At 50.0% G+C, this 69682-nt stretch overlaps 1 protein-coding gene across 2 annotated transcripts; it reads right to left on the bottom strand.

The window, feature by feature from the left end:
• Positions 1–3848: 3848 nt before the first annotated feature.
• Hk2 (hexokinase 2) lies at positions 3849–57050 on the bottom strand. 2 transcript variants are annotated; one of them, XM_055596466.1, is made up of 18 exons: positions 56548–57050; positions 40251–40413; positions 29180–29328; positions 24673–24792; positions 23935–24030; positions 23455–23554; positions 22980–23163; positions 18683–18838; positions 16661–16894; positions 15079–15383; positions 13756–13904; positions 13432–13551; positions 11851–11946; positions 11011–11110; positions 10731–10914; positions 9676–9831; positions 7746–7979; positions 3849–6185 (listed from the first exon to the last, which is right to left on the bottom strand). In XM_055596466.1, exons 1-18 carry the CDS (start codon positions 56608–56610, stop codon positions 6041–6043), a joined length of 2754 nt encoding a protein of 917 aa, XP_055452441.1. In that variant the 5' UTR covers positions 56611–57050; the 3' UTR covers positions 3849–6040. The 2 variants fall into 2 exon arrangements, with proteins under 2 accessions (XP_055452441.1, XP_055452442.1); XM_055596467.1 differs by lacking the exon at positions 56548–57050 and adding an exon at positions 56113–56162.
• Between the last annotated feature and the right edge of the window lie 12632 nt (positions 57051–69682).

Below are 69682 nucleotides of genomic sequence, written 5' to 3' on the forward strand. Positions count from 1 at the left end.
AGCACGAGTCCAGTGTGCTGTGCACACGTGCCCCGATGGCCACAGTGCACCCTTGATCGGGTGCCCAGCGAAATGACCACCAGGACAGCTGAGGGAGTCCCAGTTAGGGCAAAGGTGCTGGCGGTGCTCCACATTCCTCGTGCTTGCACTCACCCAGCTCCACGTCACAGCTCCGGAGTGGGGTGTGGCAGACATGCCATCCTGATGGACAGGCAGGTGTGTTCCTGTGACCCTTTTCCTTTGTCAAAAGGAATCTTAGGGAGTTCTTTGGCCTGCATGTTCATCAGAAGAACGGCTTTTCAAGGACTTCACCATGGTTCCAAGGGTTCCTGACTGGGACAGGCCGCCAAAAATGAAGCCGAGAAATCACCCTTTCAAAGAACATAGTCCAGGTGGCCCAACAGTAGCTGTCACACAGCTGAAAGGCCAATACTCGAACAACTGTTCAGACCCCAGAGCAGATGCCTCAGCAGTCAGGGTCTGGTGCTGGAGACCTGGGGGAGTCCGGAGAGCTACTGATCTTCAGTATATGGCAACCTTGAAGAACCTGGGTTAGTACTGGCTGCAGCAACATTGTAGATGCACGCCTCAGTGAAACGGGGCAAGCAGGCCAAAGGAAAGCTTCCTTCTGCAGAGTCCTTTTATGTGGGTTTCACCAGCAGGTGGGGCTTCCTGCTTCTACTGATCTGATGAGGAAAATCCTTCACAGGAGTGCTTGGATTCTTGGGGTCTAGTTGATTCCAGATGTGGCAGACATCTGGAATGTAGTTGACACCCAGGATTAACCATTACAAGAGGCCTAAAGCTATGGTGTCTGTGTAGCTAGAACTGAGAGTCTTCATGTTTACCCATGAGAAAACAGATGGGGTACAGGACATACACATGAAACATTTGTAGCTACCAGAAGTATTGAGATAGATGTAAACACAACAATGTCTATTGTTGCAGGATATTTGATTACATTGTGAAATTACATTGTGAACCCCAAGATTGTGAACTGGAGAAAAACTGTTTATTATTGTGGAATGGCTCGGTCTTTGATCCTAGAATTTTCTGTTTACTGTAAACAAGTACTTGTGGTGTGGCTCAGCCCTAGCACACACTTTTAATCCAAGAGCTTTCTGCAAACAGGAATAAATAAAATTAACTCTAGGTCAAGCAACCAGATTGACAGGAAGTGAACATGAGGGGAAAACATTGTGAGAGGAAGTCCAGAGGATGACTAGAGAGACAGAAGGTAGAGAGGGTCGTTGGGTTGAAGCGTATTTAAGATGGTGTGGAGGAGAAAGAGCTCTTTCCTTCTGGGACCTGAGCTGAGCTGGAAGGTCAGTTGGGTGCTTTCTCTGCCTCTCTGAGCTAGCAGGTTTTCACCTCAGCATCTGGCTCCTAAGTTTTCATTGGTAAAATCGAATGATTGGGATTTTGTTTTTAAAACAATAGTCTATGGGCCTTTAAATGTGCTAGACTGGCAGGATTGCTGGTGGGGAGACGTACCTGCCTATGAATCTAATGACTTGATCCCAGGACCCGCAGGGTGGAAAAAGGAAGCTGGTTTCTAGGTTTCCCTCGGACCTCCCCATGTATGTACACACGCACACTCATATAGTTAAAAAAAAAAAAAAAAAGCCTGCTTGGGGGGTAGACAAACAAGGGGCCAAGAACCTACGGTTCAGTGGTAGAGCACACACCTGGCATTTTCAGGACCCCGTATTTCATCCATATTGTTAGAAAAAGAAATAAAGAAAACCAGAGACTGCACGAAACAATGTATGCTTCATCCAGACACAGACAAAAATAAGGTGGCATCAAGCAGGGAGCTAACGCTGCCAACTGGGACGGAAGAACAAGAAAAAAGGCTCAAAGGTAAATTAAGAAAACGAAAAGCAAAAATGGTTTGCTCGAAGACTAGAAAATGCTCTGAACAGGCAGGAGGGGTGCCTGTATTTCAGGCTTCTGCACCTGGGACCCAGCTAAATAAAACAATACAACAAAGAGAGAAAGAAAGGGGCTGGCCGGGATTTGGCCGGGAAAGCTACTTCCCAGCTGTGAAACTCATTTTCCCTTGGTCGGGGCGGAGGGCGTGGGAATCGGCAGGAAGGCAGCCTGGGGACGGGTGCTAGTGTGCACTGAAGGCTCGTCAAATGGAAATCTACCCTAAGTCACACTAGAGTCCCTGGTCACCCAGTGTCAGGGTCTGTGGGGAGCTGTCTGTGCCACTCTGGGACCCCGTCCCTATCCACGGGAAGTAACCAACACAGCTCTTCCCTCACACTGCTGGAGAGGCCAGCGGCCTGGGGAAAGAGGTGCCCGCAGAACGGGCACTGAGCAGAACGGCTGAGGCTGCACACAGGACCAAGCCAGCTGCAAAGCTCAGAGGCCCAGATTGGGGAATTTGAGGGAATCTGCTATGAGGCAAAAAAGCCAAACAGGCTCATGAGCTGGGGGGATGGGGGAGGCGCCTGGCATTCCAGCACCAGAGAAGTAAAGGCAGGAGAGTCAGTTCAAGGTCATCCTCCTATATTTGGGACGTGCTTCAGAAAACAAGGCTGGAAAAGCAAACAGAATCCATGCATGCACCAACTAACCCAGCCTCATCTCAGATTGTGGACTCAGATTCAGTGTAGGATGAAATTGCCCATCCTCAGGGGCTTAGAGGATAAGAGCACTGGGTGCTCTTCCAAAGGTCCTGAGTTTACTTCCCAGCAACCACATGGTGGCCCACAACCATCTGATCTGGTGCATTCTTCTGGCTCGCAGGCTTACATGCAGGCAGAACACTGTGTACATAATAAAATTTAAAAAAATGCCCATCCTGTGTGTGCATGCGTGTGTCTGCGTGTGCGCTCGAGTGTGTGTGTACTCCTGTGTGTACAGATCAGAGGACAACTTGTGTGCTCTCAGGGGACAGGAAGTCGAAGAACGCTCCTAGCTGTCTGTCATCTTCAGCTCTCCACCTTGTTTTCTGAGACGAGGTCTCTCACTGGCCTGGAGCTTGCTGAGTAAGCCAGGCTGGCTGACCAGTGACCTCCAGGGACCCTGTGTCAGCCTCCCTAGCCCTGGGATTACAATATCACACCATCTGGATCTAGTCTCCCATTGTTCTGCTCTAATCAAACCCGCAGAGGCTCACACCTGTACGCCAAGTTCTTGGGAGGATAAGCAGGACGGCCACGGTTTGTGGCCAGTCTGGTCTACACAGCAAGATGCGGCTCATCCTGGGAGTACGGTGAGAGCCGTCTCAAAAAGAGAGGAAGTCTAAAAGTTCACCCTCTCGGGAATGCTGACTGCAAGAGAGTCCACAGCCTGCTGGGCTACAGGGGATCCAAGGTACACCCTGCAACTCAGTGAGAGCCTGGTCTCGAAAGTGCAAGACCAGGGCGAGGTGTGTACAAGCCTGTAATCCCAGCACCTGGCAGGCTGACGCTGGACAGAGTCCAAGGCCGGGCCCAGGCTACAAGAGACCCTATCTCAGAGGGTTTGGGAGACAGTGGTGGGGTTTTGCCTGGGTAGCCCCGGGTCCAGTCCTCAGACCTGCCCCATAACCTCAGGGACCGGAACACTGCGTCCCAGTGAGTGGGTGCTGTTTGGAGGGGCTTAGGAGGCGTGGCTTCCCTGGAGGAAGTGTGTCACTGGGGGCAGGCTGAGCGTTTAAGGACGCACACCATTCCGTCTTTACTCTGACCACCCACAGGCTTCAGTATTCCAGAACCCATCCCCACTGATAACAAATGTACGGACTCCATCAGTGACTGATCGGACTGGCCAGAGTGTTAGCTTGTCCCAAAGATGACCAACCACACTCTTAAAAATGCCATTTCAAACATCCAATCACACACTGAGTATTTTGAAAAAATGTTAAAATTTATTAATAATAGTTAACATCACATGGTTAATTTGACTAGTTCTCTACCGTACATGGTGACAACACATTAACTAGACTGAGTGCCCAGGGATTTGAGATGAGCCAAAGGTTCATTATATCACACAAAGCAGCATTAGCAGACGGCTGTCGACCTGGTGCTGGGAGCAGTCAGCCTAAGTTACGAACACAGCACACTGCCTCATGCTCTGGATGGAAAGCCAGCACTTCCTTAAAGGCTAGTCACACACACACATCTCCATTAAAAAAGGTGTCCTTTCGTAGATGGTGTCTGATTTTTAAAGTTTAAACTTTAAGATTCAAAACCTTAGTCAAAATCCAGCTGCACTCGTGGCTTTCCTCTAGCGGTTCACACACCTGTATGTGGCTTTGGCTGTCAATGGTGTGAATCAGTAACTGCAGGCTACACCAGATAGGCAGTGCCCGCCGGGGACAAATCAAGGTCTGACATTTGCTCCGGGCATCCTAGGAGGACCTGGCAGTTTTCCTTTCTTTGTACTCCACCTTGTTCAGGTGTAACCAGGCCCCTGCACAGCGCAAGTTTGGAAAGTGGTGCATAACTTGGACGTACCGGGGAGTTTTCTCTTGCTCTTCCTGTTTTGACCCTGCACCCTATTTCGAAGTGTTACAAGGCCATTCCCTCCCTATTATGTCACGTGCAGGTGGATTGTTGGTCACTTTAATAGACGTGAACTTTTAAGGGAGACGTGAACTTTTGGATTCAGAGTGAACCACGCTACAGCAGAGGACAGACATTCATGTCCGCCTGTTTCTCCAACAGTCTGAAATAAATAGCATGTATTAAAAAAAAAAAGTGAGTCAGCAGCTCGACACAGCTCAGTCCAGAGAAGCAGACAGACACACATCGCTTCTTGTAAAACACAAGACAAACCCGGGGTGGAATCTGCTAAGAGGGCAAAGGTACAAACACCCCACAACGTCCCTGAGGTTTGGCTGGGTTCTTTCATTGCTTCATTTGGTTTGTTTCGACAATCAGATACATCTTTAAAAACATTTTTTTGGTGGCTTCCTTTAACTTGTCAAACTGTTTCACTGACTGACCTATAAATCAAGTCTTCTAAGCAGTGAGTGCTGGAAACAAGTCCTTTGGTTTTCTTTGGCTAATATCCCAGGTGACAGCACTCAGGAAAGCGTCTGGCCAGAGCGATGGTCTGCTGCGGTTTCTTCCCTCCAATGGACCAGCCTCAGTCTCCAGCCCTGCCTTGCATACATTTCTCAGACTGCAGACGAAGGAGAAGCTGGGAGCTGGCCCTCTGCCATTCATGCACACAGTTCACCTCTTCTCACAGGTGAATGAGGTATTTCCAGGAGCCAGTCAGTATCTCCACCTCACATCCTGAACTACACTGATCTACTGAGAAGGCCAAGTCAGAGACCTTGGCCAGCTATATACAGAACAAAGGAACATATAAATACATTACTTACAAAATTAACCATTAAAGGATGAAGGAGAGGACCTGCTTCACAAACTAAATAAATTTCAAACATAAATTAAAAAACAAAAAACAGTGTCTCTACTTCTGAAGGAGAAAAGAAAAAAAAAATTGAAAGCTACCAAAAGCCACCGCTACCCCCAAGGTCTGTTGCTCATGATGACACGTTCAGACACGTGAGGTAAAGCCACAAACACTTGGAGGATGTGTCAACTCTTGGCTTTGGTTTGGATTCCAGGACAGCAAGTGTTAGAACCGGAAGGTTGTTCTTGAACTTATGGTTGAGTTGATGAGGGGCTAGCCATGTGACCGTGCAGGGGAGGTATCTCTACCTCCACTCCTTCTCCCTCCCAGTGTCTGCCTCCATGAGAAGCACCAACATTTCAAGATGTTCTCGACCTACGAATGTCACATTCAGCTCCAAGATGAGGCAACCATTTTTCAAGACTGTCCCCATCCCATAGGCTTATATAGCAAGGAGAATGGGGGAGGGGCGATCCCCAGAGGCAACCAGCAGGAGCAGCTAGGAGCAACTCCTTACTTCTGATTTGCAGGAAGGCCAAGGATTGGGCGCCAAACTCTACAGTGACTATACAGAGACAAAAATCCCAGTCCCACAGGGTCCTCTCTGCCAAGGAGTCCGTCTCCTTATAATTTAAAACAGGCAAGTGGGGAAGCAGAGAAGTCCCATCTGGTCCCCAAGGTTCTATCTCTGCCCAGCCTCCCGGATGCGGCAGGCCACAGCAGTGATGAGAGCTGCCCCCTTCCCGCTGCCATCCTCTGATTCTAGGAAGGACACGTCACATTTTGGAGCCAGATCTTTCACCGTCTCATGCATGACTTTGGCAAAGCTGGAAAGAGAGGGAAAAGGGTGTGACTGCTCTGTGCCCTCAAGTGAAGCTGGAAACAGGAATGGAGATGAGAAGCACGGCACCTGCACACTGGGTACTGGGTGGGTACCAGAAAACCGAAGCTTGGAGGGGCTAGGACCACATCCAAGTCTTACACCACAGTAGCCATTCACAAGCTCAAATGTCTGAGATGCTAGAGAGCAAATCAGTTGGTCCAGGGATGTGGCTTAGTTGATAGCACTCATCTGGCAACATAAATGACTCCCTTGCATTGCCAGCATCAGCTGAGCACGGAGCTATAATCCCAGCAAACAGGAAGCAGAGGCCAGAAAACCAAAAGCTCAGGGTTATCCTGGGGCTACATAGCAAGTTGGAGGCCAGTGTGGGATATGAGAGACACTGGCTTAAAACAAACAAACAAAAACACAGGGGATTCAGCTCTGTGGCACACGCCTGTAATCTCCCCACTCAGGGGCACAGAAGCAGGCGGAACTCTGTGAGTTCAAGGCCAGCCTGGTCTACAAAGCAAGTCCAGGACAGCCAACCATACACAGAGAAACCCTGTCTCAAAAAATTGAAAAACAAAACAAGAAAACATGGGGTGAGCTAGCTGGCTCAGCACCGAGGAGTCCACACAGCCCTTGCAGTCGCCAGAGTCCCCGTGGGCTCTCAATGGCTGTAACCCCAGCTCCAGGGGATCCAATGGCATCTTCTGGCCTCTGTAGGCACTGCCTATGCACACAACTTTTCCAGACCTCCCACCTTTACCCCATAGACAAACAGTTAAAATAACTTTTAACCGTAAATTATGTGCTAAAGAGATGGCTCTGTGGTTAAGACCATCTATTGTTTTTTCAGGAGCCAAATCTGATTGCTAGCACTAGGTCAGGCTACTCACAGCTGCCTGTTCAGTTCCAGTTCCTGGCAACACGGACACTCAAATACATGAGTCAGTGGCGTGGGCTGTGTGGCCTCTCACAACTACTCTGCCCTCTGAGCAGGAACACAGCCTCTGTCAGTTCATAAACACGGGCATGGCTGTGCTTCTACAAACCTTTACTAACCCAAGCACCCTGGCTGTGGTGTGGTAATCCCTGGATTTAAAAAAAAAAAAAAAAATCTTGCTTGAATTATAGAGTAAGTCTACCAGAATATTCACAGCAGCACCTTTCACCTTTGACCTGTTACAGTCAAAATCTCAAAATGATTAGACATCGTGCCAACACTGAAACAGCAGTGATACTATCACTGGAAAATACAGTCTCCTCCGTGGCCAGGTGTGGAAGTACTCCTGTCATCCCACCTCAGGAGGCTGGAAGACAGGACGGAGTTGGAGGCCAGCCTCAGCTACATAATGAGTTCAAGGCCATCCTGGCTCCCTGTCTCAAAACCAAAAAAAGTTGCTATCCAGTCTTAGAGAGCAAACTACAAATGCACAAAAGCTCCAAAGGCAGCAACAGGGTCATTAATCTTCAAACTAAGCAGATTGCAGTGGCTGAGAGAAGGGCCAGAAAGGACATACACAGGGAAGACAGGACGGCTCCCCAGGTGGGTACTCACTGAGGGTGGAGCTTATAGAGCGTCCCGTCCACACCCACGGTCACCCTGAGGCTGTCCAGCCCGCGGTTCTCTCGTATCTTGTCCACCACAGCAGCCATGCCCGCGCCACAGAGCTGAGCTGCGCGCCGGGCCACCACAGTGCACACCTCCTTCACGATGATGCTGTCGTCGCACGTGCTCTCCAGCCCCAGGTGGCGCAGGATGGCACGGACCTGCAGCAGGGCCAGGCAGTCGCTGCACGGAGGAAGACACGGGGGGGGGGGGGGTTAGCAGCCCGCCTCCCTACGCTGGCCCTGGCTCCATCCAGGCGGCGCTGAGTGGGACCCATTCACTTGCTCTGCCCGAAAGTGACAGAGCCACAAGCAAATGGCCCTTCATTATACTTTACATCCAAGGTGAGCACTGTTACTACAAAATTGATGTTCACAGATGGGGAGTCATGCCTGCACTCTCAACCGTCAGGAGGACTGCAGTTCACGGACAACCTTAGCTACACAGTGAGAACCGTCAAGACAAGCAAAATAAAAACTATACTGAAAACAAACCAAAAATGCACATCCCAGAAGGAGACGTGCCCGGATATTTGGTCCAAAATGGAGCAATACTGCCAGGAGCGGTGGTGCACACCTGGAATCCCAGCACGCGGGAGGCAGAGGCAGCGGATCTCTGTGAGTTCGAGGCCAGCCTGGTCTACAAAGAGTCCAGGACAGCCAAGGTGTTCTTTTGAAATGTATATACTTTACCCTTGTTCATTCAAATGCTGATTTCTCCCCCCACTCTCTGGTTTCAATCTGGACATTGCATTGTGATACTTATTCTAAGTATCACCTGTCTCAACTTTGTGTAAACATCCAAAATAAAACAACCAGCCACAATGTTGAGCAATAGAGGGGAGGAGCCAGAGGACAGGAAAAGAGTGGGAGGGAAAAGGGTGATGAGAACTGGGAGAACAGAGTCAGGAGAGAGATCTTGGAACGATGTAGAGAGATGGACTGGACCTAAGATTTCACTAAAAGCAAGTATAATGTGGGAAATATAAATGTTAGGAAACTATGAGGGCTTGGAGGTTTACGATAGAGTAACTATTGCCCAGCATTGTGTTCTGGATTAATTAAGTAAATCATAGTCTCTGTGTGATTTGGTTATACAGCTGTTTAGGATTAACAGCAGCGTTACCAGAAGATATATCAATAGTAAATATTAATCGCTACGTACAACACCAAGGCTACACAGAAAACCCTGTCTGCAGTGGGAACCTCACTAATACCATGTGCATAGCCTCTTCCACGTTCAACATGGTTCTTTCAGAGTGTCAGTTAGGAACAGGTAATTCACTGGAAGCAGACCTCTGTTAGCTACATCCTGGCCTCTCGTGAGCTGTGGAAAACCTTTAGCTTGTCTCTCCATGAGAAAAGTGAGAACACAGTCCCACCTTCCTCCCAAGCCTTCTGCTGTAGGCATAAGGTTATTATCTAATTCAAATGCTGATTTCTGTACCCCCATATCTGGTTGCAATCCTTGTTCTGAGAATCTCCTGTCTCAATGTTATGTAAACGCTGTTCCCCAATGGTCCCCTGATGTACCAATAAAGCAGCTTACAGCCAATCATTGAGCAGGGAGAGGATAGGGCTGGACTTCCTGCCAGCCAGAGGAAGAAGGGTTAGAAGAGGAAATAGGGGATTCAGCCTTGAGCAGAGGTATAACAGAGAGGAGCTAGAACAGAGAATGCCGTAAAATGCAAGTGTCTCTGGGATGTACACTGAAAGGAAGCCAGACTAGCATAAAGGGTTTAGAATAAAAGCAGTAATTGCACAGGACTGTGCAATGAAGCTTCATAAACAAATAATAGTCTTAATTATTTGGGTGATAGCCAGGTTGAGAGAGAAACGAACACAATTTTATAAAAATAACCTCAACATTCGATCCTTACCTTTCAATCTGAGACAGGAATTTAGTTTCAAAGATTCCCCTTGTCTTGAGGCGCTCCGAGATGCGGCCACGGAAGAGCAGTCCTCGCTTAGTGAAGTCGATGAGAATGTTGCGCACGATCTCGCCCAAGTACATGCCACTGATCATCTTCTCGAACCTGCAACAGGAGTGTCCACAGAGGTGAGAAGGCGGCTAACGTATCCAGGCAGGAGAGGACGCAGAAAGCGGGAAACTCCTCTTGGGGGGAAAGAAACACTTCCTGAGCTCTGTGGGCAACATCCAAGAACCTTCTCAATCATTCAGCAAAACTGATGTCTGAGGCCCACAACAACAACAAACCCACACAAACTCAAAACCAATCCCATGAGCAGGGGAGAACAGCTAAATCTTCATCCTTAGTCCCACTGGGCAGCTTACGTGCTTTCTCTCGGACCTCAAGTAACTGGTGTCAACAGCAGACCCCCACACCCCCACGCTCACTGCTGTAACCAACCATGGCTGTGGCATGGCTCGAGGGTCTTTGGAATATGCACAATGCCTGTTTATAAAGCCAAGGGCCCAAGGTTCATTGAAGACACTGTCATTGTCCTACCTCATTTTGTAGCCTGCTTCCTTTATTAAAGCTACCCGTCTCGCTTGCAGAGATATTTCAGTCTGGGACCTCTAATTTTAGACTACTTATTTTGCAAAGTGTGTTCTAAAGGACCACCAGATCTTTGACTAATTCAGTCTGGTAACCCTGTACACAACACTTTCCGTACCGGAAGAGTGACAGATGTTAGGCCTCAGCTCAACTCTAAGCCCCTACATACACGAGGCTCCGTAACACTGGGGACGCTTGTCCGTTCTGGCAATAGAGGTGCTAGATGCTGGATAACCAGAAAGGCTTCCCTCCTGTGAGTCAGACCTAGCTTCTAATGCATTCTCCAAGACCTTGTGGTACATTTGAGAAGAACCTCTTTGAAGGAGAAAGGCATTCTGGGGAATGTCACGGCGGAGAGTCCAGTCAATCACGGCCCCATTCTGGGGTGTAAGCCTACACAGGTGGGCACTTACCTCTGTTTGCCAGGGTTGAGAGAGAGCTCGTCCACAGCGACATCGAACTCTGTGCGCAGGTCATCTAGGCAGCCGTTGTCCCCAAAGGCTCCCCACTCCATGTTGACGCACATCCGTCCCTCCTCTCCGTCCACCAGCTCCACGTTGCGCATCTCCTCCATGTAGCAGGCATTGCTTCCAGTGCCTGTCAGTCAGAGGGCACCAATGTCACACAGCACCAGCTTCCCGCCCACCGGAAGCCACGCCTCCCCCATTTGGGAAGGACAAATGGTGTCCTTACCAACGATGAGGCCGACTTCACAGTGAGGGTCTTCATAGCCACACGTCATCATCGTCCCCACTGTGTCATTCACCACGGCAACCACATCCAGGTCAAACTCCTGGTGGCAGAAGCAGATGTCTAGTCCACAAATCCCAGTATCCTCTGTTTAGACACTCAAGACACAACCCCCCCCCCCCCAATATGGTGTATGCTATGGCCATTCCTCACTCCTGTCTCTGCTCAGGCTGAGACCTCCACCTCTGCTGGCTAGGACTTTAAGATCACCACTCCTGAGCAGGGAGCACAGATCCCTCTCAGAGCGGTGTTTGCTTTGCTTGCAAACACGACAACCCAGGTTGCTCTTCAGAACCCATGGAAAAGACACATGATGGTCATGGTTGTGACCTCTGCACGGGGAGCCTGAGAACTCAGATTCCTAGGGCTTGCTGGCCTAACTGCTCTGTCCCAGGCCAGGGAGAGCATCTGTCTCAAAACCAAGATAAGCCAGACATGGTGGTATATTCCTTTGATCCCAGCCCTCCAGAGGCGGAAGCTGAACTGGTTAATAAAGGGAGACACTGCCTCAAAAATAAACAACTCACAAATGAGCAGTGCCTAAAGCATACCATGTAAGGGCACCCTCTGACCTTCACACACACAGACCGCTCACTCCTCTCTGCTTTCCCTGTTCAACTTCGCCTCCCCTCAAAGCCCTTACAGCAGCACCTGCCACCGGATCCTGGGCTTCTAGCAAGTTAATCAACCATTGCTGAGTGATGACGTTAATCTCCCTCCCAGAAAGCAGTAACATGTGGTATTGCCCCAACTCCAAATACACAGCTGTGCGCTGTCTCCCACCTCTCGCCGGTGAATAGCTTCCTTCAGCAAGGTGACCACATCCTCGCCCTCACAGCCAGAAGCCTTGAAGCCTTTTGTCCACTTGAGGAGGATGCTCTGGAAAATGAATGAATGAATGAATACCACACAGACACACAAAGGTGGGGCATCAGAGAGGGGAATCCTGGGTCATCCCTGGAGTGAGTCCCCCAACCCTGTTCTGCTTCTAGCTCTCAGTCTTGCAGAGCAGACTACCCACAAATGATCCCGAGCCTACATCTACGGCACCAACTCGGCTGCGTCATTTAATCCTCAGCACCGCTTGTAGAATTCGTCCAAGACCTAGAGTCCCACCCTGGCCCACTGATCCATGGCTTAAGCACTGTGCAAATGCGCCAACACTTATTTCTTTCAGTGGACAAGGCCTAGAGGGACCAGTGTGCATGTCCTAATTCCAGACTTCAATGAACAGTGGACTGGAGAACCTAGGGAGAAAGGCCAAGGTCCTCAGATCCTTCTTTAGATGGGGGGGGGGGGGGGGGGGGGAGAGGGGAGAGGCTTCTGCTGTTCATATCTGTGTGCACAAGGCTGTGCACACAACCTGTGTATGGAGGTCATCAGATGTCAGATGCCTTTCCCATTTGCTGTCCACCTTATTTTTTGAGGGAATCTGTCATTACACCTAGAACTCAGTAACTGACTAGACTGGCTGGCCAGGGAGCACCCAGGATCTGCCTGGCCCTGCTTCCCCAGGGCTGGGGTTACCACCTGGACAGACGCCCACTTGCTTTGCACATAGGAGAAGCAGGTTTGTTCCCTCTTGCTCTTGATACCGGCAGCCAGCAGAAACCAGCATCCTCAGATCCCTTCCCCAAAAGGCTGGGACCACGGCCACCCACAGGCAGTGTGGCCAAGCCTTGCTCATGGTCTGTGCCCATCACTTGGGTATTCCATAAACTTGAATGTGTCACACAGTGGCCACGCAGTGATCCCATGAGACTCAGCACAAAACACGGCCCCACAGCCCTACAGAGCCAGGGCTAAAACACCCACACGGCAGACAAAGGCATACTTGTCTCCTCTGCCCATCTCTCATCTCCTGGCGAGCTTTGCGCCTCTGGCAAAAGTGTTCATAACCTCATTTCAGATGATCAGTATAACAAGGCAACACCAGGCTTCAACAGCCAGGGACTTGCCCAAAGTGGTGAGTAAATGTGGCCAGAGACCTCAGGGCCTCCAGGTCCCCTTAACACCCGCTGAAGCCTCATCAAAAGGTGACCTCACCAGAGCCAGCAGCCGCAGCTGGCTCCTGCTTTGCTTTTTTTTTTTCTTTTCTTTTCCTTTCACAATTCTAGACTTAACATGGGAGCCTTACAGAACAGGGAAAAAATACAGCAGTTATCTTAGATTTTACAGTCCTGACCCACACAGTTAATACAAACACAGTGGACCCAAAACTGTTGCAACCAAGGGGACATCCATAATCTGCTGTGACTAATTTCTTACAAGGTCCCCACTCAGGGTCACTCAGACCCTCTTTCCCTCCTCCTGTAAACTGGAGTGAGCTTAGAGTTGAGGAAGCCCACAGGGGAAGGCGGCTACCTGGTCCAGGCTGTTCTGCTGGCAGGGGAAGGAGAAGGTGAAACCCAGCGGCAGGGACACGCCCTTCATGCCCATGTACTCAAGGAAGTCTGCGATGCACTGCACAATGTGATCAAAGAGCTGCAAGAAAAAAGGGCGCTGAGAGAAGGGCCCTGGCTCGTGGGGGTGCCCCCAGCATCCTCCCAGGAGAAACGCAAACCCAGGCCTCCCCAGCCTGAGGAGCAGCTCTGCTAGGGCACTGAACAACCGAGCCCTCCCCGAGCCAGGCCTCCCCTCCTCCGTGGTGTCTCACCACCACTCTCTCTCTCCTGCCCCGCGCCTCACCTCTTCCCCAGTGCCGTGCATGACCTCCTGAGGGATGGAGTAGATTTTGTTATGCATTTCCACGCCCCTCCGTTTGCCATTTCGCACGCGCACCAGCAGGACCCGGAAATTTGTTCCTCCGAGATCCAAGGCCAAGAAGTCTCCTTTCTCTGGAAAATAAACCCAGGATGACGATGAGTTGGGGTGACAGAGAACACACTTCTGTTCGTTGAGGCTGTGGAGGACATCCTGGGAAAGTCCCGGGGAAAGATGGCGCGCGAGCGCCACCTAGCAGTCAAGAAAGTAAGCGCTCCAGGGCTACATCCGAATGGGCCCACCTGGTGGGACCCCGAAGTCAGAACACAGGGAATGCCAATTCGGGATACTTAAAGCTACCGAAATGTAACATCTGAGCCAAACAAATGCCTCGGAGGGTACAACCTCAGAACCTGGGGTGTGGAGACAGGAGGATCGGAGTTCAAGGCCAGCCTCAGCTACCTGGGTCAGCTAAGATGCCAAGGCCACCCGACACAGTCCACTCTCCTTTAAAAAGGTGCTCTTGGAGATGTGCTTAAATGGGGCAAGGCCATTTTACTAGCAGGTGACCAGGGACCAAACCCTAGTTTCTGCCTCTGGAGCCTGTACCAACCATGACAGACCATCATGGACCAGAATATTTTTTTGTATGGGGGCCAAACAGGAAATATATGTAGACCCAAACTAACATAGTAGTTGAGAATTGGCTTGGAATGCAGATTCCTAGGTATGACAGCTGGCACTGGTTGTGTGAACTCGGGCAGTGTTCTCTCTGCTTCAGTTTTCTGCCAAACAGCAAATTTTTAATAAACAAAAATTGGCCCAAGTGTTTGTATACACCAACAATCAAAATCTTAGGACGATGGTTCAAGATCATCCTGGACTACAAATGGAGTTTGAGGCCAATGTAGACCCATTTCACAAAGCAAAACAAATGGGGCTGAAGAGATGGTTTAGCACTTAAGAGCTGATACTTGTTTGGCAGAGATTCCAAGTTCAAAATCAGGGACTTCACAACTACCTGTAACTTCAGCTCCAGAGGACTGGATGCTCTCTGGTGGACTCAGTCAACTCCTGCACATGGCACGCACGCATGCACGCACGCACACACACACACAATCCATGGCTAATGCCAGCCCCCGAGCTTTGTACCTGAACCATCTGGCGTGGCACACACACACGCGCACACACACACACTCCATGGCTGATGGCGATGTGTACCTGAACCATCTGGCGTGGCACACACGCACACACACATGCACACACACACACACACACACACACTCCATGGCTGATGGCGCTGTGTACCTGAACCATCTGGCGTGGCACACACATAGGTGGGCAGCATCTTCACAGGGGCGACAGCGTGTGTCGCCTTGCTCAGACCTTGCTCCATCTCCACCTTCATCCTCCTCTTGACCTCCAGCAGCTGCTCACGGCTCAGCTTCAGAGGCTCCAGGGTCTTCTGACGGGCTCGGTGCTGGTCAGCCAGGCGGTAAGCCACCGCTGTCACCATAGCCGCCCCCTTGCCGCTGCCGTCCTCGGAGCGCAGGAAGCGGACGTCACAGTCGGGCACCAGCCTCCTCACAGCCTTGTGGAGACGCTTGGCAAAACTGGGGGACAGAGAGCAGAGACAGGAGGCCATGGTTACAGTCAGCGGTTCAGGTGGGTGCAGAGCAGCTTCCAGCTCAGCCCGAGCTGATGCCCCATGCAGCCGCGAATGCTGCTGGACCCCCTCTCTCCAGTGTCCCCATCTCAGGGTTACTGTAAAAGGCCCAGCTATTCAGCCATGGCGGCCCTAGCTCTTCCACAGCCACGGCCCTCTGTATGCACTCACATGACCCCACTCTTTCCCAAGGAGCAGGCCACAGCTCCTCTGGCTGGCACATGGAGCCAGCCTCTGCTAGAGCAGCCAAGTGTTTTGATGTCACCTGCTCCTGGAGGTCCAGCCTCGTTTCCTCTAATGCCCCAGGAAAACACCCAGCAACAACAAAAACCTACAAGTATCTTTCTTCTGAACTTTGGCCTCTCTTTTTCCAATCCCTGCTGATGGTCTCAAAGACATCTGAGCAAGTGGAAACAGTGAGAATATTAGCAAGAAGCTCTTGGGCGGTGGTGGCCCGGGCAGCCACATGGACGCAGCCTCACCGGAGGCTGCTCCCCGTGAGGCAGTGTCACCCCAGAGTCCCACAGCGGCCTCTTAAACACACCCCCACGTTATCGTGTTTCTACGGCCCTGGGCTGGGAAAGCAGGGGATCTCGGGCCCGGAGCCCTTGGCCGCAACCAGTTCAAGGTGCCATCAATTTCTAAGTAAGTGAGCACAAGAGACATCTTCTGGGTAGCATTAGTAAGGGGCATGGAGAGGGGAGGAACCATTCAGCACCAACATCAGCAGAGGCTGGCGTCCTCACGGTCGGAGTGGCCCCTAACAGAGGGCATGGCACCCACATGAACCAGCCAGAATAAGCAAGAACAATGAATGAATCAGTAACTCATAAAAGAGGGAGGTAGCAGGTGCTGATGTTTGGGTTGTGGTAATGTGCTTGCCTACAATGCACAAAGCCCTGGATACCCAAAGGCGCCACACCTATAATCCCAGAACTCAGGAAGCAGAGACAAGATGAGAAATTTAGGCTCATCCATGGACACATATTGAGTCTGAGGCCAGCCTGTCTCAAAACAATAAGGGGGGGAGGAGGAGGAGGCGGAAGCGGCAACAGTAAGCCAAGGACACAGCAACCAGGAACTCTGAACACCGCACAAGTCATCAGCTGCCTTCAGAAATCAACCCCACCCATACCAACAGTGTCCACCCAGGAACACTTATGCTATATGGAAAGCAATACAGAGCTGGCGCCAAAAGCCGCCAGCCCTAGGCTGCTCACTCACTGGGGATGCTTCTTGTAGACCGAGCCATCGACGCCAATGGTGGAGCGAAGTCGCTCCTCGCCCTTGTTCTCCTTGATCCGCCACAGCACAGCGGCCAGGGTGGCCGCACACAGGCTGGCCGAGCGTGTGGACACTATCTGGCAGATTCGGTGTGTGGCCACACAGTCCTCCTGCAGCGGATTCAAACCCAGACGTACCAGGATCTTGTAGGCCTTTTGGAGTCCGTCCTTCTCCCTGGGAAACAGACAGAGTGTGAGCAGTTCTAACTCACTGTGGCCAGCGGGGAAGCCCCTGAGCGCCAGCAAACTCCTTTTGCCAGGGAGCGCAGCGCTGACTCCTTCAGCAGGAGGGAGTATAGCACAACATAGCAATTCCAAGGCTCCTCTCCCAGCCCACCCACGCCCACACCCAGGTTGGTCTGCCTTCTGTAGGTGCCCTTTAATCTCACACACACACACACACACTAGCAGTTCCTCTGTGTGCACTTTATAAAGAAAAGACCGCACCCTTGCTGCTGTGCATGCTGAGTGAGCAGGTCTGGCTTCCTGCTCTCTGTTCTCCTCAACGTAGATGAATGAAAAGGTTGCCAGCCTTTGCGCCCCAAAAGTAGCCAGTCTGCGCCGGAGCCTCGCCTGGGGGAGCCTGTGCCTCTGTAGCACATGCCCTTATCCCCCTTTGAGCTTAAGGAAGAGTAGCAGAAGTACTCCAAGAGGCCTCCTTAGCAAAGTCCTTTCAACTATTTCACTGCCCCTCTTTGGCATGAAAGCTACTTCCTCTCTCCATCGTGTCCCTGAAACTGTAAGAGCCCACAATCAAGTAGCTGTCTCAAGCACAGAACAGTAGCCTTACCAATAGCCTTATATCTTGGGATATTCCTTAATGATAAAAAAAAATAAACAAATAAAAAAACAAACCAGGATGTCCTTGTTCCTATCCTTGCTAAGCTATGATGGTGGGGAAGTGTCTCTGTGGGCACCTGTCCTGGTCAGCCTTCATGGTCAACCGGAACCAGTCCAGAGTCTTCTGAGAGGAGAAGCCTTAATGGAGGAATTGCCTGCCTCAGATTGGCTTGTGGGCATGTCTGCAGGGGGCTGTCCTGATTATTACTCGATGCAGGCCTCAGTCCACTGAGGGCAGTGCCATTCCTAGGCAGACGGAACTGGGCTGAAAAGCAAAGCTCGCTGAGCCAGACAGCAAGCCAGCAAGCAATGCTCCTATAATACTGTGGGTCTCAAGGTCCTGCTTAAGCTCCAGCCCTAACCTCTCTCAGCGATGGACTCTGACCTGGAAGTCAAATCAGCCCTTTCCTCTCCGAGTTACTTTTGATCAGTGTTGTATCACAACTCAAAAGCATCCAAAGACACCCCCCCCCATATAAAACCGGGGTCAGCACAGACTTTTGAGAACGGCCCATGAGAAATTAAATGTTCAAACTCAAGAGAAGGACTAGGAGACAGATGCAGCCAGTAAGGTCCTCTTAGACGCTTCCAGCATTAAACCCAGAGCAGCAACCCAAATCCTTACACTTGGAGACCAACTGTTGGGAGGACCTCGAGTAAGTTTGGTAGTATCAGTCTCAGATTAGCAAAGTAGAGACTGGTAAACGAAGTCAGAGGGTCACCCAAAGACACCTGTGTGAACCCCTATTTCAAACCTCAAAAGCCTGGCTGAGGGGATAGCTCACTGGGAAAAGTGCTTCCTTTGCAAGCATGAGGACCTAAGTTCAAGCCCCACAACTTATGTTAAAAAAAAAAAAAAAGCAGCAGATGTGGTATGTCTCTAGTCCCAGCACTGAGGAAGCATTGACAGGTGGGCTCCTTGGGGCTCACTGGTCAATCAGCAGAGCCTACTTGATAAATTCCAGCAAGAAAGTCTATCTTAATGGTAGGCAGCCTACAGAACATATACCCGAGGCTTATCTATGGCACATAGAGTTCAATGCAAACCCCACCATTGCCCCCCCATTCCTGCCCAAATCATGGACACAAGATGGGCAGGGAGGCAATGGGCCTAGGAGCTTACTCTTCAATGTCCGAGACATCTTTGGTCTCGAAGGAGCCAGTGGTAAGGAGTTCCGGGCTGAGCTTCCCTTGGAACAACAGCTCTTCCTTGGCCATCTTCACCAGGATGAGCCTGACCAGCTCGCCCATGTACATGCCGCTGATCATCTTCTCGAACCTGCAGAGACAGATGGATCAGCGACGGCCCCCATCAACAGATGTACACCAGCTCCGCTCCAGGGAGCACAGACCTTGGTGTACCCCAGAAGCTAAGGATTCGCTCACAGAGCACAGGGGTGCAAGTACAACTCAGAGAGGTAAAAGAGGCAAGACTGGCCGCTCTTAACCCACAAAGGAGTGGGTCAGGTGGCTCTGCAGCACAGTGGAGAGCGCACCGGACTTCAGGGAGTGCGGACTATTCTGGAGCAGACAAGAAACTGGGGTGACTTAACATTTCCTGTTGGAGAGTGAGTCTTTAAAATTTAACTCAGAGCCAGGAACGGTGGTCCATCTATAAGGTCAGCACTTGAGGGATAGAGGCAGGATGCTCAGAAGTTCAAGACCAGACTTTGCTACATGAGACCCTATCTCAAAACAACAAAACAAAGATAAAGTATTTACTGCTGTGGAGAAAAACATCGCTGTTGTTGATGGTGGGGTTTCTGCTGATGATGATCTGTCCTTTTGAGACAGGGCCTCACAGAGTAATGCAGGCTGGCCTTATCCCTCCTAGTCCTAGGACCAAGCAAGAAAATGAAACCTTAAAGCCAGGTGTGGGGGCACATACTGCTTGGCCCCTAACTGCTATGATTTCAAGGCCATCGTCAGGCCACATGGCAAGTATGAGACTGTCTCACGAAAAAGAGTAATAGCAGAAACAAAACTACACACGCACACGAGCACAGCGCACACCCACACAAAGGGTCCCCCTGGAAACAAGGTGACGCTAATTAGACCAAGGTACAGATCCTCCCGCTCATCCAACACTGCCTTCCCTAATCTGTGGATTCTCAAAAAGTGGGTTAATAATAACTTGGGCAGAGGCCGGGCAGTGGTGACGCACTCCTGTAATCCCAGTACTTAGGAGGCAGAGGCAGGCAGATCTCTGTGAGTTTGAGGCCAGCCTGGCCTAAAAAAAATAAGAATGAATGAATGAATGAATGAATGAATGAATGAATGAATGAATGAATGAATGAATGAATGAATGATCGATCTAGGCAGAGGTGGGGAGGCTAGCCTGGTCGATAGATAGATAGATAGATAGATAGATAGATAGATAGATAGATAGATAGATAACCTGGGCAGAGGTTGGGGTAAAGTTCCAAGGCATGGTAAGAGAGAGCTCAAGGATGTGGGGCTGAACAGATTGAGAACTTCTGGGGACTCACAGGCAAAGGAAGAAGTGCCAAAATATATGTGTGTGTGTGTGTGTGTGTGTGTGTGTGTGTGTGTGTGTGAGTGAGGGGAGGAAGGGAGAGGGTCAACTCCAGCAATTTAACTCTCCACCACTAGGTGGCACTAGGCCCACTGACAGAAGAAACCAAGCCTGGAGGATTATCTTTTTGATAAAGGAAGCCCCTTGATGTCTTGGAAAGGAGCTGGGGCTAACAGACTGGAAGCCAATGGGCTGTGTACTAACCAGGATGGGCCGCATCATCCAGGAGGCCCAACAAGGGTGTGGCACAGAACACCTAGCAGGAGCTGAAAGCCAGGCAATCAGATCAGCAAGATGCGACTTGCTCAGACAGAATAAAGCTGAAGGAGAGCTAGGCAGCCTGGCTCCAGGCACCTGCAAGGCCAGCATTTGGGAAGTGGAGGCAGTAGGATCCAATTTCAGGCTAGCCTAGGCTGACACTCAGTGAGACCCAATCTTAAAAAGCAATTAGGGCTAGAGAAATGGTCCTATGGTTAAGCATGGGAACAAACTTCGATTCCCAGCATCCAGGACTGCATGTAATTCTCATTTCAGGGGATCCAGCACCCTCTTCTGGCCTCATCAGCACTAAGCATGCATGCACACAGCAAACTTAAATACATGCAAAAAAAAAAAAAATCATTTATTCACATAAAACAAAAGTAAGTAAGCCAGGTGTGGTGGTTCACCCCTTTAATCCCTTTAAATCTGGGAGGCAAAGTTGAGGCCAGCCTGGTCTACAAAGTGACTTCTAGGACAGTCAGGGCTGTTACACAGAGAAACCCTGTCTTGAAAAACCAAAAGTAAATAAAAATAAAGAAATCTTAAAAAAAAAAAAAAAAAAAAATCAAGGTCGTCCCAGATAGTGAGTCCAAAGGTGGCTTGGGCCGCAGGAGAAGCTGTCTCAAAAACCAGAAGCCCAAAGTTCCTGAGTGGCAGCCTGGCTTCAGCACTGTACATCTCAAATGTCTACATCACGCTGTCAACAAAGCTGGCTCCACGGGAGCCGAGGAGGGCTCCTCCATTGAGTGGCTCTCCACAGCATGACCTGCCCAGCCCTGACTTCAGTCAGGGTCAGCCCTGCACTCGGAAGACTCCCTCCCAATCTCCGCCAGCCATCTGCAGATAAGCAGAATTGTTGGTCATTTTATCTTTGGACACTTCCAAGAACACACGGCCCCTCACGGTGACATGGCTGGGCCCCACTAAGGGAAGCGGGCCCTGAGTGAATGGCTTTTCAGCCAATATCCCTCTCCACCCGCAACAGACACAACCAGATGATCCTAAAAAAGCTCCAGTTCGCAGGCTGCTGGCATCTCAACCCCGAGAAGCCGGTGGCCCAAAGGCTACCCCCTCTACCCCCCTTTGGAGAGCATGGTTTTCTGGGCTGCCTTCCAAAGAGAGACCGGAACTAAGACACTCACAGCACCAAGAGAACCACAGAAACGGTACATTGCTCAAAATGGTTTTGCAACTGCCTTTCAGCCCTTGCCTGAAACAGCCAATCCCGTTTCGAGATCTTCAGAGAGGTTTAGCAAATTCAAGAACCAAATCAGGTTGTGTAAGAGTGAAAAGTGGGGCTGAAGAGATGGCTCAGCAGTTAAGAACACTGGCTGCTCTTGCAGAGGGCCCAGATTCAACTCCCAGCACCCACCTATCTGTAACTACAGTTCAGGGATCCAATGGTTCTTCTGATCTCCAGTCACCAAGCAGAAGCACACATACATGCATGCATACATACATACATACATACATACATGCATGCATACATACATGCAGGCAAAATACACACACATTATTTAAATCCAATTGAAAAAGAAAAGAAATACAAAGTCTTTAAAGAGTCAAAAGCAACAGACCCGGGACTCTGACCAGGCAGTAACCAACTAACTAACTAAAATAAAAATGAAAATTCAACAGGAGGCTGCACACACTTTCAATGGCAGCTCTTAGGAAGCAGGGGCAAGTGAGTTTCTGTGTGTTCGCACCTACTTAGTCAGCTCCAGAACAGCCAAGGACTAAACAGTGAGACTGTTTTCAGACATAACAAAACCCAAATCAAGACCAGCATGCAGCTCAGTTGGTAGTGTTCACCCATCATCAAATAAAAGGAGGTGCTGCTGCCCCGTCCTCCAGACAATGATGGGCTGAAAGCCACACACGGTGTCTTCAAGAACCTCATCTTGGGGGCGGAGAGATGGCTCAGAGGTTAAGAGCACAGCTGTTCTTCCAAATGGTCCTGAGTTCAATTCCCAGCAACCACATGGTGGCTCACAACCATCTAAGATAAGATCTGATGCCCTCTTCTGGGGTGCAGGTGTACATGCGGGCAAAACACTTTATACATTCATTTATTTATTAAGAAAATCTTAAAAAACAAAACAAAAACTCATCTTGCTGGGCGGTGGTAGCACCAAGGAGGCGGAGGCAGGTGGATCGCTGAGTTTGAGGCCAGTCTGGTGTACAGAGCGAGTTCCAGAGAGAAACCCTGACTTGCAGGTGTGTGACACACAATGTCCTCTTATCTTTGAACCTTTTCTTACTTTTATATAAGAACCTCTTATATTGAACCTTTTCTTACTTTCTTTAGAAAACAAGCAAACAGATGGTAGGAACAGCTGACCACACTTGGAATGTGACCTTCCAAAATGACCATTCTGTGCAGGACACCTCTGATGTCAGCTTGGGAGGGGACTACTGTGTGGGACTACTGTGGACCAAGAGTCTGTCTTGGAAAGAGCCCAAGCAAAAAAGCGGCCGTGTTAAAGGGCAATGTGGTTTCACCTGCTGCTTTTCTGCTTCCAGCCCTCCTGGTGATCCACAATCGCTCCCATAACGAGTGTGTGCCCCCCCCCCCCCCCCCCCGGGACAATGTGAAGGACGCATGGAGGCAAGCCCTACTTACAGCTGCTTCCCAGGGTTCAGGGAGCCCATGTCGATCTCCCGGTCGAACTCGGTGCGGATGTCATTGAGCGCACCGTCATCACCAAACGCTCCCCACTCCATGTTGACGCACATCCGCCCCTCGTCGCCCTCCACCATGTCGATGTGCCGCATCTCCTCCATGTAGCAGGCGTTGCTGCCAGTGCCTGGCCAGAGCGAGAAACTGCCCGTTCGGTGCCGCCGTACACTAGCCTTGGTCACCACCTCCCTCCTCGCTGCTGTACAAGAGCCCTCACAGCGGCCTCCCGGGACAGCACACGGGCCGGCCTAGTGCACTGCTCAGCCGCACAGGTCCCAGCTTGGCCCAAAGCAGCTGCACCCGGGGGGCTACATCTTCACAAAGCAGGTGAACGCAAACTCCCAGGCTGATTCCCTGCTCCCTCTCCGCCCCCTTCCCACCTACTCAGCAGCGCGGCTCATACCAGGAGCTCACTCACCCACGATGAGGCCAATCTCACAGTTCTGATCATCATAACCACAGGTCATCATGGTCCCCACTGTGTCATTCACCACAGCCACAATGTCGATGTCAAAGTCCTGCAGAGGACCAGAGGACCTTCATCATCACCAGGGGGAGAAAGGGCACCGCGCAGGCGTGCTACTAACCCACAGCCACAGATGCTTAGACGGAGTGATCAACCCCCGAATCTCTGCCCCAAAGGACACTTTTCCGGACGGCAGCAAAGGCTAAGTCCGCATTGTCGCCTTCTCCCCCACTCACAAACAACTGACCAACCTCGCCCGCCATCTTTCTGCTCCATTCCTCCCTCACATACAAAAAGCACTGGCTAACCCGCGGGCATGCCAAACACTTATCCCTGATTCCACAGAACCTTCTCGTGCTCAGTCCAAGGACAGACCGGGAAGGGCTTCAGGGCAGACCTGCCTGCGGGCCCGGGCTCCCACCCTTTACTCACCCCTCTGCGTCGGATGGCCTTCCGGATCAGATCCACCACATCTCTGCCTTCCACTCCACTCGACTTGAACCCCTTGGTCCATGAGACCAAGAAACTCTAGAAAAGGACCAAAAAATGCAATTTCCCACAACGGAAGCAGCACTATTCCAACAAGTCCTCAGCAGAGCCCTCTACCTCAGGCCTAAAGTCATGGTTAAATCTACATTGTCTCCCGACTGGCCCAGGGAGCAGGTGGCACGCATGGGTTTATCATGATTCCCTACCCCGAGGAAGGGGGAAGAGCTGTTAAATAGGATACATAGCCTTGTATTTCTGATCCTCCTGTCTCCACCTGCTTGAGAACTGGGGTTTCACTAGGTGCTACTGTGGCCGGTGCTGGGCACGGCACCCAAGGCTCTGTGCGAGCTAGGCAAGCACCCTACCAAATGAGTACATCCCCAGCTTCCGGGGCCAGCTCTCTCACCTATGGGTCTTTCTCGTAGCCCTTTAGATCAAAAGATCTTAATTTCTCACTCCTGCTAACCTGCACAGGACAAGGATACCACAAAGCATGTGGGGTTAGAGGGCGGAACACCTCGACCCCTCCCACTTCATCGCCCACCACCACCCTCCACACCTACATGGAAGCACGGAAGTCTCAGTACTGAAAGCTCATATGCAAACCCCCTCAGCGCCACTGCGCTGCAGCTGCAGATGGTCAGGAGTCCCCTTCCGAGAAAGCATCTCGGCCTGTCATACCTCATCTAGTTTGGTCTGGTGGCAGGGGAACGAGAACGTGAAACCCAGTGGAAGCTTCTTCTCTTTGATCTGTAGCTTGTCCATGAAGTTGGCCAGGCATTCAGCAATGTGGTCAAACAGCTAAGGGCACAAACAGGAAGATGATCGGGGAGGAACAGAGAGGAGAGACAGACCCAGCGTGATGCTTTACACTGACTGCCAATTTGACAGAATCCAGCATGACCTAGAAGACAGCTCTCGTGAGGGAGTGCCTAGATTAGGTTCGTGAAGGTGGGTGAGCTCCCCCAAAGGTGGCTGGCACCTTCCGAAGGCCAGGGCCCAGGACCGATGGCCAAGGAGATCTTGAGCTGAGCACCAGCCCCCACCGAGGGCCCTGACTCCTGGCTGTGGACACAGTATGACCATGGCTCCTGATGCCACGCTCCTGCTACCATGACAGTTTCTTCCATCTGGAGCCAAAAGTAAACCCCTCCTTTCTAATGCTACTCTGTTACAGCAACAGGTCTCTTACACAAAACTGAACTAATGGAACTTAGGTCATCATTCGCTCTCCTGTGAAAAGGAAATCACATCTGGGCTCAGTCACGAGACATGCACTGAGGCAGAGTGCCAATTAGGGCTCTTTGGACGGACTCTTCCACCTGAGCCTTTCACATGAATCTCGGTCAGAAGAACCCCGAAAGTCAGGAAGTCATGGTTATCAGAGCGTCCATATGTGCCCTGAGAACTGAGCATCCTCTACCGGCCGTCATGGAAGCCCAGCTTATCTTCCCAGAATGGAATGCCCACCTCACTGCCAAGAAGTGCTTTGGCACCCCTGACTCTTGGCAGAGGAGGGGCATTGGTGCTCTATGAACCAACTCAACAAAAATAAGCAACCTTTATTATTTTTCCTCTCGAAGAAAAAACTAATGCCCTGGAGGCAATTCAAAGAAATCATTTTGGGGTTTGCTGTTGATCTTATTCACACGTGTGTGTATGTGTGTGTGTGTGTGTGTGTGTGCCTGTGCCCATGGAGAACTGGAGTTACAGGTGTTGTGAGTAGCTTGATGTGGGCCCTGGGATCCAAACTCTTGTCCCCTGATAGATGAGCAACTGTTTTTAAAACTACTGAGTCATCTCCACGGTCCCTATTTTTGATTTCTAGTTTCAGGATGAAAGACGAGGCAGTGATTGCAAGAACTCACACAGCTACCACACCGTGGCAGGGAGGTGTGCTCCTGACGACTCAAGCTTCCAGTCAGGCCGGGGCCCAACAGAGCAGGTCCCTCCTCACCTCCTCAGCACCCGAGAAGAGAAACCGGCGGCTCTCCAGATGGTGAGACTGAGGCCGGAGGCAATGTGATATAAAGTAAGCAGAGGCCAAAGAGGGTGAACAGAGTCTCGGATGAGAGGGCCGAGTGGCAAAATTGAAAAGCCAAGAAAGTAGAACGGAAGCAAGAAGGCCAACGCTGGAGAGAAAGCCGACGGTTCCATGTTGTTCCGCAGCCTTCTCACGCCTCTCTAGGAGACCCAGCAAGCCTTCTCCAGAATCCCGAGGCTGAAGCAGATCCCTTGATGGGGTTAACAGGCCCTCTGGCTCCCTGATGTCTGGGGTGATGAGCAGGTGTGGAGTCAGGGAGGCAGCCAAGGCTGGAGGAGGAGGAGCCGGCCCTCACTGAACTCCCACGTGGATTCTGTCCGTCTGTCTCACCCTGTGCAAGGTTAACCACAGCTGAGGCTGAACTTTGAGCCTCCAGTTCAAGGCAAAAGCACAGACAGGACAGGGCTGCCGCCAGCACAGACAGGCCACCTTCCCTTGAGCTGGCTGGAATTTTCATCTACACATGGGGCTTTTCTAGAGAGCAGCAAGCACCACTCATGCTGAAACATGTACGGATCAAATTACACAAATTCATAGCCTCTACTCCCCATGTCCGTTAGTTTCTCTTTCCTTTCTTCTTTCTTTCTCTCTCTCTTCCTTCCTTCCCTTTTCTTTTTTATTCAGTGCTAAAGACTAAACCCAAGGCTTTTAGCATGCTATCAGATGCTCCACCACTGAGCTGTATCTCTAGCCTTTAGGGTGAATGACTATCTTTACCCAACGAAAAGAACTCACACAAACATCAAACAATCATGGGAACTGGAGGGGCCTTTATCTGGAGAGGGGAGCAAGATGTCTTCCCAGTCCTCAGCCCTGACCGCTGTTCCTTCCCCAGCAGCCTTCCTCACAAAAGCAAGAAAAAAGTCCCTGCACTCAGGGGCTGAGATAGGAGAATAGAGAATTTGGGACCAGCCTGGGCTACCTTTCAAGAGCCTGTTATCAACTTAACCTAAATTCAGCTGGTCAGTCACATTTTAAGTTGTCCACACTTCAGGTGACCCGCGGCTTGGCGCAGGGCAAATCTGTTGTAAAAAAGTTCTGAGTCAGTGTCAAGATCAAAAACCTACCAGCTTTCTAGGAGAAAAAGAGAGGATTGCTCTCGAGGTGGAAGACTAACTCTTCCTGCTATCTGAAGACTGAGGATAAGATGCTGGAGAAGTCAACACCTTCCTGCCATAAAAAGGCTCAAAGGACATAAGCCTCCTAGCTCTGTGCTCCGAACATTTCCTTTCCCAATTGATGTGAAGATCAGCTCACTCTTCTTCCCATAAGAGAGACACTCAGAAACCTCAGGAGGCTGAGGAGGAAGGGGATGTCACGATTGCTCTAAAACAGAAGGCAATGACCAGAAGACCCTTTTCACCCTGGGAAGGTTCACAGTTTTGAGGACCTTTGCAAGTTTTTGAGGTTTGATTATTTAGCTACCGATCTAATAAAATTGCATTAAAAAATCTATTTTGCTGGGAGGTAGTGGTGCACAGCTTTAATCCCAGCACTCAGAAGACAAAGCCCTGCAAGTTTGAGGCCAGCCTGATCTACAGCGTGAGTTGCAGGACAGCCAGAGATACAAAGAGAAATCCTGTCTTAAAAAAAAAAAAAAAAAGAAGAAGAAAAGAAAGAATACATCTGTAGGGCTGGAGAGATGACTCAGTGGTTAAAAGCACTGGCTGCCCTTCCAGAGGACTGAGGTTCAATTCCCAGTAACCACATCATGGCCCACAATTGTCTGCAACAATTCCAGGGGATTTAACCCCTCACACAGACATACATGCAGGCAAAACACCAATGCAAATGAAATAAAATAAAAAATATATATACACACACACACACATATATACACACACACACATATACATATATTTCTTTTCCTTTAATTAAAATTCTTAAACTGGGCCGGTGAAACGACACTTGCCATCAAGCCTGACCACCTGAGTTCGAATCCCAGAATCTACAGAGTGGAAAGAATCGATTCCCACAAATTGTCCTGACCTTTCCATGTATACGCACACAAAATAAATAAATGTGGCCAAAAATAAAAATGATCGTCTTTATAACTTCTAACCTGGCAGTTTGAGAGGATGTTATTATTAGGGGTCATATTGTTTCAATTATTTCCATTCGGGCACAAGGCCACACTATAGAGAGCCCAGGCCAGCTGTGAACTCATTCCTCCAGGCTCAGCTTCTCAAATGCGAGGACAACCATGTGCCCCGGCCCTGCCAATCTGAGAAGTTTCAAGGTAAAAGTTAACTTTTCGGGAACAAGCTGCCAGGACCTTGGGCACCTGGGCCCTTTGCGGGGTTGAGGCGTAAGTAGCTGTCTGTGGAGATGGGCAAATCGCCCGGTGCATTGTTCTGTCATCGAAAGTCTTTTTCACAACCACAGCCAAACCTCTTCTGGGCTTTCTGACTTTGTCTCATTTGGTTCTCAAATATTTGTCATCTGGGAGCAGGCCTCATGATGATGAGAGACAGAAGCAACACAAAGAAAGGCTACCACATTCTTCATGAAGGGAGACAATACCATCGCTGGCCAGAGTCCGAGGACAAAACTCCCACAGAGAAGCAGCAAACACTAGTCAGTGTGCCTGCTGCCTGTTCCACTAACCACACTATCAGCCCACGGCCTAACTCTTACCCATCATGCCTCTCTACAGACCGGGCCACTGCTAGGTGTTAACATTTGCCCGGAATCACACATCAAGATTGCCCCAAAACAGGACCTAAGCTTTCAGGCAAACACCCTGTCACTGTGTGGGCACAGTGCTCTTCCTGACACAAACACAACAGCCATGAGACACCTTCAGCAGAAGGAAAATGTCCACAGTCCCAAACATTCAGCCTTCAGGCTGACCCTCAAAGCCCAAAGACAAGCGAAGGGTCTGAAAATATCTTCCCAGCTTGCTTAGCTCACAAATGGAACGCCTTTCCCAGGAGCGACCTGGTTGGTGGGAATAGCCTGACTGGGCTGGTAAGGCCCCAACCTCTCCCAACCACCCAGCGGAGATGCTGTGCTCTCTGGACACTCAGGGCTCCCACAACGGGAAAGCCACAGCTGGAATAATGTCCAGGATGCCCTGCCGTGGTGGGTGAAGACGCAGGGTGTCCCACAGGCTCAGCAGCCGCCCCAAGAGGAAGACTGTACCTGGGTTCCGCTGCCCCGCATGATGTCCTCAGGGATGGCGTAGATCTGGTTCTCCATCTCCACCCTCTGGAGGCCATTGTCTGTCACCCTTACTCGGAGCACACGGAAGTTGGTTCCTCCAAGGTCCAGAGCCAGGAACTCTCCATGCTCTGTAGACAAAGAGTGGCCACTGTCAGTGTGGGAAAGACAAGATCAAACCACCTCATGAAAACAGGGTAAGGCCTCAAGCCCCGAGTCCCTCATGGGGGAGCAGGGTCGATTGGGTCACTCTTTCTGGACACATCTGGCGCTCTCTCTCTCGCTCTCGCTCTCTCTCTCTCTCTCTCAGCGGAACACAGGTTGCCTCCAGAGTCCTAGAATTACAGGCCCGTCCCATCACACCCAGCCTTAGGTTTGGCTTCCTTAATGATGAGATATTTTTATTACTTTGTAATTCACATCAACAATGAGACGGCTTCACATTTCATCTGTCCTACTTGCCTTGTCAATGATTATCTGGGAAGAACCTCCCTTGAGAAAACACCGCCCATCAGATCGCCCTGTAGGCTCTATCTTTATCCTACCAGGAAACGAGCGCTAGGATAGGAAGCACCTAGCTGCTGGCCATAGCACAGCCGGCTACAGGGTGGCACAGAATAAAAGAAAGGGCTGCCAGGCCTGGGGTGCGTTGGAGGGCCAGGAAAGCAAGCGCTCACCCCGGGGGCAGCCTCTCCCAGCCTGCCTCCTCCTCTGAAAGGACAGACTTCTTTCCGGGTGGAGGGAGACTCACTCACTGGTGTGCCGCTCCACACGAAGACTCTTGTCTGACTGGCAGGGCCAAAGACATGCCTGACTACATAAACTAAAAGACTTAATCTGTGCCCAGGTCCTGGATCCCCTTAGCATCTTGTCCCTAACCCACCAGGACACCTCTTACCATCTCCCTGAATGTAGTGCCCACAATCTCTAAGATGCAAAGCAGACACGTGGGGAAGGTATCAGCTGGCTAGGTTCCTCAGGACTCACCCCCATACCCTCCGTCAGGGGCAGTGCTAGCCTAACGCTCACCTGAAACGCACATTATGTACGTGAGAATCCTTGCCTAGCTACTTTTTAGCTACAGACTCTTTGTACCCCAGACACACAGAATTTGGTTTGACCTCTGTTCTCTTAAGTAGGGGTATCATACTTCCAGAACTGTCATGAGAGAATTGAGTAATGTTCTTGAATCACCCAGAATTATAGCAAGAATGTAAAAGAGAGCGGGCTCAGGACAAACACGGTCTCACACCTATTCAGACGATAGCAATTTTCCACTCCCTATGCGGCTCCTGAAGGCGTCACCACCACTCATGCCAGAAGCCAGTTCACGCAAGGCTTACGAAAGCCTTGCCTGGGGGAGACTGCCCACCCCCTCCTCGTGGCCTCAGATGACTTTTCTGGACACTGGAGTACTGAAGCTCCACCGGCCATGGGGCCTCAGCCAGATTCTAGGAAACGCTATGTGGTGGTTGTCAGGGGGATGAAAGAAAAATCAAGGCTGAGCTGCCTCATCAGCACTTTGAGGCCCAGGACACACGATGCGCTGAATCAGTGACCGTGGGGGACAGAGGTGGCCGGCACTGCCTCTGGTTGGTTATCATCCAAGACCAGCCCAGCTGGATTCAGCCCAGCGCGGCTCCATCAGGAATGTGATTCGGCCGTATTTTCTGGCGGACTAAAGGGGACTGTAAGTAATAAGAGTGCTGCTGGGAACCGAGGGTCGCTCACCATTCCTTCAGAACACACCTCCCTCCTCAGCGACTCCTCAGCACCCGTTCATGACCCCAAGGACGGGACCCTCTCTGAGTTCACAGCACCACGCAGTGACTCCTGAAATCCTAGGGTGACCCCACAAGGCAATGATGGGACGCTTCTTCAGCCCCAGTCTCTACATCGCTCATACCCATCTCCCACAGATCAGAAGTGACAGACTTTCCATGTGGTGGCCAGGACTCATGAATTCTGGCTCAGCAGCGGCCTGGGCACATCAAGAGGCTCTCTGCACACGTAGCCGCCTCACCACCTCTAGTGCTGCTTGCCACAGTCCTCATGGGTTTTTGAAGAAATGGGAACACAGGTTACGTATGAATGTATGAACACACAGATGGCTGTCAGTAAATGCCACTGTCCTTGTCATCCTTCATTATCACTCCTTGGTCTGAAAGGTCTCCTCCCAGCTCTTGTTGGCCACTCTGAATCAATATACTACTAGTTATAGCTCAAGCCCTACCTCCACCGGGATCCTTCCAAGACATTCCTAATCCCAGAACAGAGCTCACGGGAGCGTGTGAAGAAGCAGCTGTGGGCAGGAGAAAGCTTCTGAGGAACGTGCCCTGAGCAGCTTCTCAGCACAGCGTGGAGATCCGCTCCCGTATCCCACTTAGGAGACTGAGACAGGAGTTAGCCTCAGCTACATAGTGAGCTTCAGTCCAACGCGGGAGAAGGAGGTTTCTTTTTGTTTGGTTTGGGTTTTTGAGACAGAGTTTCTCTGTGTAGCCTTGGCTGCCCTGGACTCACTTTGTAGACCAGGCTGGCCTTGAACTCACAGATATCTGCCTGCCTCTGCCTCCCCCGGTGCTGGGATTTCAGGTATGTGCTGGCTGAGAAGGAGGGTCTGGAGAGATGACTCAGAGGTTTAAGAGCACTGACTGGTCTTCCAGAGGTCCTAAGTTCAATTCTCAGCAACCACATGGTGGCTCCCAACCATCTATAATGAGATCTAGTGTCCTCTTCTGGAGTGCAGGCGTACATGCAGACAGAACATCGTATACATGATAAATAAATCTGTAATAAATAATTTTTAAAAAAGAAAGAAATCACAACCAGAGTTGAAGAGAAGGCTTGGGGGTTAATGGAGCACTGCTCTTCCAGAGAAGCTGAGGCAGCCCCCTGCCGCTCCAGCTGTAAGGGACCAGACACCTTCCAGCATCCGCAGGCTCTGTGTCCCACAGTGCACATGCGCACGGTGGGCGTACATGCAAATGAATGAGGACAGACTTCAAGCTGGGCTTAATGGGGAGGCAGAGGCAGGCAGAGACAGCCTGGTTCAAGTAGTGAATTCTGGGACAGTCGGGAGTCAGGGACCCTACCTCAAAATAAAATAAATAAAATAAAAAGCTCTACAGAGAATCCGCCCCTAAGTAACTACAGGTGGCATTTGAGGCAGCTTATTCCACTACCTCATATTGAATCTGTTCACCAATGCTTCACTCATTACATAGGGTGTCTGACTGGCAACTATAAGGGTTTTCTGAGAAGGTCATGCCTGTTGATTTCTTTCATACTGTTAAGCATGTTGTTATCACTGGATCAAAACTTTCACTTTATAAAAATTAAAATGAGAACTGATGAGTGGGCTCACTGCCACCAAGTCTGACAGCCTGAGTTTGATTCCTGGAACCCAGAGGATGGAAGAAGAGAACATACTCCTGCAAGTTTGCCTCTGACCTGGAAAGCTGTGAACCCTCAAAAGGGAACCCTTCACTTACATGCCAAGAGTGTAAAACCTGGAGGCAACAGCACCCTTCCCACAGCCCCTCCCCCAAGCCCTCCATGCAGGAAGTGATGCCTCTAAAGCTGAATCATTTGGCTCAGGTCACAAAGGGGTGAAAGAGGGCTAGGGTTTGATGCAAGGCTTCTGACTCTAAGCCTGTGTCCGGCCTTCTGGGCCACACCTTCCTCTTCATGCTCTCATTCCTGGAAACCAGAGTAGTGAGAAAGAAAGCAAAGACACCCTCATCTCTACCAGGAAACCCGGCTCATCTCTTGAGAAGCTAGAGCTTCCATACTGAATGGAGGGATGGAGGCGAGTGAGAGGGTGAAGAGTGGCAGGTCCTTTGTTGATGCCTGTGCACAAAAGAAGCCCGTCCTCTCCTGTCACCATACAAACCTCTGTACCCACCTCCCCGACTCCACAGGCCTCTCTGAAGACGATGCTCGTCATTTAAAAACACCCAGACACAAGCAATAATGAACAAAAAAATAAATCTGAAAATACTTCTGTCCACAGCTTAAATACTAGTGACAGAAGGACAGGGTTGTGGCGCCCTTACCAACAGGGAAGGGTGAAGCTGCTCCCTCCAGCCACTCTTGCTGACTCACTTCCCATCACACACACACACACACACACACACACACACACACACACACACACACGTAATACAAAATTAAAAATGTGAGAGTATTGGCACATGCCTTTGATCAGGGCAAAGATTCAGAGCCAGGGCTGGCTAGCCAAAAGGGTTTTGCCATGGTGAGCAACAAGTGAGCACTGGGAAGCTGTCAACCCTCAAGTAGGGAATCCCTCACTTCCAACGCCAAGAGTGTGTGTAAAACCACACAACCAGAAGGCCACTTTCAGTTTGACTCTTATCAGATACATAAGGTCGGGGAGATAAAGGGTTCAGATATCCCCTGGGAACTCAACCTGTCACAGACAGAGACTGGGCACTGAAAGGGCAGTTGGCTGCCATTTCTCACCTGGGTGAGAAACATGACGTCAGTAACTGATTCATCACTACTCCAGGCTTGTTTAAAAACTTCTGAGGTGACCTGGTACCTCATGGCATCTAAGTTCTTGGTTTTCTTTTTTTTTTTTTCAGTTTTGTGTGTGTGTGTGTATGTGTGTGTGTGCGCATGCTTTGTTTTGTTTTTAAGGTTAAGGGCCAAGGGTAAGGTGAATGTTCCAGCAGGGTCTATTTTGAACCATTAGGTCCTTGCCACTAATTAAAATAGATCGCCACCTGCTCCTCCCGTCAGGCGGTCAGCTCGGTAGGCCAGCCAGCCCTGCTAAGAGTGCCTTGCAATAAAAAGGTGACAGCCTTGTATTTCGAAGCTGCCTTGCCCATTCCTCTGAGGCAAGCATGCTGAGAAACGGCAGTGTCCTGTCCTAAGCCCCAGCAGCAGGTAATTAAAAGGCTACTCAGAAATGATGGGTTCTGGGAACCCCTTCTAGACAAGGGGCATCCTACACAACTCCCGTGGGGCTAGGCAAGCTTGAAGGCGACAAAGGTCTGTGTGCAGCAAGGGTTAGGGGAAGGCTAACACAGCTCACCTCCTAAGCAGCCCTTGCCTCCAGGTTTTTCTTTTTTATTATTATTATTTTTATTATTTACAATTTATTCACTTTGTATCCCAGTTGTAGGCCTCTCCCTCATCTCCTCCTGGTCCCACCCTGCCTCCCTCTTCCTCCCCATCCTTCTTTTCATTTCTTCTCGATCTGTTTCTTCTGTAGAGTTTTGCACCATTTCATTAGGACCAAGGTGCATCCACAAAAATAAGAAATGTTTGTTTTGTTTGTTTTACATTTATTACGTTGTGCGGGTGTGGCCTCCATGGGACACCTTGTGGAAGTCTGTCTGTCTGCTCCTTCCACTGTGCTGGCCCCGGGAATCGAACTCACGTTGTTGAACTTGGCTGCCTTTATGTACGGAGTCATCTCACTGGTTTTGGGTTTTTGAGATTGAGGCCTAAAAATCATGGTAATCCTCCTGCTTCAGCACCTCCCCACAAGGCCCTGAGTGCTGGGATTACAGGTATGAGCCACCATACCCAGCTGAAACACACTACTCTAACATTAAAAACAGGTGGCCATCACTGCAGCCCCTAGCTCGACACTGGACCTGGCCCATCTTCACTAGCCAGCCCTGCTTCCAATGGCTTAGCCTGTTTAGACTCTCCATCCTCTTCGTCACTGATCTGAGGCAATGAACAACCTGTTACACCACCAAGGCGAAGGCATCACCTGTGTTTTCTACTTTTCACTTACTTTCTCACTTTAGACTATACAGTAATTGGTATATAAAGGGTATGATTAAAACATATTGAAGCTGGGCACAGTGGTGCACACGTGTAATCCCAGCACTTGGGGAGGCAGAGAGGAAGGCGGATTCTCTGTGAGTTTGAGGCCAGCTTGGTCTACAAAGGGAGTCCAGGACAGACAAGGCTAGATAGAGAAACCCTGTCTTTAAGAACAAAACAAACAACAAAAATACAATCAAACAAAAAACTTTTTTTTGAAAGTTAAAAACAAAACAAACCCCAAAGGGTCAGAGAGGTGGCTCATTGGTTATAGGCATGTACTGTTCTCTTCCAAGTAACTTTTTTAGTCCCCAGCATCCACACTGTGCGGCTCACAACTGCCTTTAACTTCAGCTCCAGGAATCTGACACCCTCTTGTGGCCTCCCAGAGCACTGCACTCATGTGCACACATATTCATAATTTAAAAATAGAAGGGACTGGAGTCTGCGCCTATAATCCCAGCACTCAAGAGGCAGAGGCAGATCTCTATGAGTTCAAGAACAGCATGATCTACATAGCATATGTATTCCAGGCCAGCCAGGGATACTTAGTCTTAAAAAATAGACACAAAATGAAATAAAATAAAGAGAGAGAAAAGAGTAAAAAACTAAATCCATCATAAGTCTGTGGATCAAATATTTCCCTGCCATTAGCTGCTTCAACAGTGAGCATGGGAGACAGCTCCTAAAATCTCCACAGTTGCTGATCGCAACCCGGCCACTGACTCAACCGGGAGGAAGGGGAACAGTGGGGAGGAAGGGGAACGGTATAAACGGATCATTTCTGCTCATGAAAGAATACCTTCCAGGCACAGGCAACAGGGCTTAGTGTGAATCTGCCAGATGGGGGAAAATGGTAGCCTAACGTGGAAGTTCATGGCATGTTTAAGTGTGAGCACGTCAGGACACTGGTCTGGCATAAGATGGCACCAATTTATAGCTGCCAAAACCAGGTCGTGTCAAAAGGAGCTATAGCATAGAGCTGAAGCAAATGGTGCCGCGAGCCCCTAGCGAGTTGCACTGTCAAAGACTCTTGTTCCCAAGGTCAGATTGTGTCTTCAAAAGGCTTGAGTGTGAACAGCACCGTAGGGGATGGATGACTATTGGGCCAAGGAGATGACTAGAGCATTACATGATAGCCCAGCCAAGCAGCAGTAAAGGCCAGATAAGGGGTCATCCTCCTGGATAGGACTGCCCCAGTTTAGAAGAGGAATGGTATGTATAATTTATTTAATTTTACTTTATGTGCATTAGTTGGTGTGAGGGTATCAGATCCCATGGAACTTTAGTTACACACAGCTGTCTGCTGTGGGTACTGGGAGATGAACCCGGGTCCTTCTGAAGAGTAGAGCAAACCTAGACAGCTGGTTAAGGGCTGCTCTGGGGTCACAGAGGATTCCCAGTCCTTCCTGGCCACCCAGTGCCAGAAGCAGCAAATGGTCAGGTCACTCGAGAATACACAAGTAGACTTTGACATTCAGTCTCTGAACTGGCCCTGTGACATTCCATGCTCCCCAAGAAAGGGGCCTAACCATGCCCGTTCCACAGCGGTGGTCCCTGCCAGTGGCCTCTGGGGACTGCAGGGACTGTGAGACCCTACCTTTAAAAAGAAAAAAATTCAATACAACAACGATCAAGCGTTTGTTTGACCCAGTGCCCAACATGCATACACCAACGCCACCCACTCTGTGGAGGCTATCAGTACGGTCTTTGCTGAGATTGTCTGCACCTCATAAACTCTTATTAACTTGCTTGTGTGCTCGCTGTTGACTCAGACCTCCTCGGCACAAATGCTGGTCTAATACACAGCAACCAAGATAAGGGGCTGCGGGCAGTTTGCACACAGCCTATCACCAAGCTGGTCTCCCTTTGTCTCGGCCTCACGCTTGCGTTATATGACTCTCTAACTGTCTCATCTACGTAAGCTTTATCTCCCTGAGGACAAGGCTCAGTCTTCAAAGGTAGGACGCAGGAGCTTGGCACTCCACCGCCTCAGAGGTCACTGAACCTTGCTGAGGACTTTCTGGATCAAACTGAGCCAGGCTCCCAAAAGAAGAATGAAGGCATTGTGCTAGGCATGTGGGAGGTGCGTGGCAAATGAAACATGCCGTTGGTGGCGCACTTCAGGGATGGCACTGGCTCGGAGCTGACTGCGTGGAAATCCCTGCCCCACCACCTGCCTGCCAGGCGACTGCTCTCTGTAAACTGAGTTTCCTTTTGAGGGGTTTTCGCACAGGACTATCTGCTATCTGTACACAGTCCAGCTCCTCTCTCAGTGACCACACCCAGCCCAAGGATGCTTTCAGGGATGTGAGTTTCATTCGCATCCCACGACTAGGGGCTTACAGGTATTCTCCCGACTCATCATCCTGTGCGATCCGTACTTAAGCATGCCCACTTACCTAAGGTGCTGTGCAGTATCCCTTCAGGCAAAGGCGCATTTCCAACATGGTGGCATTATAGGCAGCGCTGGGAACGTGGGAACCTCTTCAAGGTATAGAGTTGAAAGTGTCATATATACATACAACACTTGTCACCTGTCTGTCATACAACCTAGACCACCGGCCCAACTTATTTCAAAAGCTTTAGTCGGGCACTTGCTAAGGGCCCCAGAGCCACACACACACACAGAGGCGCGCACACACACACACACACACACACACACACACACACACACACACAGAGGCACACAGGCACACTCACATACCTGGCATCTTTGGCATATTCATGTTTGACTCCTGGCTCAGCCTGTCATTAGTTGTGCGAACTTGGGCAAATTATTTGAACATCCAAGCCTCATATTCTAAGTAGAAGGATAAAAACCTTTCTTAAGGGCTGGTGAGATGGCTTCAAAGTACTGGTACTTGCTGCAAAGCCTGACAAACCAAGTTCCATCCCCAGGACGCACATGGTAGGAGGCAGAAAGAGCAACCACAGCACGCTGACCTCCACACTCACTCAAGTGCACGCGCGCGCGCGTGCACACACACACACATACAATAAATACATACATACACCTCGGAGAATTTTTGCTTATGTAAATAAACCAGGGCTAAGGTGGTGGCTCAGCAATTATAAGCACTTACTGCTCTTACAGAGGAGCCAGGATCCATTCCCAATGCCCACGTGGTGGTTCCCACCCAGCGTGTAACTCTGGTTCCAGTGGACCCAATGCCCTGTTCTGACCTCTCATGGCTCTTAGCATGGACATAGCAACAGGCATGCAAGCAAAACACTCAGATACACAAAATTAAATAAATCTTTAAAAATTAATTAACACATGTAGGTGCTCACTTAGAGAAATACAGGCTATCCTCCAGAAGTCAATACATTCATCAGAATGTCAAACTAAAACATAGGCGCAGGCACGGTTTCCAGTCAGAACGAGACAGAAGAACGGTGAACATGCTGATCTGGTGTGCACAGCAGAACTCCCAAGGGCCTCTCCCCCACTTCAAGGGGCTCTTTGAAGGTCTGGGAACACACACATTCCATGGATGACCCTGAGCAAGGACACATGCTCAGTGCTGGGGCCAGCCAGGTCACAAGGCTTCAGCAAATATTCTTATTTTAGGAACTGTACAAAGCCTCGCTAAACCAGATCCCAGAGACTCTCTATGGTGGTCCTCAAGGGCACGCGGAGGTCCAGGGTCACGCATCAACACACGCTGGCTCGCACAGCCCGAACCCTGCACGGCCTCCATGGAACTCAAATGTACTGGCCCCAGGCCGGCCGCTCAGCCCCACTGCTCCTTGATTCTTCCGCTGGCCTGAGCTCTCTCCCCTGCTCCCCAGAAAAAGAGAATATGCCAGTACTCCCACCTTTTATGGGCCTCACAAGTGCCGATCTAGAACATGATGTCACCGCGACACCACGTCTCCCAGACACCCAACCCGTGCTGATGAACTAACACGGGAACGAATATTCTGTCCACGCCCCCCAGAAACTTCATCCTTTCCACCACATCAACAGAGGAAGAGTCAGCATGCCACGCTCCCATGCAAGGCCTTCTGGGATCTAGTCTTCACCCCTCCATTGTGTGGTTATTTCCTTTACAGTTAGAAGGTTTGCTCCTGGGAGGTGGCTGGTGGGCACAGGGCTCAGGAAGGCAATGGGAAGACCCTCCCCAAGGCTATACCAACAGTAGCAAATGCTGTGGGAGGAGACTGCAGCCACCTGCACGTTGGGCAGGGAGCTGTAAAAACAAAGCTTTCACAAGCGGCCCCCCATGTTCCTGTAAGTGGCCCCAATAAACTCACTGGCTCACAAGACTGGATGGATGTTTGTCTCCCCAAAAAGTCAAATTACACTATCTTTCCAATGTCAATCTCTTGCTTGGTGGAATCATAAGAGAGAGTATCCAAATAGGAGATTAAACAAAGCTCAATCAACAGCTTATTTCAGTCTTAGGGACTGAAGAGATGGCTCAGCAGTCAAGAGCAATGGCTGCTCTTCCAGAGGATTCGATTCCCAGCACATGGCAGCTCACAACCATCTGTAACTCCAGTTCCAGCGGATCTGATGCCCTCTTCTGGCCTCTGCAGGCAGACACCTATGTGGTATACAGAAACACACACAGGCAAAACATATACACATAAAAATAAAACAAATATTTTTTTAAAAGTTTTACTGGAATATATACAATGGCCCTTCACATTTTTTTCCAGTTTACTTAAGTTAGTTTTTCATGGGGCTAATGAAATAATCTAAACACCAGAAATGGCGCTGGGGTACGGGAGAGGGAAGGGGAAGGGGAGTGTGAGCTTAGAGGGTGAGTGCAAGGAGAGGGAGGGCAAGAAGGGGGAAAAGGGGGCGTCAGAACTAAGGTGTCAGGTTATATCGTGAAGGGCCTCTGGGAGAGAAGCCTGCCCCTAGGTGGAGGGCAGGGTATACCAGCCGCGCCTGCAGCAGGGACTTTACCACATCCACCAACCACGGCTGCCATGGCCAACCACCAGCCGTGCTATCTGTGTGGGACTGGGAAACCCAAACTCAATCAAGAAGCCTTGCTCAGCACATGAGCAGAAACAAATGGCTGTCAGCAGTGCCCAGTGAGGACTGACTGACAAAGAGTTTTCACTCTGGCTGTCCAAGCTGTCGGATGTCACCCCATCCCACAGCCTTCCTCGCAACTCCCAGTGTTTGCAGCAGTCTGCGTTGGCCTTTAAAGGTGAAACCAAGGGACCTTGACTAAGACTAGTTCTCTGTGTTCAGTCCAGAGACCCTCCCTGGAGCCCACCCACACAGTACCTGTCCCATCCGGAGTGGACCTCACGAATGTGGGCAGCATTTTCACAGCTGCAGTGGGGTGCGTGGTGGCTCCAAGTCCTTTCTCCATTTCCTTCCGGAACCGCCTAGAAATCTCCAGAAGGGTCTCATCTGAGAGACGCATGTGGTAGAGATACTGGTCAACCTGAAAGGGGAGAATAGGTTAAATGAATTACAATATACACTACACGGTTGCCGTCAGGCATCACTCAGCCCTTCAGGAAACGCAGGCTTGCAACCCAAGCATTCAGGTGGCTGAGGCTGAGGCTGGTGGGTTGCGAGTTTCAGGGCGGCCTGAGCAACACAGCAAAGCTGTCTTTTTTGTTCTCCAGGTGGCAAGTGCACCCCCTGTGGAGGAGCTCTTCCAGCATGGACAAGAGTCTAGCTGAACCCCAGCAGCACAGAAACAAAGCAGCCCAACAAAACCTGCTGGGCCTGGTGAGCTCCCAAATTCCAACACTTGGGAGGCAGAAGACACAGTTCAAAGCCATCCTCCTGACACATAAGGCCAATTTAGGCTTACGGGAGACTGATCAAAACAAAACAAAACAAAAACCCAAGGTTAAGTTCATTCCTAGAGAATAGAGAACTAGAGGAGGACAACTGGGCAAGAGGAGAGCTAATTTTCAATGAAGCTAAATTAGGACACTCAGTAATAGCATCCTGTAGCAGAGACTCACAGCCTCTCCTCTTGCTGCCCAAACTGGCCTGAACCTCACATGGCCAGTCGTGTCAACCCCATCCCTCCCTGCCCCAGGGCCAGCAGCCATCACCTCCTCCCCAGTTTTCACACAATCTTCAGTTCTGTCTTTAACTCTTCCATCACTTTTCCAACCCCCAGACTCTATAGTTCCTCCATTTAAAATCTGTTAGGTGTTTCCTGTCGTGGTGGTTTGAGTAAGAATGGCCCCCATAGGGTCAGACACTGGAATGCTTAGTCACCAGGGAGTGGGGGATTAGGAAGTATAGCCTTGTTGGAGTAGGTGAAGCCTTGTAGGTGGGGGGCCCAGACTCTCCCTCTCTCTCTCCCTTTTCCCTAATTCTACCGCCCAAGCACAGTGCCTGATTATCACCACAATAATGGACTAAACCTCTGAAACAGTAAGCAAGTCCTCAATTAAAGGCTTTCTTTTTAAGAGTTACCTTGGTCGTGGTCTCTTCACAGCAATAGAGCCCTGAGTGACTAAGAAACCATTAAATATCCTAAACCCCACCTAAGCCAGCCTCTGCCCACCTCCTAGCAACTCGGCAGGTCTCTGCTCTTTGTGGCATTCTTTCTCAGGTATCTGTCCAAGCTGTCTTCCCTAAGGACAGCTGAAACTGCACAAGCACCCGTCCCGCCAGCCCTGAAGACAAGTCAGGCCTCCCACGCTAGTTCAAGGACTCAGCTTTTTCTTGCCCCATACCTAATCCACAATTCAGGAGAAAAAAAAAATGCTTTCCAGTTTAAAGCCACCCAACAGGCATTTAACTCTAACTGACTGAACACCATGGCTAGGAGACAGTAGTCATTTACTCTTGTGATGTGGGGCTGCCTAACAGCTGACTTCTGAAGAGAGACTATCAGAGCACATAGTCCAGGAACCCTCCCTCAGAGACAGCTCAAGGAGGCAGCTGATCCTCTTCTGGAGGTTGCCACAAATGTGAAACGTGGCAGAACTAGAGCCCCTGCTTTATTATTTCCAGGGAGAGGAGAGACCCAGAAATCTCTCAAACAACCCCTTTCCACCATTACCACGGAGGCAGACAAAATCCCTCACAGCAGGGCAGAGCCTGCAGGGCCTTGTAGTGGGTCCCTCTGCCACTTCCTAAGTTGCTAAAGAGCAAATTTGTGGTGCACGCCTGTGATCCCAGCACAGGGGCAGAGGCAGGCGGATCTAAGTGAGTTCAAGGCCAGCCTGGTCTACAAAGGGAGTCCATAAGAGCCAAAGCTATGCAGACAAACCCCGTCTGGGGGAGGGGAGAGCAAATTCCCCAGCAATCATTCTGCTTGCCAGGTAAGTGCTTTACTTTGGAGCTGTCCCCAGCCCCAGCTTAGAGGTTTTAATTGCTAATTGTTCTCATTCCCAACTCCAAGAATGAAGTTAAAAGGCCGTCCTTTAAGAGGCCTGTCACCCTTTGCTCAGTAGATCTAATCACCTTTCGGTAGCAGATAAAAATGATAACGGCACCGTGGCCATTAACAGTCAGCAAACATTTCCGGCACCGGCACTAACCCCAACTGACTAGATCCGCCCTCTTCGGTGGAACTTCTAAGCATGTCACGAGTGGCCATTCCTGCCTTGGTGGGCGCCCTGCACTGGTGAACAGCGGCTGGTGGGCACGAGGTGTGTGCCAGAACTCAATCCTCCCACATTTGCCCCCAGACACATCCGCTCTTAGAAAGAGGTCGTCCGACTGTGCCTCTCTCACCCTCCGGTCGCCTGACCTCAGGCCAAAAGCCAGCCAGCCCGCGCCCTCCCCTGCCTCCCTCCACTCTCGGTCTTCAGTCACAGCTCAGCCGGCGTCTGATAACTTCTGCCTGGTCTCCATCCTGCCACTTGAGATAACAGTTCCCAAACTTGGCTGCAAACCAGAATCACATGAGGCGCTTTCAGAAGCTTGTGCATGTGTGTGAAGGAGGGGTAATTGGGTTTTTTTCATGTGTGTGAAGGAGGGATAATTTGGGTTTTTTTCTTACTGGTTTTGTGAATTTTTTATTATTTTGATTTTTTGTTTTGGGAGGATAGAGAACAAATTGGATGGGTAGGAGGTGGGGAGGATCTGGGAGCTGAGGAAGGGGAAAGACAAAACCAAAATATATTATGAGCCAAGCGTGGTGGCACGAACCTCTAATCCCAACACTCAGGGAGGCAGAGGCAGGAAGATCGTTGGGAGTTCGAAGCCAGCCTGGTCTAACACAGTGAGTCCAGGACAGCCAAGGCTACACAGAGAAAGCCTGTCCTGAAAACAACAAACAAGCAAAGGAGCAGGCCACAGGCATTGAAGGTAACTCATTCAGGAAAAGTGCTTCCTTACAAACACAAAGGCCTGAGTTCCACCCCAAGAATCTGTATTTTAAACAGCCAGGGGGCTGGAGATGGCTTGGTGGTTAAGAGTACTGCCTGCTCTTCCAGGGGGCCAGGGTTCAATTCCGAGCATCCCCAAGATAGTTCAGAACTGTCTGTAACTACAGTCCCTCTCCTGGGCTCCTGTGCCCCAGGCATGAGCATTTCACAAACATTCAGACAAAACACCCATTCACATAAGAAGAAAAGAAAAAGCCAGGCACGATGACATTACATCTGGAATCCCACATTGATGGTCGAGACAGAATCCCTGGGCCTCCCTGGCCAGACAGCCTAGCCTAATCAACAAGTCCCAAACCAGGGAGAGACTGTCTCAAAAAAAAACATATAAAATGATTATGATTTTCAAACAACACTCAACAGTGCCCTGTGAGGCCTACAGCCAAGTGCACGTCCGCTTGCATGTGCACACACAAGAAGAGCAGACGTCGGGACATCAGAGCCGGGGCGAGAAAACCCGGGGCTGATTGATCCAGGCTTGTGGGACTCCGTAACATAGGAGAAGTGTGACAGCGCCCCCACAGTCAAGACAGAATTGAGGTGTCAAGTAAAAAGTTCTCCCACTGCCTCTTTTCTGTCCCTTCCTCTTCTAGAATTCTCTCTGCCAACTGGCACCCTTAGGGGGCCACAGACAATTCTCAACCCTACTTAACCACACTCAAGGCTTAACAAGGCAGGACTCACTGCCCCAGATTGTCCCCTTCTCTTTCTGTGTTGGGTTCCTGCCTGGGGGTGGGGGGGTAGGGAATGGAGGAGGGTGCTTCCCTTCACGCCTCTATCTCAACTAGAGGCAAAAGACAGAAGGCTTCCTTGCTGGTGGTGGGGGTCACAGGCACAGGCCTGAGCAAAGCAAGCTAGAGTCCAGGAAGGGAAGGCCTCCAGGCCACCCAGGTCAAGGGTGTGTTGGAGATAGCACTTCTGGCTGACAGCAGTTCAGCAAGGTTGAAGAGATCAGAACTTCCTCCTCATTGGGCAATTTGGGTCAGTTTCATTTCTCCCAAGACACCAGTGTGACATGACTCTTCCTCCAGAGTTGGGGGTGGAGCCAGGACAAGCTCTAAAGAAAGCAAACCCCATTCGAAAGGGAAGCCAGTATCGTTCAACCTTTACAATACTCTAGACCTGCACAAATGAGGGAGGAAGCAGGGAACGGGTACAGTGGCTCACATCTGTAACACCAGCACTAAGGAGGCTGAGCCACAAGCATCACAGGTTCGAAGTCAGCCTTGGCTACACAGCAAGACCATGTCTTATCAAAACAAAACAGAAATCTTGGGCAGGAAGAAACACACAAAGACCACCGGCGCATTTTAAAGCAGCCATGCTCTTGACTGATCCTTCCTTGGCCAAGCAATCTCCTGCAGGTCTTGGTGTCAGGACACTGGCTGCCAGATTGGCCAGACTCTCTGCTGTTGGCCAGTGAAATGAAAATCCTGATTCCAGAAGAGCCCTGTCCTTTTGCCTTGATTGTCAGGAAGGATAAAGCTCTGCACTCAACTCCTTGGTCAAGAAAGCCTTTGACTGAAGCTAACCTGGATCACCAAATCTCTTCAGGAAGCAGAAGGAACATAAATAATACACGAATAACCAAGTGTTCGCCAGTCGTCTCTGAAGGACACACCCTCCTGGCAGAAGGGTGACTTGAGGTGATCAAACAGGAAAAGCAAGTGACTGCACCAGCTTCAACACCATCAGAACAAACCCATGGCAGGAGCCACAAACAGGTGGCTGCCCCTCCCCCAGCCTCCAGTCTGCGGTTACTTCTATTAATATTCAGAACTTTCTCTCCAGAGGTTCTGGAGGAACATTAAGTCAATCCTACCATTAGCTTCAAGTTCAAGGCCTTTCTGGCTTCTTAACACTTAGGTTCTTGTCCTAAAGAAACAACTATGTCAGCTGTCTCGGGCCTCAGCTCCAGCCTGGCTTCCTACAGGACAGTTTGGAAGGCCCTGCAAGTGACCACAGGGAATGTGGGGCAGTACCCCACAGGAGGAGAGCAGGCCACCGGCTACCACCCACGGGGACAGAGATGTGCCTCACAAGATGACCAGTGAAAGAAGCAGGTGCAGTAGGAACAGGCCACCCTGGGCGGCCATTCACACCAATCCAAAAGCAGGTCTATGTTGATATAGGCCATGGCAGTCCCAGTTCAGTGGCGCATGCCTGTAATCCTGACACTCAGGGAGGCAGGGGAATCAGGAGATAGTTCAAGGCCATCCTTGCTTAGGCAAGCCTGGGCTACAGTGAGAAGCTTGCCAAAAAACAAAAACTTTTAAAAATGGGATGGGGGAGGAGGGGGGACAGTGATAGCCTTTTCAGGGTGGGAGAGGGGAACTGGTGCCAGAAAATGGGGTTGGTTCTGGTGATACTGGATGGATGGGGTTATTATTACATGCGTATTTCATTTCTCATGTGCATCATACTTCAGTTTAGAAAGTTAGGAAGAAGCTGGGCATGGTGGCACATGCCTGGCACTCAGATAGGCAGAGGCAGGCAGATCTCTATGGGTTCAAGGCCAGCCTGGTCTACAAAGCGAGCTACACAGGAAAAACCTGTCTCAGGGGAAAAAGAAGTTAGGCAGGCTGGGCCTGGTGGCACAGGCCTGTTGTCCCAGGCACTCATGGGGCCCTGGCTTTCATCCCCAGCAGTACAAAAATAATTTAAAATACACCAGGCTTGTAAGATGGCTTGGTGGTAAAGGAGGTTGCTGCCAAGCATAACTGGAGTATGACCCCAGGGACCCATATGCTGGCTTCCAAACATGCACTACAACACACACACACACACACACACACACACACACACACACACACACACACTAGATAAATACAATGAAAATTTAAAATGTATACTTGATATGCACAGCACTCGGGAGGCTTAGATAGGAAGAGCTCAAGCTTGGGGCCAGCCTGGGCTACACAGAAAGACCCTGTGTAAGGTAGTAGGAGAAACAAAATGGAGGCAGCATGACCACGTCCCTAGTCTACCTACTGTGCAGAGCCAGAGACCCAGGAGATCAGAGGGGTCAAGAGGACAGCTGGGGACGCCCTCCTCTAGACATACACAGCCGCCCACTGACCGTGTGCCAACTCATGCTTGCAGCACTTTCAAAAGAATTCATTTCTTTTTTCATTCTTCCTTTGCCAGCGTTTTATTACCAGCCTTTGACAAGAAAACCAAGGCTTGGGGAAGCTTCCCAGACCACAAGCCTAGTCCCTGGCAAGGCCCACATCAGGTGGTCGGTCCAACCTGGGACACAGGTGTGTCCACTCTGGGGAAACTGGAAAATGCTACCCATGCCCTCATTAATTATATGTAATGCTCTCAGACTCCTCCCAGGAGGGCCAAGGCTGAGCAGAGGACAGCAAAGGTATGCTATGAAGTTGTCCAGGGAAGACCAGGTGTCTCCGAGAACGGAGGGAGCCGTAAGCCAGGGAAGAGGACGCAGGGTAGGCTGCAGCCCCTGCTTTCTAAACCCAATGGGAAATAACAGATGTGCTGCACGCTTTCCTTGAGAAGAGGAGGTTCTGCGCCGGCCCTGCCATCTTGGGGAGACTCCAGCTCTGACGCACGGCCTGCTCATGAGCCCGAGGCAGTGCGGTGAACGTGGAAGAATAGGAAATGCGCAGGCCACTCCTCCAAGCTCCTGTTACCCAGTGGTGAGTCACTAGCCTTCCTGTTTGGCCAGTTCTCGCTCTCGGCCACATGGAATGAGACAGACCAGGCGGCAGCACTTGCCATGGGCCAGGAGGTGGGCACTGGGGATACCCACCCTGGGCCCTCTAGTCTCCAGCCCCCAGGTTAGATACTTCATCCCGGAGGGAGGCAGTGGTGCAGGAGATAGCAGATCCCAGGACACTGGCTTGGTCCATTTACACATTGCTTATTGAGCACCCAAGTGTGCCAGGGCTGGGCACAGAAGACAGCAGGGTAAAGGAGACAGCAGACTCTGCCAGCAAGAGGCTCAGTCCACAGCATGAGGCAGCTATGCCAAGAAATGCTTACAAACCTAAGGTGACAGACAACAGCAGTTTCTCTTGCTATAATAAAATACATGCTTACAACCATTTTGCTTACTTGTTTGCTTACTTGCATTGAGACTGAAGCCCAGGCTAGCCTCAAGCCAAAGGCAATGTCTGTGCCCTGGCCACCTAAGTGCTGGGATTTCAAGTGGGTGTATCTTTCTATCGTACACACATTTGTACACACATATATCCACATACAAATACATGCATGAAAATAGAAAGAAAAAGAAAAAAAGCCAAGAATCAGAAAGAAAGCAAGGGAAGGTACAAAGGGGCTGGAGGGAGAAGAGCAAAGGGGAAAGGGTGTAATTATAGAACTTCAAGGATATATATATATATATATATATATATATATATATATATATATATATATATATAAAGAAATGACTGCACCGCAATGGTGGCGCACACCTTTAATCCCAGGCTGGTCTGCAGAGTGAGTTCCAGAACTACAGCATGTAGCCAGGACTACAAGTGAAACCCTGTCTAGAATAACAAAACAAAATCAAAAAGTAAAGAAAAAGAGTGTTCATATTCAACCCCACTGCCTTTCTTGCCCACCCCACTTCTGCTGGTCTCCCCCCTTTTTAATTTTTTTTTTCAGTTTATTCACTTTGTATCCCAGTTGTAGCCCTCCCTCATCTCCTCCTGGTCTCACCCTCCCTCTTCCTCCCCTGTCTCTCTCCCCTAGTCCACTGATAGGCGAAGTCCTCCTCCCCTATTGTCTGACTGACCCTAGCCTAGCAGGTCCCATCAGGACTGCCTGCATCCTCTTCCTCTGTGGGCTGCCTGCCCCTTCTTGTTCATAAATAGTTCCCCTTACACTTTCATGTCATTTTTAAAAAATCTAGAGTCTGCATACAAGAGAATGTGACATTCATCTTTGAGTCTGACTTATTTCAAGTCACAGGATTACCTCCAGCTCCATCCATTTTCCTCCAAGGACATCACTGCATTCTTAGTGGCAGAATAAGATATCATGTGTTGCCAGGGGTGGTTGCTCACACCTGTAATCCCAGCACTCAGGGAGACAGAGGCAGGCGGATCTCTGTGAGTTCGAGGCCAGCCTGGTCTACAAAGGGAGTCCAGGACAGCCAAGGCTGCGCAGAGAAACCCTGTCTCAAAAAAAAAAAAAAAAAAAAAGTCACGAGTTATCTATATTTTCTTTAGGCACTCTCTATTGATGGTCATCTAGGGTGTCGATAACTTGGCTACTATGAGTAGTTGCTTCAGAGGAATGTGCAGATATTTCCAGGCTGACTAGACATTGGTCCCTCATTCTCATGAGTCCCAGAAGACCACAAGCACCAACTAAGTCTTGAGCATATTTGTGATGCCAGCAGCTCTCAGTACTCAAGATGAGTTAGTATTCAAGAAGGCTTGGCTACGGTTACCAACATGGGGCTATGACAACATCAGGAACACAAAGAGCTGGCTACTCCAGACTGACAGGAGGCCATGCCTGACCCTGCTCTTCAGGTCATTACTCTCACTCTGGGATGCTGACACCATTTCCTCCAGGTTCATCTGCCTGCTAAGCTCAGTTCCCTAAACCACACCTCACCCTCTCTAGACAGCCCCAGGCCGGGAACCACAGTCTGCCTCGCAGCTTCCTGACTCAAAGGAGCATCTACTCTCTCAGGCTTGTCTGTGACCACTGTCCACCTGCCAGATCAAATTCTCTGGATCTGTCTCTCAGCTGCAAGTACAGCCCAGAACTCTCACCCAACCCAAGACCACACCCACCACAGGCAAGACACCCAGACATGCCCACATGCCCAAGACCATCTTGGTTGACACCCGAGGAAATGGCAAGGCTACACACAGTGCTGCTTTTACTCTCAAAGGTGGCCTACTCTGGGGCAATAGGTTTAAAGAGTCCCACAGTGGCAGTCCACAAAGTAAATCAGGACTTTGTTCTAAAGGAACCCACACCCAAGGAAGACACTGACAAAAATGAGACAGTGATGGGGAAGCTGAGTTCCAGTTTCGAGGCTTCTGGGAGTTTGGATATCACCTAGTACACCGCAGCTGCCTTCTTTCCTGTAAAAGGGCTTGGATGACATCATTCCAAAGGTCCCTTTCCAACTGACACCTGACTCATAACCCAATAAAACAGTGAACCATCTCCACTTGTCCCAGGCTTCTCTGTGCTGGAGGGTAAGTGCAAGGGCTCTGGAGGGAGACTGCCTGCCTGGGTTTGACTTCTGCCTTGCCCTTGGGCAAAGTACTGACCTGGTACCTTTAACTGAATGACATAACAGTGTCTCCTCTGCAATACAGCTAGAGGGCGGCCTGAGACATCCCAGTGCAGTGTGTTTGAGATGCCAGCTCCTACCTAGTACAAAAGAAGTTTATCTTTACGATCTTTGGGAAGGCCAGCACGGTGGCTCACACATAATGTCCCAGACATCCATCCGGCAGGCTGGGGCAGGAGGATTGATGCAAGTTTGTTGCCAGCCCTTGTTACATAGAGTTGTTACATAGAGTTCCAGGCTAGCCTGGGCTACAGTGTAAGACCTGGTTCTCAACCCTCCCTCTAATAAAGAGGGGAAAGGAACAGATGAATCTAAAAGGCTGTGTGAAGAGGGCTGAAACAGGAGAGACTTGAGGAGTAAGTAGAGAAGAGAGCCCCTCAACTGGGAAAGAAAATTACGCAGCCTCAAATGCCTTCACTGAACCCCAGTTAAAGTGGCCAGGCGTTTTATCTGTTGTTACCCCTTCCTTTAGCAAGCAATTAATGCTAAAAACACACAAGGGCACAAGGGCTTTTGACAATACAGTCCACCTCCAGGGACACCGGGAGCACCCAGCAGGGACTATGAAGGAAGGGGTGGGTGGACAGGCTGAGGTAAGGCTTCACAAAGGAATGTCCAGAGGGCTACAGACAGAAGCAGTAAGCACTTATAGCCACCCTCAACTGGGATTCTCTGCTCCTCCAACTCCTCACTGAAGAAGACAAGACCTCTTCAAAATGGACAAGAGATGGAGTGGGTCACATCCAGCTAAGGTCAGAAAACTCATTGTTATGAATTTGGGACTAACCTGGGCTATATAGTGAGTTCCAGCCCAGCCTAGACTACAGTATGAGACTCTGATGCCCTCCTTCTCCCAACCCCACCCCCCACCCCCGGCCACACACAAAGTAATAAAGAAATGTTAAGGGTGGAAGCTCTGGGTTCCCTACAGAGACTAATTACTACATTGTGAAGAATTTGGGGTTCCCCAGGTCAGTAAGAAGAACAGCCCCTCAACAGCCCAGGGTCTGAATGAGGGGCAAAACAGCCTGCTACAGCTCTAGGAGACCCCCATCTAATGAACCCAAAGCATGAGAGCATGGCTGCCCCCTCTGGTCCCTAACGGGAGCTCCATGAACCCAGGGCGGCCACACCGCCCACGGGGCTGACTTGAGCGCAGTTCACCTGCAGGTTTCCCTGGAGGGAAGCCCCAGTAGCTGGGGCAGATGATGAGATGCACACTCCAGTTCCCAGAGGTGCCCGCTTAATATCTGCCCTGGGCATCCTCTGCCCTGGGCAAGGAAATGATTGGAAGTCAACTTACTGCAAGGCGGGTACAGGGTTCTCCAAAGGAGAGTATGTTTCAACCTGGGGTGCACCAGCAGACACCCAAGACCTCTGAGTAGGGGTGTCACTTCCTCCCCGGGAACCAGAAAGAAAGAAAGTTAGAGAAAATTTTCTAATTGTCCCAAACCACCAGTGCTTGTTCTGAAGTTAACCCGGATTCAATCCCACAAGCCGACTCCATCTTGCAACCTCTTCCAAGAACCACTGCCTGTCCCTGGGTTCGTGTCACCAGCCCTTAATCCCACAAGCTCAATGTCTACCTTGTATGGAAGGCTGACTGGAAACTCGCACAGGGCCAATAGGAGATCCTCCCCAAGGAGAGCACAAATCTTCGCCAGTGGCTTCCTGGAAAAAGGCAACTGTCCATAACATTCTAGTTGGCACTGTCTTGTGAGTCGGCCCTTCAGTGAGGGGTAGGGGCTTCTGCTGAAAGCTGTGGTCTCAGGACCTAACCTCAAATTCCCATGTGACACTGTTGAAAGCTGGGGGCTAGTAGGACATGGTGGCTCATGCTGGCAATCCCAGCAATTGAGAGGTGGAGGCAGAAAGATCATGCTTAGCTTGGGAAAGGAGAAGGAAGGAAGGAAGGAAGGAAGGAGGGAGGGAGGGAGGGAGGGAGGGAGGGAGGGAGAAAGAAAGGGGAGTGAAGACAGGAGGGAGGGAGAGAAGGAGGGAGGAATGGTGGGTAGGTTTGGTGGTATACACCTTTAACCCCTAGCACCTGGGGACAGAGATAACTGGATCTGAGTTGCAGACTAACTAGTCTGGTCTACATAGCAGTTTTACGCAAACCAGTTATGCAGTGAGACCCCGTCTCAAAAAAAAAAAAAAAATTTGGAGGAAGAGGAGGGGGGTGTGGGATGAAGCTTAGTTGGTAGAGTGCTTGCCTATCAGGCATGATCCCATGAGTTTTTACTCCATCACCATATAAAACAGATGGTATCACATGGGTTGAGGCAGGAGGATCAGCACTTCAAGGTCATCCTCTACTGTGTATAGAGTTGGAGGTCGGCGTTAGCTAAGCCTCAAAAAGAAAAAAGCAAATAAAATTAAATAACAGAATGAGACAGCCCCTCATACACAAAAACTTTTTAGCCCAAAGTGCCTGAAGCAAAGTTGGGAAAATTGCATAACACAGCATCAACTCTACCCCAAGCAAACCTCCTTCTGGGACCTACACAGCCAATAAAAATGGTGCCGTGCCCCATCCTCACGCTTTGAAATGGCAGGGACGGACTACACAACGCCAGAAAACAGAACAAACTTGCTGACTTCAAAACTCCAGGATAGAGGGCCAGAGAGATGGCTCAGAGGCCTAAGAGCACTGACTGCTCTTCTAGAAACCCAGGTTCAATTTCCTGCACCCACAGCTCGCAAATGTCTGCAAGTCCTGCATCCAATATCCCCACAAACTTCATGCAAACCAAATACCAACGCATGTAAAAATAAGAATAAGTAAGAAGAAAACTCCAGGGTAAAGGGATCCTCTTACCAAGAGTTGGTCTTTCAAATCATAAGTAGCTGGGTGCTTGGGGGGTTGTGTTTCATCTTGGGTATCAGCTCTTACTCTAGATACCGCCTTTTTTTTTTTTTTTTTAATTTTGTGGTCTGTGTTGCTCTGATTCTTCCTGGAAACCAACTGAATGATGCAAAGTCCTCTAGATGCAAGAAAAGCTCAGCTCTGAAAATCATGTTAACTGTTGATTCCAGCCCTTGGGATGTAAGGTGATCCCCTCCTCTGCCCATGACTGAATGGCTAGCCTGGGCTACATGAGACCCTTGCTTCTGTGGGGGATGGAGGTAATCTTTCTACTTCCAAGATAGTCCAAGTCCACCCTTCCTCCTACAAGGGACCTAAGTAAACTGAGCCTACTACAGAACTGGAGTTAAATGTCAATTCTGTGTGTAGTCAGAGAGCCTGGCCAATGGCTAACAAAGGGGGACATATTTCATGTCTAAAGTTAACTAATCATTCCCACCCCCTAAGACACAACCTTCTGTTTCTCCATAGACAGGACACAAGGCCTTGGTGCAGGAAACAGGAACCACACCTCTGTCTTCTCCCCCAACCAGCAGCCTCAGGTGATGGAATTGCTCACGGAGAGCCACCCTTCCTCTAAGGCTCCACACACCCCAACACCCCTCACTCTGTTCTCCCGCCAGTGCCCCTCCTCGATCCACACACTCTAAGCACTCCATCCCAAATCAGAAACTGTGGTGACCAACTGGGATATAGCCAGGATTCTCCCTGCCTGAGGAAGGATTCCAACTGAAACCCACCAGCTCTACTGAACCAATGTCACAAAAGCTCAAGTGGAGTGATGTAGGCACACAGAACCAGGGCGGGAAGATGGAGGAGCATGAAGGAGGAGGCACGCAGATGGGAAAGGTACACAGAGACTTTGTGTCCAGGGCCATGAAGAGCACAGACATGTGAATGGGCCTGAGAAGAGGGCTGCTGGCTTACATCTTTGGGAAACGGAAAGTTGCACGAAAAACGAAACTGGAATGAGGGGTAGCATGGCTCCTGAAATACAAGACTAGAATTTGGGAAACTCTCCAGTGTCTGGAAGGATCCCACAGACCAAGTGACAGGGTTCTAACTGTCAGAAAGATGACAAAAACGAATCCAAGGCTCCTAGGGAAGATCCAGTGGCACAGAGCCTGCTCAACCCAGGCTGGAAGCCATGCACCTGTCTACACCACTGCCTGGACGTGGTCCCAGCACCCAGTGGGCACTGCGGTCTAATGTCCCCCAGAGGCAGGCAAGTGTGCTCAAGAACAATTTGTTCTTACCAAAAAAATCTCCGACAACTTAATCTTGACCCTAGTTCCCTGCCAATATAATAAAGGGATGCTCAAAGTAATCACGCTTATCTCTGGAAGTTATCTGAATATGCATGAGCTAACCTAGGTCAGGAACTTGGAGCAGGAGCTCCCGTTCACAGTGGACGCTCTGCATTGAATTCCACAACTCAGTCAGCAACAGTGAACGGGAGCTTTGCACGGGTCCACTAGGACAGAAGTGGGGGGGCTAATTGTGGCCAGTTACTCCAACTAACTTCCAAGCCCTGAGACTAGAATAAAATAATCTCAGGGAGGCTCAAGAAAAGTCGAAATCAAGCCAGGCATGGTGACTCACAGCTTTAATCCAGAGGCAGATGCATCTGAGTTCAAAATTAACCTGGTGTACAGTTGAATGTCAGGCCTGCCAAGGACAGTAAGACCCTACCCCTACACTCACCCCCCCCCAAAAAAAAACAAAGTGCAAAGTCTGGAGTAGTGGGCAGGCCTTCTCCTCCCCTCTCCCCCCCACCACAAATAGGGTTTCTCTGTGTAGCCCTGGCTGTCCTGGACAAGCTTTGTAGACCAGGTTGGCCTCTAACTCAGAGACCCACCTGCCTCTGCCTCTGGAGTGCTTGGATTAAAAGTGTGCACCACCTCTGTGCAGGCCTTTAATCCCAGCTGTTTGGGAGGTGAGGAAGAGTCTAAGCAGATCTCTGTGAGTTCAAGGCCAGTCTGGTCTACATAGTGAGTTTCTGAACAAACTGCCAGGGCTCTGTAGAGACCCTGTCACAAACCAAAAAAACCACAGAAGTCTAAATCGAGGGTTCCTAAACCAGAGTTTCATCTTTCCTTATTCTTTCTCAACTCAGAGATGCTCCCAGTATACTGTGTCGCTTCTCAAAGTTCAGAGGGATCAAACAGCCTCACACACCCAAGCCAGGTCAGGGCGGCCAAACCGGGAGGCCAAATCCCCCGTGGGACAGATACCTGGTTTAAGTTACAGGCCCGACTCAACTCTGCCCCTACTGGTAAACTAAGAGGAAATACATCCAAGTGGGGAGGGGGTAAAGAAAAGCGTAAAGGAACAAACGTTCGCCTTGTGCCTGTCAGTCATCATAAAGCTGGAGAGGCAGTCACCTGCATCTTATAGGAAGAAAAAGGCCTCCAGAGCTCAGGGTCCCGTCATGAATAAACCATAGGCAGGAGTTCGCACTCACTTCCAGATACCCTGGTTAATTTTCTCTCCACTCCCCGGGGCAGATGACTCCACTGTCGGTCCTTAAGTGTGTCCTTTGCACTCCCACAGTTCCACCAACGAAGAGAAACTTCGTAAAGAGAAACCCTATGTCCAAGAGAAAAACTCACTCTCCCTAGGATTAAGGAGCCTCCCTCTACTTTGTTCAGGAATTGCCAAGAGATAGTCAAATCCTCACTTGGAGAAGCTCAGCGGAGTCAGCAAAATCATGCCAGCTCAAAGGCAAGTTTCTAAACAAACCAAATTAAAGTGCAGGACAACATCCCGAGGTATTAAAGATCCAACAGAGAAGCTAAACACTTACCAGGTGCCTCTCCAGTCTAAGGTTCTATGCCAGGGCCCTGGAAACATTAAAAGCAATCTATCATCCTCTCCCACGCGCTCAGGACCATGAGAACTGGGGGGCGGGGGACCGTCCTAGGAAGCGGTCAAGGCACTTTCCCCTAAAATCTGTTCCCAAGAGACATGGTAATTTCAAATGTGTGACTGAGCAACGGCTTACAGCTAGCTCTAACACAACCCTCCGGACAGGATATTCCGCCCCCCACCCCACCCCACTAGACCATTCCCTCCCTCAAATTCTGGACTAGGGCCCAGGACAGGAACCAATCTCGTAATCCTGGGCATTTTAGAAACTCAATTCTCCTGGGAGTCTGAGCGCTCCGAGCCTGGCTCCGGGCCACCCCCACCTCCCTACCCCGAGGCGGAGAGTGTGAGGCTCCGGTCGAGCCTGAAGCTCTTTCTTATGTAAATGACCCGCCGAGCGACCGAGAGCTCGGGTTTGCGGGGACTGCAGACCAGGGAGGTGGGTGCAGGAGGGTCTGAGCGATTAAAGGCTCGTTTTCTGGTGCCAAGAAAACAAAAGAGCCCTGGGAATCGCGGGTGGAAGGTGAGTCCGGCCCGCGAAACTTTTCGCGGAGGAAGGCCAGAACGCACTATCCCGAATCTGCCCCAACTCAGAGGCCCGACGCAAGGACGGGAGGCGGGGCGGCCTCCAGGAGGATGTGCGGAGAGGGGCGCCCCTCCGGGCCTCAGTTCCGGGCAGTGCAGTTCCGGGGAGGGGGCGCGCAGCCCAGCCTTCCCGCGCGCCTTCCCGCTCCTTCCTGGGGGGCGTTCCCCACCCACCTCCTGGGGCGCCACGAGGAACCCGGGGCCTCCCCGGCGCGTTCCCGAGAGCGGAGGGCCGGGCCCCGCCGCCGCCCGCCGCCACCGCGCCTCCTCCCCACGTGCTCTGCCGGAACTCGGGCTGCCGGAGGGGCTCCTCCCACGTGGGCGCAGCGGCCCGGGACTACGTGCCGGGCGGCCCGCCCCTCGAGACAGCCAGGGGGCTGAATGGGAGGGCGCGCGCAGGTCCGGGCGGTGGGGTTGTGGCGGCGCCCGCGCCACGAGGGTGCCCAGCGGACGTGGCTCCCGCGCTCAGCACCTTCCCAGCTCCCCAGGCTGGTTCCGCGTCCCCAGCCCCGTAGGAGGAGGAAGCGGGTCCCCGGCGTGCGCCGGGCTGCCGGAGAGCACGCGACTCGGCCCGGAGCGAGCCCGCCGCCCCCGCCCGGGCCGACCTACCTTCTGCACTTGGTTTTGGTTGAGCTCCGTGAATAAGCAGGCGATCATGTGTGAGGCGATCATCCTGCTGCGGCGAGTCGGGGCCAAGTAGCAAAACCGAGGTTCGAGAACTACCGGGGGAGCGGGCAGAGCCGGACGGCCGCTTTGAACCCAGGCCCGGGTGTCCGGCTGAGATCAAGAACTCCAGGAGCCACACAAAGAAGGTTAACCACGATGGCTCGCCGGCTGGGGCCTCGAGCCTCCTGAGCAGGGTTCTTCTTTTCCTTTGTGGTCTGCTTTTCAAGCCACGACTGCTGGAAGACGCCTAGGTCTCACTGCGGCCACCGCTCCGGTTGCTCGGCGTGCCGTCGCTAACTTCAGCCACAGGGTCACTGAGGCTCAACTTCGGAAGAGTGGCAGTGCAGCCCCACTCGAGCGATCGCGCCTTTCAGAGGCACCGGCGTGCTGCTGCTGCCCTCGGGTCTCCTTGGCCGCGCACGCTCGCGTAGCCCGAGCTGTCCTGGGACTCCGGCACTGGAGTTTGGTGCAACAATGTGGCTTATTGAGGGGCTGCCGGCTCTTTGGGCCGCCCCGACAGTGACGTGCACGCGCTCATTGGCTCAGGGGAGAGGGTGTGTGCGCCCTCCGCCTGCCCGCCCGCGGCCCACAGCCAATCACCGTCCAGAGCCCGCGGGCGCGGCCGCTTCGACACCCAAGCAGGCGGCGGGAGAGGCGCGCCCGCGGCTAGGGGCGGAGCCAGGCTCCGGAGATGGGACGTGTGTTCCGTGGCAAGAGCCTGGGACTCCAGGGCGCATGAGCCGCCGCCGCGTCAGGCTCAGCTTCGGGTGGGGGGCGCGTGATCACGGCCCCAAAAGATGTTGGGCGACTGGAAAGACAGGTGACAGCGGCAGCACACGCCCTGGGCGGACAAGGACCTAGTCTGGTCTCCGGGAATCATGTGAGGGGCTGCCACCACTCTGTCACAAGTCTGAACCATCTTAATTGCGGCCCAAGGAGTCAGCGGATCCCTGCACTCCTGAAGCGACTGTCAAACCGAGAGCATATGGATTTTACTAACCCCCTTTTGCAGATTAGGGAACCCGGCGCTGTGCTGTTAATGAGATTTGCCCAAGGTGACGTCGCTAACAAGAGCACGCCTCACTTTGAAATGGAAATCTCTTCCCCATTATATTATCCAGCCTTTCTGGAAGCCAGGAAAGTAAAAGGCTGAGAAACTTTGTCGGTAGCTGAAACTGACAAGTGGGCGGGGAAAGCGAGTGTGTAAGGGCTGGATCCTAGCCTCAAGTTGTGTGGAATGGTTCACAGATGGTTTACAGAAGAGCACAAGCCTCAGTCTCAGCTCGTGCGTGACCCCAGACTCCAAGTTTACATATGTGAGCAGAAGCCAGCAATATTGAAATAGTGCCTCAGACGACGTGAGGTTGGTGCTAGTGGAGAATGGCAAGCCTGGAGCTGGAAAGTTTCTTGGAGGGAAGGAGAAGCCTACCAATTCCAGAAGGATAGGAATCTGAATTCCTACCAATTCAGATAAGGGTAACTTGACCACTCCCTCCCCGCTACGGCGGTGCAGGCCTTTAATCCCCGAACTTGGGAGGCAGAGGGACCTCTGAGTTCTAGGACAGCCAGAGCTATACAGAGGAACCCTGTCTCGAAAAACAAAAGCACTGCACCAACTGAGGAGGTACACCCAGCCCTTTCTCCTCTGCTGAGCTGTCTTCTGCTACACTCTTTGATGTGGTTCATTTCCTCTGCGTGATTCCTCCAGCACCTTTCCTGGCAGTTACACCATCAATAATACACAGGTAACTCACAAGCCTAATCCACAAGCACTGTCCTCCCAGTCCACACAAGCGTCGGTGTCTGCGGTGGTCCCGTATGTCTGCAGCACCTAGAGTGGAGGCTCTCTAGCACACCCCCAGTCCGCATGAGCGTCGGTGTCTGCGGTGATCCCTATGTCTGCAGTGCCTAGAGTGGAGGCTCTCTAGCACACATGCACCATAGGTGTTTATTGTATACGTTAGTAGATGATTTCCTGTGATGGCTATTATGTCACATAGAAGACACAAAAGAGAGACTCATTTTCTATATTAGCTGTCAAATCCTTTCCACTGGTCTGCCATTCACAGCTCACCAGGATCTTTTACCTAATTGCAACAACCTCATATCCCAGCTTCTCTCTAGACAAAGATAAACCGGAGGCATCTGGCCGACTCAGATGCTGAAGACAGAAGTATCCATCAGATGTGCTTTTGTAGGACAATAGCTGCCTTCCATGTGAATGGGAGGAAAGGATCAGGCCAGAGCAGAAGAGACAGGAACTCCCAGATAAGATAGAGGCCTGGCGAGACAAGGGTGAGGCAGGCAGTCGGACGGATTAAGGCTTTAGGTGTTCAGAAGTCTGAGGCAGTGATGGCATAGGTTAAAGATAGGTGGAGGGAGGGGTTGGGAGGGGCTGACAGAGGAGGCTACAGCTGGGATACAAAGTGAATAAATTGTAATAAATTAAAAAAATAAATATTTAAAAGAAAAAGTCATATAAAAAAAGATAGGCAGCAAAGACAAAAAAAAAAAAATTGCTTCCTAGAGACACTTGGGGCCTGGCAAGATGGCTCAGTGAGTAAAAGCGCCCGTTGCCAAACCTTGTCCGCCTGAGCTTATCCCCAGGATCCATCTGGTAAAAAGAATTAACGCAGGAAAACTGCCCTCTGACCTTTACACACACGCCATGGTATGTATCCATACAAAATAAATAAATAAACTTAATTAAAAAAATTTAGCGACACTTAAAAGCCAATAGTTAGAGCTTAGCATATAAAGTTCCTTTTTCCCAAACAACTAAGATCAAAATCAGCAATCAGCCGGGTCAGGTCAACTATGATCACCTTTCTATGGACTAATTATATTTATTTATGTTGAGACCAGGGTCTTATGGAGCCCGTGATGACCTCTAAGTATGCAGCCAGGGCTGATCTTGAACTTTCCATCCTCCTGCCTCCACCTTCCCAGTGCTGAGGTTACAGGCATTGACTACCTCCTCTAGTGTATACAGTTATGAAAATCAGAGTCAAACCCAAGGACTCGTTCACTCTGGGCAAGAATTCTATCAACTCTCTCTCTCTCTCTCTCTCTCTCTCTCTCTCTCACACACACACACACACACACACAAACACACACACACACTTTAGCTATCTCTCCATTCCCTTTTCTGGTCCTATTTTATGAGGATTAAGTCATGGTCACAAGGTACTTTATGTGTTCTCTTACAAAGTTCCCAATATTCCTGGAGGCCCTGGAAGAAGTACTGTGAAATTGCCTAACTCCCTAACTCGTGTATATGACAAATCAAGGGACAGCTGCCCATACAAGATTGGGGGTTGTCGCTCTGACCTTTCTGACCTCAAGATTCTTACCTAGAGTACTATCTCTCCCTCTCTCACTATGAGCACACACAGGCACAGACGTTGAAGACAGGCAGAGCAGCCATACACTTTACACTCTACATTCCAAGAGATAAATCAATCAGCAAATGTTTATTAAGCCCTTTACAGGGTTCAGGACAGCCACACTCGCACAGAAACACAAAAGGAAGCAGGTGGCTTCTGCCCCAAAGGACTATGTTGCTGTGATTTCTTTTTTATCTATTTTATTGGGTTTTCTCACACCTCTGCCTTCCTTTACCTCATTCCCTTCCAGCACCTCAACACCAGGTAGGAGAAAAAGAAGGTTAGTGGGGACAGGAGCGTAGTTCTCTTGACTACTTCCTGCTGGTTAGGGCTGTCAGGTTCCTTGGGGAAGTCTAGTCTTCATTATCAGGATATCTCCAACTTCTTCTCCTCACACTGCAACAACAGCAGCCAGAGCATCAGGGGAAGCAACTGCCCTCTTCTTCCTCCGAGCCACTGGCCCTCGCTGGGCTCCGGTTTGTATAGTTCCTCAGAGTTCTCAGCATCAAACTATCTGCAGCTGGCGAAGCTTGCACCCCTCTCAGAGCCCACATGAGGCAAACAGTCTGCTGATGTGGACAGTCTGAATCCGTCTCATATCCCACACCTGGGATTGAAACAAAAACATGTTTACATAACATAACTGAGTTTTAAAGAAATCAAGACTCCCACTGCAGACTACTGTTTAGCTTAAGACATAAAATGAACACATAGAACAAATATTACAGACTAGAACAAAACAAACAAACAGATCGATAAAAGCCAACTGTGTCTGTGTCTTTAGATGCAGTAGGACCTGAGTGTCAACCACAGGGGCCCGGTGGCTATGGATGTCTGTATTCTGATTGCACACCCAGCTGTCACTCCCAGTTCTGCCTGACCCTCCATGGGACCTGAGCCTACGTACACCTTGGGAAACTCTCCTCAGAAAATCCGATTTTGCTAAAAGACCTCAATCTGCAAAATGTTCCTATTTAAAAATTCAGATTTATGCCAGGCGCGGCAGCACATGCCTTTGGTCTCCATAGCAAGTTCCAGGTTAGCCAGAGCTACATGGTAAGACCTGTGTGCTGCCTAGTTTTATATCAATTAGAAACAAGCTGGAGTCTTCTGAGAGAAAGGACCCTCAGTTGAGAAAATGCCTCCATAATATCAGGCTGTAGGCAGGCCGGTAGTTAGGGGTTGATGTGGGAAGGTGCGAGCCCACTGTGAGTGGTGCTACCTGTTTGGGTTGTTTCCTTTTCTTTTTTTGTTTTTTTTAAGACAGAGTTTTTTTGTGTAGACGTGGCTGTCCAGGAACCCTCTCTGTAGACCAGGCTGGCCTAAAACTCACAGAGATCCACCTGCCTCTGCTTCCCAAGTCCTGGGATTCAAGATGTGTGATGCTACCACCGCCCAGCTCAGTTGTGGGTTCTATAAGAAAGCGGGCTGAGCAGGCCATGAGGAGCAAGTCAGTAAGCAGCACCCCCCCATGGCTTCTGCAGCATTTCCCGCCTCCAGGTTTCTAGCCATTCCGGGCCCCTGCCTTGGCTTCATTCCTAAGCTGTGAGCTGAAGTAAACCCTCCCTCCTCACGTTGCTTCTTTCGGTCTTGGTGTTTATCACAGTAACAGAAGGCAAACCAGACAAGGGTTTAGGGTGGGTTTCTTGAGGTGGGGAGGCCACCCTAACTGTGGTGGGCGCCTCCATGGGCGGCGGCTTTGGACTGAATAGAAAGGGGAAAGGCAGCTGGGCGCCAGCGTTCATCTCTCTATTCCTGCCTGGATGCAACGCGACCAGCTGCCTCCAGACCCTGCCACCATGATATGCACCCTCAAATTGTGAGTGGAAATGAGCCCCCGCCTTCCTTAACTTGCTTTTCTCAGGTGTTTTGTCACAGCCGCGGGAAGAGTGACTAAGACATGGAGGCAGAGCCGGGAGCAATGTGGGTGACTGGTGGAAAGTGAGACCCGAGTTCTGCGGAAGCCTGAAGGCCCCACGTCAGATGCACAGCAGAAAGAGGCAAGTGGTGAAACTTACTAAAATACAGAATACAAGCCTGACAAGGAGTTGCTAATTGAGAGAGTGTGAAGAAGAGGGAGGGGAGGTGGGAGCTCCCAAGACAATGGTCCTCAGCTTTGGCTGCTCTGTGGAACAGGATGCCCTATGGGTCAGGGCCAGGGGGCCTCCATGGATGGCAGTGAGTGGACGCTCCTTAGAGAGAGGGGAACAACAGAAAAGCTTGAATCGAATCGGTCTGTTTTGTTTGTTATCATTGTCACTGGCAATTCTAAACTGTGGCATTGATGAAATACTCCCTTCTCAATTACAGCCAGGACCGCTCCCTTCTAGCCCTCGTAGGCTAACTTTGTCCAGATTACCTGGTGAGTTTTTAACAGTCCCAAAGCCCGCTTCATGTCAGATGTTCACAGCATCTCTTCTTCCGTTATAGTACTGAGCAGAAGCAAATGTTCCTAGGCGTAGAAACTGTTCTAGGAGCTCGGAGACTAGGACTGAGAAGATTGTTACTAGCCACAATATTGAAAGTGCAAGGTTGGGGCTAGAGAGATGGCTCAGAGGTTAAGAGCACTGGCTGTTCTTCCCAAGGTCTTGAGTTCAATTCCCAGCAACCACATAGTGACTCGAATACTGTATAAATAATAATCTTTTTTAAATGGAAGGTTGGAGCTAGATGGATGCCCAGCAGTTAAGAGCATTTGTTGCTCTTGCAGAGAACCTGGGTTCCGTTCCTAAGAACCATACTGTGGCTCACAGTTAAGTCCAGTTCTAGGATATCTGATGCCTCTTCTTATCTCTAAGTGATCTTGCTTGTATATGTACTTGGGAATACACTCAGGCATATACAAACACATGAAATAAATATTTTACAAAAGAAAATGCAAAATTAGAGGCAAATGTAATGGCCCCTACCTATCATCCTAGCTTTTAGAAGTCTGAAGCAAGAAGATGGTCATGAGCCAGGTGTGGTGGCACATGCCTGTATTTCCAGCAAAGGCAGGCAGGTCTCTGTGAGTTCAAGGCCAGTCTGGTCCAAAAAGGGAGTTCAAGGATAGCTAGGACTATTACACAGAAAAATCCTATTTCATAAAAACCAAAAAAGGAGGAGGTCATGTGTTCAAAGCCAGAATGAGATTCTGTCTCAAACAAACAAACAAACACAAGGAAGAACAGAAAGGAGGAAAGAGGGAGGGAGAGAAGGAGAGAATTCTTCCCATCGGCATCTCCCAGGTGCGGAGGTTACAAGAATGTGCCACCACACCTGGCTTGTCACTTTTGTACCTAGTGTAAGTAGATTTACTCACCAAAAACAGAAATTGAACTGGGAAAAGAACTTATTGCAATAAAGGCCCACAATCAAGTAGAAAGGATTTGAGTTGGGAGTAATGGCACTGTTTAAAATGATTTCGTCATTAAAAAGAAAAAAAAAAATGCTACTCCCCAAACATCCCACTTTACTTTCATGAGAATCTATGGGCCAGGACTTCCGAGGATCCCAAAGGCACACCAAAGGTGAAAGTCAGGATCCTATGAAACTCTGGGTGTTTGGGCCCCTGTGTCTGGCAGTTCAGGCAAATTTGCTCTTCTTAGCATCTACATATGACACCCAGACTGAGGGTGTCTGTCCCTCAGCTGGTAGAGTCCTTGCCTCGCAAGCATAAAACCCAGGGTTTGATCCCCAGCACTGCATAAACTAGGTATCAACAAACCTGTAATCTAAGCACTCAGAAGGTGAAGTTCAAGATCATTATCGAAGGTCATCTTTGGATACACAAAAAGTTCAAGCTAGCCTGAAATAAAGAAACCATGTGAAAAAAAATACTAAATAACAGGTAAATACAGGTAAATATTAAATAACAGGTAAAAATAAATCTGCCTCCTGCAGCTCATCAGTGCCAGTTTGACTCCTTTGACAGGTTGATCTTTGTATTTCTTAGTGGCCCAGAAACACAACTGGTCCTTCTTCCACAGGTGCTCCATTCCACCCTGACAGCAGGAGCTCAGGATTCATTGTAGGATGTTGCAAAAACCCTTACTAGCCTTACTAACCTCCTGTCACTTCAGTGATGGGAAATGTGCTGACTATAATTAAGACAGCACTTGTCCCAGCAGACATGAGTGCGGCCCTGTTCTTGGCAGCTCCGGCAAACCGCTGGTGTCTCTCTGGATGCCACACTCTCCCAGTGACTTTAGTCAGGGTGGTTTCAGATGCAAGTAACAAAACACCCTTTCTCCAACAATAAGGAGATTTGTTGCTTCCATTCAAAAGCTCTCCAGTGGCGGACCAGGCTCCAGGCCCGTGTGTCAGGGCTGGAGATTCTTGGAGGATCTCTTGGCTTTGAGTGGACCCCTGATTTGGCTTTATCTTAAAACCAGTGGTAAGATGGCTTTAGAATATCTGAGTTCTGCCACAAATGAGATTCAGAGGAAAAGAAAAAAAATACTGCTCATTTTAGATGTAGGGGTATACTTACATGCTTGATATGTATGTGTGCCTATGGAGGCCAGAGTTCAGCCTCCTTGGGTCTGTCTTTTCCTTCCTTCCTTCCCCCCCTCCTTCCTTCCTTCTTTCCTTCCTTCCTTCTTCCTCTCCCTTCCTCCCTCCCTCCCTCCCTCCCTTCCTTCCTTCCTTCCTTCCTTCCTTCCTTCCTTCCTTCCTTCCTTCCTTTCTTCCTTCCTTTATTTTTTAGACAGGGTCTCACTATGTAGGCTTGGCTATTCCAGAACAGCAGGCTGACCTGGAACTCACAGAGATCTACCAGCCTCTGCCTCCTGAGAGCTAAGGGCACATTCCACTATGCCCAGCAGGTGTTCTTTTTAAAATTTGTTTTGTTGTTTTGTTTTGACAGTGTCTCTCATTGTTTTTCACTGTCCAATCCCTGGAGCTGGAGTTAAGGATGGTTGTGAGCCACCATGTGGGCACCAGAAACCAGATTCAGGTCCTCTGGGAGAGTAGTAAGAGCTCTTATCCACTGAGCCATCTCTGTAGCCTCATGCTCTGTTCTTTTGAAGTAGGTGCCCAGATAAAGGCCAGACTCCCCTCAAAGTTGTATTTCTTTTATCTACCATGTGCAAGGGTTAGTATACAGGGCCCTGGGTCTTATTTTTCTCATATCAAAAGGAAAAGATATTTCCTGAAACCCCTCAGTATCTTCTTTCTTCTTAATCTCATGGGCCATGAGATTGCATACCAATTCTTAAACCAGTTCTCTAGAATGAGAAAGAGGATTACCACAATTACTTTACGTAGCTTACATAACCCGGGATAGAGTTGCCTCCCAGGAGACATTTGGCAGCATCTTGGGGCATTTGGGGGTTAGAGCTTGGGGTGTTATTGGCAGGGACACTGCTAAACATCCTGAAACACAGACACCAGGCCCCAGAGCAAGGAGCTATTCAGCTCATGCTCTAGTTTGTTTTTCTGTTGATGTGATAAAACATGCTGACCCAGAGCAACTTGGTGGGGTGCTGTTTCCTCCTACAGGCTACAATCCATCATCTAGGGAAGCCAAAGCAGGAACACCAGGCCGAGAACCTGGAGGCAGGAACCTGGAGGCAGGAACCTGGGAAAATGCTGCTACTGGCTTGCTTCCAGGCTTAGGTTCAAGCTCTTTCTTCTATAAGCAGGGCCCACCTACCACAGGATCGCACCACCTACAGCGAGCACGGTCCTTCCACATAATTACCAAACGAGAAAATGCCTCACCGCTGCATCCACAGGCCAATCTGCTGGAGGCAGTCCTTCAGCCGAGGTTCCCTCTTCCCAGCTATGTCAGGTTGACAGCCCAGATTAACCATCCAGCCTCGATAGTGTTGAATCTGAGGCCCTTCAGTTTAAAGTGAAGCAGAGCTCTCTTCTAGAGTTCAGTCATTAGATGGACGCCAAAGAGTATCAGGTTTTGGAAGGGGGAGGAATGTGATGGACAGTCACCGTACCCACACTGCCTCACCCATGACGGGGGCAAACATCAGCCTCCTGCAGAGTAGCCCAAGCTGGCTATGTAGTAATTGTTTATCTAGCTGAACATGACGAGCCGTGCTTTGAGACGTATAAGGCAGAAGGATTGCTATGAACTCAAAGTCCGTCTAGACTACAAAGTGAGATTCTACCTCAAACAGAGAGAAGACAAACCATAGATATAATCAAAATAGGCTGTGTGAACATGGTCTGGAAGCCTGTAAAGCTAATAGTCTTTACTGTTTTTCAGGACTAGCAAGCTGCCACTCAGAAGGTCTACAAGACCCTGGTTGGCGCATCTGAAAATCTTATTATCCCCTTGGGTTACTTCAGAGAGAAACTCATGACAACACACTGGTAGGTGCTGAGCCAGGTAGGAGAATGTGGACTTGGCTCCACCCCATTTGTAAGACTAGCTCGTATCTCAGGACACAGAGGAGTTCACACCAAGTCAAGATTAAACTATTGACTAAAAAGTTTAAAAGAACAATGCATCGCTGTTATTTGTTTTACTGAGGCAGATATTCATGTCTCATTTCTTTGGAAGGAAGGAAGGAAGGAAGGAAGGAAGGAAGGAAGGAAGGAAGGAAGGAAGGAAGGAAGGAAGGAAGGAAGGAAACATGATTTTAGAGGCAAAGGTCAAAGTTGATATGGCATTCTAGGAGTCCTGATGACCAAGCCTTTGAAAAGGACCTGGGGTTCAATTAGACCTACAGTGAAGGTGTGGTTGGCTGGTATCATTCGATGACATCACCGGGGCATCAGTTACTTGTGGACCAATGTAGCTCTATCTACAAGTTCTGCTTTTATTTTATTTTATTATTTTATTTTATTTTATTTTATTATTTTTGAGACAAGGTCTCATGTAGCCCAGGGTGACCTCAAACTTGCTATGTAGCTGAGGATGACCTTGAAATTCTGATCCTCCTACTTCTACTCTTCTGCCCAGGACCCCAGTTCTGGGATACTGGAATGCACCACCATGCCCAGTTTTCTGCAGGGCTATGCATGGAGCATAAGGCTTCATGCTTGTCAGGCAAGAAATCTACCAGCTGAGCTTCATCCCTGTACTAGTTAGTTTTTTTGTTACCTTAACACAAACTAATGTCATCTGGGAAAGGGAACCTCAGCTAAGAAAATGCCTTCACCAAATTGGCTGTAGGCAAGTCTATGGGGCAGATGGTACTGGGAAATATAAAAACTGTAGTCAAACTTGAGCCCAGAGGAGCAAACCAGTAGGATACATTCCTCCATGGTCTCTGCTTCTCTGCTTCAGTTCCTGACTCCAGATCCCTGCCTTGAGTTTCTGCCTTGAGTTCCTTTATAGAGTGTGAACTGAGAGTTGTAAAATGAAATAAACTCTTTCCTCCCCGAGTTGCTTTTGGTCGTGGTGTTTGTTACAGCAAAAGGAAGCAATTAGGACAATCCCCAACCCTTATTCTAAAACCCGCAGGTGGGTAACTCACCCTGTGGCTCGTAGCCCTATAGAGGATGATAATCATCAACTCAACTTACCAAAGCTATTCCGTTCTTTGCAGTTTATGGGAAGATAATATGCCATGTCCTGTGGAACTCTATTTAATAAGCTTGAAAGCCTGACCTCTCCAGATAGCCATTTGTTTGTGCTCTGTCCATTGGGACAGACTCCCTTTCCTCCAAGAGGGTCTCTTGTAATGGAAGTTTTGGTTTCTTTGTGAACTCAGTTATGTTATGGAGATATGTTTTAACCCCAAGAGTGGGATTTTAGCTGGGCTATAGTTTGTCCACAGCTGTTAATTGTCTCGTGTGGGGCTCTTTGACAGCTGGTAACAGCCTTCCACTTGCCAGCACCAAAAAGGGCATGGTCTAGGACTCGGAGGATACAAGTTTGAGAGCCTAGAAAGAGAAGTGGTGGCGTTTGGTGCTAGCACGTGGCACGTGGCATGTATCCATTTAGAGAGACCAGGGAGTGGACTGTGTGGCAGTTTGGAGCAGCCAGACAGAGAGAGACGCTTCGGGGCCGAAGCAGCTGGCAGGAGACTGCTGGTGTGTTTGCTGGTTATGGAGATTGGTATATCCCCCAAAGATCCATCAACTCTAAACAGCCGGGAGAAGTCACTCTCCCTCTCCCCACTAACCTCCTCTCTCCTACCTAGGGTTGGGGGGAGATTGGTGGAAGGGAGGTAGAGGTGTAAACACCCCAAATAAAGGAGAGCTTTAAAAAAGAGCACTACCTTCTCCCCCACCACCTAACTGGGTGACCCTAGGTTTTGTAAGGAGCATCACATAGTCCTCAGGGCAGATCACAGGCCTGACCCTTTCCTGATAAGAAAACTGGTCCAGCAAGCATCTTCGAATTCCTTGGAATGCCCCACCCTGCTAAGGAGATCTTAGTTTTAGGCTGTGACCTTCGATTTTACTCCCACCCACAGGATAATTAAGTTCTGTTCTTGCGATTGGACCGTGCTACTGCATGTAAAACGAGGTACGGTACCACTACATGTGAATCAAGGATCCCCGGGCCCCAGTGAAACAAACACATTCACCCTTGAAACTCCTCCCTCTGGCCCAGGTTTATATTGCCCTTGATTCCACAGGAATAAAGGTTTGACCGAGACTCATTTATTCGTTGGACACCCAAACTTGGCGACCAATCAGTCAGGTGCCTGCTGGGGCAGATCGCCTGGGGTTTGACTGCTGGTCGCTGTTCTGCCGTTTACCAGGAGTGTCAGCATCAGGCAACCGCTAAAGCCTGCCCCATGCCACTAGATCGGTGCTGACCTCTGGCAAAGCGCCCACCAGCACCAGGCCTGAGTCTCACCAGACCTGCCCACCAGCCGGCTGGGCCTGGGCCTCGCCAGGCCTGTGTCTCGGCTGCAAGCAGACCAGGCACGGGTTCATGCCTGCACCTCTGCCGTGCTTAGCACAGCAGCTTAACCAAGAGCTGTAATAGTTTGGTATCGCCATAGGCTTTGGAACGCCAAGTTTCCACTGCCACCTGCAATCTCATCCTGAAAGAGCTAAACTAACACCATGTGAAAAACCTTTTCCACACCCAGGCCTAGCACACATGGGCTTCTCCCTAATGTGTTCTGGCTGCTCCTCAGAGAAATGGAACCCCTGTTCTCAGTTTGGAAGCCACCAGATGGACAACAGTGTCTCTTTAAGGTTACACGTTGTGATGTGACTTCTATTGGCCAATGAAAATGTTATCAAGTGATACCAAAAAGAGATGTGTTTTCTAAACACTCCAAAAGAGGTAACCCATTCCTTTTATTTGTTAACTTGTGGTGTCTGGTAGGGGAATTGTTGCCCTGTTATAGGGTATCCATTTAAACTCTCTCTTTCTCTGTGTGTGTGTGTGTGTGTGTGTGTGTGTGTGTGTGTGTGTGTGTGTTTGTGTGTGTGTGTGTGTGTGTGTAAGAAGCTTCTAAATTAGTAGGTTTCCATATGACTTTTTTGAAAGTCCTTTAGTGTTTTCTGTCCCTAGCTGTATTCCTTCCTCTACCTGCTCTCCCATTTTCTACCCCATTGAACCCTTCCTGTTCTATTCCTCTTTAACCCTTTACAACATTGCATTCTAGCTCCTCTCCTTGAAACCCCTTCTATGGACCTTACTAATTTCCTCACCTGTGTGACCTACATATCTGGAGAGTCAAAACTAACATCCACAAATGAGAGTTTTCATCTTTACCCATTCACCTACAAATTTCTATCTATCTATCTATCTATCTATCTATCTATCTATCTATCTATCT

Source organism: Psammomys obesus, unplaced genomic scaffold, assembly GCF_907164565.1.
Source record: "Psammomys obesus unplaced genomic scaffold, mPsaObe1.curated_primary_1811, whole genome shotgun sequence".
Lineage (NCBI taxonomy): Eukaryota > Metazoa > Chordata > Mammalia > Rodentia > Muridae > Psammomys > Psammomys obesus.

Bases quoted from the DNA above. Each gene is read 5' to 3' on its own strand.
- Hk2 (XM_055596466.1), bottom strand. From the start codon at position 56,610: ATGATCGCCTCACACATGATCGCCTGCTTATTCACGGAGCTCAACCAA. The intron at 11,111-11,850 runs GTGGGAGACAGC...TTCTGCCACCAG, and splicing joins AAGCTATTCACCGGCGAGAG to GAGTTTGACCTGGATGTGGT. The intron at 10,915-11,010 runs GTAAGGACACCA...TCTGACTGACAG, and splicing joins TGAAGTCGGCCTCATCGTTG to GCACTGGAAGCAATGCCTGC.